At 47.8% G+C, this 65,626-nt stretch overlaps 2 protein-coding genes across 10 annotated transcripts; both read left to right on the top strand.

The window, feature by feature from the left end:
- The first annotated feature begins 2,453 nt into the window (after positions 1 to 2,453).
- Positions 2,454 to 26,785, top strand: ZNF75A (zinc finger protein 75A). Of its 9 annotated transcripts, none has more exons than XM_062180472.1 (7): positions 2,454 to 2,473; positions 6,041 to 6,565; positions 8,360 to 8,555; positions 9,228 to 9,319; positions 10,120 to 10,246; positions 13,925 to 14,056; positions 14,213 to 26,785. In XM_062180472.1, the coding sequence occupies exons 2-7, from the start codon at positions 6,155 to 6,157 to the stop codon at positions 14,923 to 14,925; spliced, it is 1,671 nt and encodes a 556-aa protein (XP_062036456.1). In that variant the 5' UTR covers positions 2,454 to 2,473; positions 6,041 to 6,154; the 3' UTR covers positions 14,926 to 26,785. The 9 variants fall into 9 exon arrangements, with proteins under 9 accessions (XP_062036456.1, XP_062036454.1, XP_062036461.1 ...); XM_062180470.1 differs by lacking the exon at positions 2,454 to 2,473 and adding an exon at positions 2,913 to 3,000; XM_062180469.1 differs by lacking the exon at positions 2,454 to 2,473 and adding an exon at positions 2,959 to 3,053.
- Positions 26,786 to 56,258: 29,473 nt separating this feature from the next.
- LOC133750424 (olfactory receptor 2C1) lies at positions 56,259 to 57,197 on the top strand. Its single transcript, XM_062180031.1, has one exon. It carries the CDS (start codon positions 56,259 to 56,261, stop codon positions 57,195 to 57,197), a length of 939 nt encoding a protein of 312 aa, XP_062036015.1.
- Positions 57,198 to 65,626: the final 8,429 nt, after the last annotated feature.

Below are 65,626 nucleotides of genomic sequence, written 5' to 3' on the forward strand. Positions count from 1 at the left end.
AATTGGAGGAATCCTTAATATTATGAGGCCTTGATTTCAAAAAGCTACCAATTCTACAATAGATTCTACTCTGGAACTATTTTTTAGCAGAGATGCAGTGTTGCTTCTCCCCTTCCAAACTGACCCAATTTTACCTCACTGCTAAAAAAGAAAATGTGGTGCTCATATTGTTCTGTATGACGTGATCACTGGGCAGTAGTTATACACATAAAGACTCCAAGGTCCAAGGACCTAGACATCAGAATATCTGGAGAGCTAGAATTCGGGAACAGTTGTATAGAATCTTGATATGTGTTGCACATATGAATAAAATCTGATGTTTATTGCATTCACAATAGCATTCTCAAAGACTGAGTTTTAATTTGAGGATCTTATGTTTGCCAAGATGATCTATAAGCATGTAAATTATTTTTTAGTGGCACTTTTCCACTCTCAGATCATCTTCCTTGGTATATCTCATGTATTCCCAAGTATTATTTTTCATTGACATTGTTACATAATTATTATCAAGTTCCACAATCATGGCAGTTCTTAGAAATAGGCCCCAAAATTTTATAGATATTTTACCATAGTTAAAGCATTAACAAGGGGGCTGGTGCTGTGGCGCAGTGGGTTAATACCCTGGCCTGAAGCTCTGGCATCCCATATGGGCACTGGTTCAAGACCTGGCTGCTCCACTTCCTGTCCAGCTCTCTGCTATGGCCTGGGAAAGCAGTAGGAGATGGCCCAAGTACTTGGGCCCCTACACCCATGTGGGATACCAGGAAGAAGCTCCTGGCTTTAGATTGGCACAGCTCCGGCTGTTGCGGCCATCTAGGGAGTGAACCAGCAGATGGAAGACATCTCTCTCTCTCTCTCTTTCTCTTTGCCCCTCTCTCTGTGTAATCCTGACTTTCAAATAAATAAATAAATCTTAAAAAATTAACAAGATCCACCTTTTCACCAGTTTTCCTGCATTCATATGAGGGTGTAAGCTAACAATATTTTGATTTTCTTCAATGTGGATTTAATTTGAACAAAGACAACTTTTCCACTGCCTGAAGAGATACAAATGGTTTTTCTCCAATGTTGCTGTGGATTTGTTCTAAGAGGAGGAGCGTGGTGGGGGCAAGAGGATAGTTTTCTGCCCTCAGTGCTGCCCAAAGCCATTTCAGGTCCTTAGAAATGTCTTGCTGATTCCAAATGCACAATTTAAGAGGAAGAAACAAAACTGCACATTTACCAACCCTGGTGCTATGAAGAAAGAAAAGTCGAAGTGAGGAAAATGGAAGCTTAAGTTATTCTTCTCCTTTAGGCCAGAGCCTCATTAATTTCCCAGCAGTAAAGAATCCTCTCAAGTGACTCATTAAGAACCCATACGACTCAGAATGTTTGTTTTCCTGTAATATTTGTTGTAAGAAATGCCAGCTTTGGGTTATGGAGTTCTAAGGGTCTCATAAAAAATTATGATGGTAATTAGGACATGAAGTCAGGAAAGGCTAAGATCAAGCAACTCTGTAGAGGGTTGGCAGTATAGCATAGTGGGTAAAGCCGCTGCCTGTGACGCCAGCATCCCTTATGGGCATTGGTTTGAGACGTGGCTGCTCCGCTTCCAATCCAGCTCTCTGCTAATGGTCTGGGGAAAGCAGCAGAAGATGGCTCAAGTGCTTAAGTCCCAACAGGGCCAGGGGAGTCTCAGAAGCTCCAGGCTCCTGGCTTTGGCCTGGACCAGCCCCAGCCGCTGGAGCCATCTGGGGAGTGAACCAGCAGAAGATTTAAGATTTTATTTAATTGAGAGGTAGACTTACAGACAGAGGGAGAGACAGAGAGAATGGTCTTCCATTGGTTTATTCCCCAAATGACCACAATAGCTGGAGGCCGTGCCAATCCAAAGCCAGGAGCCAGGTGCTTCTTCCGGGTCTCATGCAGTTGCAAGGGCCCAAGCACTTGATAGGCCATAACAGCTGGATTGGAAGTGGAGCAGCCAAGACTAGAACCGGCGCCCATATGGGATGCTGGTGCCGCAGGCAAAGGATTAACCTATTGTGCCACAGCACCGGCCCCTAAATAAATCTTTATATATATATTACAAATGAGCAAAGGGAAGGAAAAAGTATTTGTTAGCTAATGGCTACACGATTAATTCCAGCAGTCACCCAGCGAAAACATTCAGCCCACTATGGTGACTGTGGCTACTTCAGAATGAATTCAGTGTATTTGCTGTCACTTCCTGGCTACACATGCATCATTTCTAACAGTGCCCAAGCAGGGAGAGGCGAAATGAAATGAAAGATTCTGGGAACTTCGGTGGTTCTAACCAGATGATAAGCAGCTTGCATCAAACCTCACACAATGACAACCATCATAGCCTCTGTTTTACTTAACAAGAACACTGGCTACACCCAGTCGACTTAATAACCCCTTGATTGCCGGAAGGGGGAGAACCTGGAGATCGCCGCCAGCCCCAACCACTCGGATCCCTAAAACAGCCTCAGTGAGTACTGGGGGAATGCCCGTGCTGCCAGCGGGAGGGCAGGAGAGCCGGGCCGGCTCCCCGCGGAGCGAGCACCCGGCGCGGGAACGCGCGGGAACGCGGTTCCTCTGAGGAGAAACAAACCTGCTCCACAGGGTAAAGCCCAGCCCACAGAAAAACAAGAACGAAACACAGTGGTGGTGAGAGAAGCACCACGCGGCCCACAAAGCGGTACCGAGCCCTCAGGGCCCGTGGCGCCCGGACCAAACGGCTGACGGGCCCCGCCGCGGGGCTCCCGGGCCGCCCGCCGGCGACACCGTCCTCACTCGCTGGCAGCAGCCCTGGCGCCCAGGCCCGAGTCGGGGCCGCGTCCCGCGGGCGTCCCCTCGCGCGGCCGAGTTAGCCCTCAGGGGCCCGGCCGGCGCCGCCCGCGGAGCCACGCCACTTCCGCTTCCGGCCGCGAGCGCGCGGGGCCCGGACGCCGGCGGGGAGCTGCGCTCCTCAGAGCGGCGGGGCGGCCCGGGAGAGCAGGGAGCTGCCTCCGTGAGGTAACCGAGAAACTGCTTCCTCTGATGGGTTACTTCATTTGAAGAGCAGAGAGGTAGAGCGTGTGTGCGTGGAGCCTACATGGCCGCGATGGCCGGGGCTGGGTCGCCTAAACCAGGAGCCAGGAGCTTCTTCCGGGTCCCCCACGCGGGCGCAGGGGCCCAAGCACTTGGGCCATCCTCCACTGCTTTCCCGGGCCACATTAGGGAGCTGGATGCATTTGGACTCCAGCTGGATCCGTGTATCAGGTGCAGGCCTGACCCAATGGGTTGTCCTTGGCAGGTAGCTGAGGGGTTTCTGGGACTGGACGGAGCCTGTGACGGGACCCAGGGGACCGGCAGGAGCCAGGCCGCAGGCAGGCGCTGGAAAGATTTTCTCATTCCGTGGGCGGGCACACCCAGGGCTGCTGCCTTGCGCTGTGCCATACGCGCACCTGTCACAATGAACCCGAGTGGGGATGGACAGCAACGGCCAGGGGCTGCCCCGGGAGAGACGTTTCCCGTTGTCATTTTTGTGGCTGGCAGATGTGACCGTGGGAGAGCCAAGAAACAGCGTCTTCTAATGCAAAAACATAGAAAGTGCGCATGCACCCGATCGGGGTGAACAGCGAGGAGCCTGTGGCTTCTTTTGAGTACCCATGGCTTCCTGGGCAGGGTTTCCCTGCTGTTTCTGCTAGCTCACAGCGAGAAGGTAGGCTCACGATGCTCTCTCAACCTCACTTAAAGGTCTAAATGACCCTTGAAGAAATACAAAGTCAGCAGAAGAGCCATTGTAATCACCACCCCTTCTATTTTCTCCTTTTTTATTATCGATACTTTGTAAACAAAAGGCAACTACAATTTTTCCCGTCACATAAAGTGAAATTTTTTTTTAAGATTTATTTTATTTATTTGAAAGATGGATTTACAGAGAGAGATAGAGCCAGAAAGACAGGTCTTCCACCCGCTGATTCACTCCCTAATTGGCCACAACGGCTGCAGTTGCGCCAATATGAAGCCAGGGGTTTCTTCCCGGTCTCCCACACGGGTACAGGGGCCCAAGGACTTGGGCCATCTTCCACTGCTTTCCCAGGCCATAGCAGAGAGCTGGATCAGAAGTGGAGCAGCCCAGGCTCGAACCGGCGCCCATGTGGGATGCTGGTACTGCAGGTGGCAGTTTACCCGCTACACCACAGTGCCGGCCCTCTGCTCCACTTCTGATCTATCTCCCTGGCACTGTGCCTGGGAGAGCAGCAGAGGATAGCCCAAGTTCTTGGGACCCTGCACTCACATGGGAGACCTGAAAAAAGCTCCTGCCTCCTGGCCTTGGCCAGGCCCAGTCCCAGCTGTTGCAACCATTTGGGGATTGAACCAGTGGATGGAAGACCTCTCACTCTGTCTCTCTGTAACTCTGCCTTTCAAATAAATAAAATAAAAAACTGATATACATTATTTGCATAGTATTCTTTATATGTCTTGCAAAGAAAAATGATGAGCATCTGAATGCGTAGTTGGAAGATGCTTTCAGAGAAGAATAAGGCTACTTTCCCTTTAGTTAATTTCCTTTTACTTTCTACCAGTATTCGTATAGTAGAAAAGAGAATATCAATGTTCCATGAAGTGGAATTTCCATCTTCACATGAGGATAAAGGGTCGTGGAAGTTGTGCCCCCTTAAGCTAAAAATGTTGACTTGAGTGATCTGTTAAAATTTAAGAGAAACTCAAAATGTTTTCTTACTCTTTTCCTCTTAGATTTGCTTATGGGGGAGAGGAGATAGCAAGCACATCAGTTATGTCTTTGGATAATCCTAAAATTCCTTACAGCCAATGGGTGCCAATTTTCTCACCTGTGCACCTTTTGTAAAAATTTTTTAAAGATGTATTTATTTTTATTTGAAAGGCTGAGTTAGAGAGAGAGCGTGCACTTCCATCCACTGGTTCACTCCCCAAATGATTGCAATGGCCGGGACTGGGCCAGGCCAAAGCCAGGAGCCTTGGAACTCTATCAGGGTCTCCTGTGTATGTGGCAGGGCCCAAGGACTTGGGCCATCTTCCACTGCTTTCTGAGGCCCACTAGCAGGGAGCTGCATCAGAAGTGGAGCAGCCGGGACACGAAGCGGTGTCCATATGGGATGCCGGCACTGCAGATGCTGCTTACCCTGCTGCCGCACAATGCTAGCCCTCGATGGTTTTTTGAAGATAAGCTCATTGATTGGCATTGCCTTCTCTGAACTATGCTCTATTTAAACTGAATAATGGAAAAGAGAGACAAAGTGTCTGGCAGTTGATTTTTTTAAAATTTCTTTTTATTTTCATTGTATTTGAAAGGCAGAGTGAGAGATCATCTATCTGCTGCTTCAAACCCTTAACTCCCATGCCTGTAACAATGGGGGGCTGAGCCAGGGTAAAGCCAAAAGCCAGAAACTCTGCCTGCATCTCCCACGTGGGTGGCAGAGACTCAGCTGCTTGAGCCGTCATCTTTAGTTTCCCAGGGTGGACATTAGCAGGAAGCTAAAACTGAGAGCTGAGCTGGGACTGAAACCTTGGGACTCCATATGGAATGTAGGCATCCCAAATGGTAACACATTCCCAAATGGTGACAAACCACTGTGACAAATGCCCACCCCATTAATTGATTTAAAAATAAAAAAGGACATTGCTATATTTGAAAGGCACAGTGACGTAGAAAGATCTTGGATCTGTTGGTTTACTCCCCAGATGGCTACAACAGCCGGGTCTCGGCTAGGCTGAAGTTAGAAACAGTCTTTTGAGTTTCCCACGTGGATGACAGGTACTCAAGTGCTTAAGCCACTGTCCTTTGCTTTCTGGGTACATTAGCAGGGACCTAGATTGTAAGCAGAGTAGCTGGGTCTCGGACTGGCTCTTGGATAAAGGACGTGGGTGTCACGAGTGACGGCTTATCCCTCTGGGCCACAGCACCGGCTGCAGGCAGCTGATTAAAGAGAAGGCACGAAGGCCTGTTCTGTTCGTTTTTCTCTCACAGTTGCTATGAGGTAAAGGAGCTCGTGACTGTTATTGACATGAACTTTTTTTCTGCCCTCAGTGCTCTTGGGAAGAAGATCCTTTCGTTGATTTTGTTGTACAAGAGCAGACGGGCTTCCGTTGTCCGAGGTGGCTTCAGTGTGTGTTGGACACAAGAGCACGTTGTTAGAGCAGAATGATGACGATAGAACTGAAGGTGGCTGAGCATCTGGATCCTCAAATCAGGGCTCTGTGGGAGACCAAGGGGCCTGTGACAGAGCACTCCGGCCAGAGTGAAAACTCTGCTCCACAAGTGGACTGTCGCAGTGCTGAGAACTCTTGCTGGCACTTCCGGAACTTCCACTACCATGAAGCAACTGGACCCCGGGAGGCAGTCACCCAGCTTCAGGAATTATGCCGTCTGTGGCTGAGGCCAGAGATCCACTCTAAAGAACAGATCTTGGAGCTACTGGTGTTGGAGCAGTTCCTGACCATCCTACCTGTGGAGATGCAGAGCGAGCTGCAGCAGCACCGTCCACAGAACATTGAGGAGGCTGTGGCGCTGTTAGAGCACCTGCAGAGAGAATCTGGTCCAGCGAGGAGTGGGGTGAGGAGACTCGGGACGTGTGATGTGCAATGATGTGGCGTGAAGGTGGATGTGAGTGAGGAGACTCGGGATGTGTGACGTGCAGTGAGGTGGCGTGAGGGTGACGTGTGACGTGCCGTGAGATGGCTTGAAGGATGTGACTAAGGAGACTCGTGATGTGTGACGTGCTGTGAGATGGCGTGAAGGTGACGTGTGACGTGCTGTGAGATGGCGTGAAGGATGTGAGGAGACACGTGACGTGTGACGTGCAGTGAGATGGCATGAAGGTGACGTGTGACATGCAGTGAGATGGCGTGAAGGATGTGAGTGAGGAGACTCAGGACGTGTGATGTGCCGTGAGATGGCGTGAAGGTGGATGTGATGCGGTGGGGGGAGTTACCTGAGGATTGAGATGGATTGCATCACTGTTCTCTGGTCCTGTAGGACAGGTAAGGTGGGACTTGAAACCATAGGCCCACAACAAAAGTCATGCCACATCTGGAGATCATGGTAGAGACTTGCTTTAGAGAAAGAGAAATTTTTTTGTTTTTGTTTGTTTATTTAACCTTTTTTGGACCCAGAGTGAATGAGGTGATGAGCCTAGTTCTGCCTTGTTCTATTCTTAGAACAGAAATAAAGGCAGTAAAGAATTGGCGGTAGGAGCAGTTCCAAGAAAGGGAGGCTACTTAGAGACCACAGTAGAGTAAGAACAGTAAAGAGAAGGAAAAGTCAAACAATTAGGCAAGACTGCAGAGAGAAAAAGTAGAAGAATGGGGGCCGGCGCCGTGGCTTAACAGGCTAATCCTCCACCTTGCGGCGCCGGCACACTGGGTTCTAGTCCCGGTTGGGGTGCCGGATTCTATCCCGGTTGCCCCTCTTCCAGGCCAGCTCTCTGCTATGGCCCGGGAAGCCAGTGGAGGATGGCCCAAGTCCTTGGGCCCTGCACCCGCATTGGAGACGAGGGGAAGCACCTGGCTCTTGGCTTCGGATCAGCAAGATGTGCCGTCCACAGCGGCCATTGGAGGGTGAACCAACAGCAAAAAGGAAGACCTTTCTCTCTGTCTCTCTCTCTCACTGTCCACTCTGCCTGTCAAAAAAAAAAAAAAGTAGAAGAATGGGAAACAGAGCATTGGAAAGAAGAAAACTCCCAGCAGAGCAGTTATCGGAAGGAAGGCCCTGAGGGAGAGTGTCCTCCCTACGCAGACAAGAGCCTCACTTGCCCTGCTTGGTGATTTGTGCTTGGCTTTGCTGACAGGTTGGGAACCAGGGAGTGCACGAGGATAGGTGGCAACACACTGCTGGCTTTGGGCCTCCTGTGAAGAGTACAGAGCAAGACATACATGTATTCATCATGTATTCATTAAAATCATTCGGAGGTAGCTTGGAGCCACTTTTCCTCTTCCTTTTTTTTTTCCTGCTCTGTCCCCATTCTCTGTGAAAACCTTCCTTGACCATAGGAACATGTGATGGAGAAATGTTTTTATTCAGTGCCTTGATTTTTAGGGAGAAATAGCAAAAAAACAAAACAAAAAACCACTAAGGCAGAGATTTAAGTGAAACCCAAGTCTGACTCGGCAGTGTGAGAATCGGTGGCCTGCCCGGGCCCTCTGGTGTCCGGAGCTGGACTGTGTGCAGAGAGGTGGGGGCTGCTGTGTTGGAGGGCTTTTTCATTTCTCCAGGTTTGTGGAGAGTTCTTTGTGGAACCTTAGGGGCGCAGTCTCTTAATTCTTGTGTCGTTCCTTGTAGTGTCTCACACTTTCTAAGTCCAGGCTGTATACTTGTTGCTGTGGTAATGAGGATGGGAATTATCTCTAGGTTGCAGTCCCTGAGCTGGGGAAGGAGGCAGTGCCTTTGGAAGAAGCTGTGGAAGTCTCAGGCTTGAAGCTGAAGGCAGCAGAGACCCAACCAGGAGGCAAGTCCCTGCGTGAAGACGTTTGGAATTCATGCCAGCGTCTACAGCGACAACCGGACAGGATCACTGAGAAAGGAACTGGACCTGTTTCTGAGAGGGGTAGGAGCTTTATGATGATTTCCTTCTGGGATCTGCCATAATAGTTTGTTCAGCCAAGATGTCATAGGCATTCTCTGGGAGCTGCAACAGCAGCCATGACAGCAAGTAAGACGTCCCACCAGGCACTGGTAGAATGCAGCAGCTATGGGTGCAGGTCGGGGGTTGCCTGCAGTACAAACAGAAACAGCCAAACCACAGGACCCTGGTATTATTCCTTGGAAAACTGGAGAGGAAGGAAAGAAAACAGGAAGGCTTGGAGCCATCTTGTCCTTAAAAATGCAGAAGAAATTGGGATCAAGCTGGCGCCCCTACGGGACGCTGGTGTTACATGCAGAGGCTTAACCTGCTGTGCCAAAAGTCCATCTCCTCCTGAGTATTTTTAAATACTTTCACTTTCTACCTAACTCAGAGCTGTTTATGTCATGAGAAGAGAATGAAAGGATTTTTTTTTTTCTCAACAAATAGGGAACAGTCAACTGTGGCAACAGGGAAATGGTTCTGGGGCTGATAGATAACTTGGTTCTTATTTATGGAGAGGCCACGTCTGGTACCACATAGAAGGCTTATAAAGGTGTGGCGTCTCTACTGGAAGAGTCGGGATCTTCTAGGTTAGAGATGAGCTCAGGTGTTCACAAGAAGAAGAAATTTCCTCTGGCCCTTTTCCACCCACAGCTCTGCCTGCTCAACAGACCCTAGCCTTTCCTGAGCAGACACACACCAGAGACTGGACAGTGGCGCCTGAGCTTGTCTTGCCGGAGTCCCAGGTGAGCTGTCCTTGCAGCCAGGCAGGGCTGCCTGCGCCTCACCTCGTCTGCCCCTCCCTGCTGCGCGAGCTTCATTCTGCCCAGGAGGGGCTCGGAGGCTTGTTAGCCCCAGATCTTCCCTGGGAACTGGGTACCTCCCAAGATGATTGCTAATCCATTGGTTCCTGTATGCTTTCTCATTTTTAAAAATACATTCATGTGTGGCGGTGGAGATGTAGTCTGAGAAATGTGTCATTAAGTGACTTTTCATTGTGCAAATATCGTAGAGTGGACTTAATCAAACTTAGTTGATATAGGTCATGTCCAAAACCTGATGGGGCCTCTTGACAACCTGAAGAAACAAGGTAACCTCAGGATACATGAGGCTGCTGCTGAGTAGCATGGCATTCTGTCTTGGAGTACATTTTTCTTATAAGCAGAAATAATACACTCTAACAAAATATTTTTCTTTAAAAAATCTCTAAAAAAGATAAGTGTTACAGTAAATAACATACACCGGTAAATAACATAGTTGCTGTTGCTATCAAGTGTTCTGTACTGTTTGTAATGATATACATCTGGCAGTGTAGCGCCACCACAGACATGGAACGCATTGTACTGTGACCTCACTAGGCAATAGGAGCTTTTCACCTCCTTGTCATCTTTTGGGAGCAGTTTTATGTGTGGTGTGTTGCTGACTGCAGCATCGTCACACAGCACGCGGGTGTAATCCTGTAGTGTTGATTCTTCCGTTGATCGCCAGGTGGTCAGGCTGCTTCTGTAGTGGTGAGTACTGAGCCCGAGTCCGTTCTCTTCTCTAGAGCTTGTTGACTTTTGAAGAAGTGGCCGTGTATTTTTCCCAGGAAGAATGGGAGTTACTGGAGCCCACTCAGAAGGCCCTTTACGATGATGTAATGCAGGAAAACTATGAGGCTGTCATCTCTCTAGGTAAAGCTTCTCCCTTCCCTCTGCGTAGGAGTTGAGTAAACCGTCCTGTTCTCCCCTTAAGAGTCCCGCTCTCTGTCAGCTGATTCACTCTGGAAGGGGTGAAGGAGGGGAAAGGCTGTATACATATGGCACCCAGGAGCTTCTGCCCAATGCACCTGCTCATTTCTTGTCCTGAACTTCTTTGTCCCTTCCTCCCCCTCCTTTAAATGTGCTCTTCTCATGTCTTTCCCATGTTGGTAAAAGGCAGCACCATTTACCCATACTTCAGGCTGGACAACGTGGGGGTGAGGCTTTGCTCTGCTATTTCATCATCCCTACAGCCAGTTCGTCACTAGTCCTCTTAACTGTCAGTTGGGTGCAGCCGTGTCTCGGCCTCCTACACTGTTAACATCCTGGTCTCAGCCTGTTAGACCTGGTCCTGCTCCCGCCATAGCAGTCTGTTTTCCACACAGCAGCCAGAGTGATCTTTTAAAATCTTGATCATGTCATGACATTTCTCTGTTTGAAAACACTGCAGTGACGTCTTTTGTTCAGGGCCCAGAACCCTTCACAAAGCGGTTTGTACTCATCTCTCTGCCCTCATCTCCTGCTGCTTTAAGCCTTTGCTCGTCGTCTTTAGAAACACTGATCTTATGTTTGAATTTGCCAAATGCATTTCTGTTCCTTTTATTTGGCACACTGAAGTCCTCGATTACTTCATTTTCAGTCATCTTTAAGTTTTGTCCAACTCAAACAATTTATGTCACACGAGGGAAGGAAGAGCAGGGCTTTTTATTAACTGCACTTATGAACACCAAGGATCATCGCCTGAGGAACCAGTTCCCGGGGGCTGATAGATTCTTCGTTCTAATCCAGAAGCCTCTATCTCTATCATGTAGACACCTGTGAAGGTGTGAAGGTGTCCCATTTCTACTGAAAGAATTGGGGTCTTCTGTGTTTTAGAAATGACCTCAGGGTATTCATAGTCAGAAATGAGAGACATTTCCCTGGCTTTTCCCACCCACGGCGCTGCCTGCTCAACATTCTAACCTCTCCTGAGCAGACACACACTGAAGACTGGACAGTGGCAGCTGAGCTCCTCTTGCCGGAGTCCCAGGTGAGCTGTACTTTCAGCTGCTTGGAACTGCCCCGGCTTCACCTCATCTTCCTCTCCCTGCTGTCCGGATTGCCCAGCAGGTGTCGGGAGGCATGTCATGCAGGTGTTCTGGACAAGTAGGCTTAGCTGGGGGGAACTGGACGTCTCCCACACCGTTTGTTGAGCCCTCAGCTCCTCCCTTTCTACCTTCATATGTATATTTATATATGAAATCATGTACGGTTAATATAGTGCAGTTGATCGCCAGGTGGTCAGGCTGCTTCTGTAGTGGTGAGGACGGAACCCCAGTCCATTCACTTCTCTAGAGCTTGTTGACTTTTCGAGAAGTGGCCGTGTGTTTTCCCAGGAAGAATGGGAGTTACTGGAGCCCACTCAGAAGGCCCTTTACGATGATGTAATGTAGGAAAACTATGAGGCTGTCATCTCTCTAGGTAAAGCTTCCTTCCCTTTGCGTAGGAGTTGAGTAAACCGTCCTGTTCTCCCTTACTGAGAATAAACTCAGAAGAGAGAGTCCCACTCTTCTGTTAGCTGATTGGTTCTTGACTGGAACGTGTGAGGAGGGGAAGATGTATCCAGGTAACCTGTTGAGCTTTTTCTCAATGTACAAACTCACTTCTCATCCTATGTAAAATTGTTGATTCCTCCTCTTTGTTGTCTCCCAAACCTGCTTTTCAGTTGCTTTCCAATCTTATTAATGAGCACCACTGTTAGCCAATTGCTTGGGTAATTGTCAACCTTTACCCTGAGCTTGCTGCCATACTCCACTACTTCTCTAGTTCTTAGCTCCATTTTCACTTTATATCCTGAGTCCAGCCGTGTCTCAGTGCTTGCTCATTGAGCATCCTAGTCTAAGCAAGTGTCATCCTGGACCACATCTACTTCTAAAGCTTCCTTGCATGCTTTTTTTTTTTTTAAAGAATTATTTTATGTGAAAGGCAGAGTTAACACAGAGAGGGGGAGAGACAGAAAGGGAGAGAGAGAGAGAGAGGCCATCTATGGGCTAACTTCCCAAATGACTGCAACAGCCAGGGCTGGGTCAGGTTGGAGCCAAGAGCCAGGAATTCCATCCTGGTGTCCCATGTGGGTGGCAGGCTCCCAAGCACATGGGCCAGTTGTGCTGCTTTTTCAGGTGCATTAACTGGAAGTTGGACTGGAAATAGAGTAGGCGGGACGCAGTTGACATTCTGGTAATGGGATGACAGCATTACAACCTGATGGGCCATAATACCAGCTCCTCCTCTTTTTTTTCTGTTGAGATTTATTATTTATTTGAAAGGCAGAGAGAGAAGATCTTTCATCCTCTGGTTTCACTCCCCAAATGACACAATGGCCAGAGTGGGCTAGGCTGAAGCCAGGGCCCAGTGCTCCATCCAAGTCTCCTATGTGGGTACCGGGGGCCCAAGTACTTGGGTCATCTTCTGCGGCTTTCCCAGGCATATTAGGGAGCTGGCTTGGAAATGGAATACCAGGACTTGAACCAGACATTGCAGTATGGGATGCAGGCATGCCAGGCAGCAGCTAATCCACTGCACCACAGTGCTCTCCCCTGGAGCATAATCCTATTAGATTGTAAGCTTCAGGGCCGGTGCTGTGGTGTAGTGGGTAAAGCTGCCGCCTGCAGTGCTGGCATCCCATATGGGTGCCAGTTTGAGTCCTGGTTGCTCCACTTCTGATCCAGCTCTCTGCTATGGCCTGGGAAAGCAGTGGAAGATGGCCCAAGATCTTGGACCCCTGTACCCACGTGGGAGACCCAGAAGAAGTTCCTGGCTCCTGGCTTCAAATCAGCTCAGCTCCGTCTGTTGCTGCCATCTGGGGAATGAACCAGTGGATGGAAGACCTCTCGCTTTCTCTGCCTCTGCCTCTCTGTAGTTCTGCCTTTCAAATAAATAGATAAATCATATATATATATATATATATATATATATATATATATATATATATATGCTTCATTAAATCAGGGAATTTTGTCTTCACCACTATATTCCCACCTGATATGGCACACTGTAGTCACTCAATAAGTATTTATTCAACAAATGAGCCATAAATACCTTCTGTACCTGGCAATCTCTGTTTAGAAAAAATAGACCAAGTGATTTTTATCTGGGTGTATAACTCTCTCCCGTTCCAAGGACTGGTGGTAAATGAAAAGGTTCTATGTTAGCAGTGAATTGGATGTGTGATTTATGATACATGACTCACTTTGTCCTTTCCCCTGGCTCTTGTAAACCCGGTCTTGTCCATCATGGGTCCTATTTAAGGGTTGTTGGGACCAGCCTAGGGGTCCCTGCAACCTCTAGAACTTAGTTCCCCTTGGTCAAACGTGAAATATTCTTAAAGGCAGAAGAGAAGCAGTGTGCACTGTGTTCCCATTCCCTAGCTCCTTTGTATTAAATACCTTAGGTTGATTTCTTGGTCTCTGCTTTTTCCCATCTCCCCGTAAATGCCAGATAATATGAACATGATACTGGACTTGGGTAACATACTACACAGCTGCTCTTGCTCCTCCTGAAATAGTCTGGAATGAAGGAGCCCGTTCACTGTCACGCTGTCAGTCTGACTCCTTCCTTTTCTCCATTTCACAGCATTATTTGTGCTTCCCAAACCGAAAGTGATCTCCTGTTTAGAGCAAGGGGAAGAACCGTGGGTTCCAGGAGCCCTGGAGATCCAGCATGGTCTTGGGGAGTCTCCTACAGGTACATCCGTCACGAGAGGAGGTATTTGTGTCTTCATACAAACCTTTGTGTGGGCTTAACGTTTTAATTCTGCTCATGGTTGTGTGTGTGTGTTTTAATCATTACTGAATTTTTCTTTCTATTCCTATGGTTTTCTTGTTCTGGGATATAGATAGCTGATTCTTATGTTTATTCCAGCAGGAGTAAAGCTCAAAAATGACACTGAGAATCATCAGCCTCTATGTCTTTCTGACTTAGAAATACAATCTCCAGGAAACATAGTTTCAAAGAAAGTCAAAGTGAAAGTTGCCCAGAAAACAGCAGGCAAAGAAAATCCTGGTGATCCTCACAGAGTGGGGAGATGGAACGGAGAGTTTCCAGTGAGGAAAAGAAAGAAGCTCTCACCCTGGAAACAAGAGCTGCTGAGACTTATGGATCTTCACAAGAAAGACCGTGCAGGAGAGAAGCCTTTTAAATGTCAGGAATGTGGGAAAAGCTTCAAAGTTAGCTCTGACCTCATTAAGCACCAAAGAATCCACACTGAGGAAAAACCTTATAAATGTCAGCAGTGTGATAAGAGGTTTAGATGGAGTTCAGATCTTAATAAGCACTTAACAACACACCAAGGAATAAAACCATATACATGCTCATGGTGCGGGAAAAGCTTCAGTCAAAATACAAATCTACACACACACCAAAGAACTCACACAGGAGAGAAGCCCTTTACCTGTCATGAATGTGGAAAAAAATTCAGTCAGAACTCCCACCTCATTAAACACCGGAGAACCCACACAGGTGAGCAGCCGTACGCCTGTAGCACTTGCAAGAGAAACTTCAGCAGGCGCTCAAGCCTTCTGAGACACCAGAAGCTTCACCGGCAAAGGGAAACTTGTTCAGTGTCCTCGTGCTGAAGAGATTCACCAAATGGAGACCCTGTCGTGTGTGTGTGTGTCTGTGTACATGTATGTGTGTATGTAGACGTACACAAACACCCACAGAATCATGAAGCATGAATAATTTTTCATCGTTCAGAAATTTGGTGGTGTAGATGTAGAAAAGAATCCAGGTGGGCTGTGCGGGGAATAAGTTGTACTGCTTGCTGTGTTTTACTCTCAGGAATTCCTTATCCAGAGGGGTGTTCTAAGAGCATTCTGAATAAGGGAAAAGGCTGCTTGAGGATTTTACTTAAGGAAAAACAGCAAATTCAGCTTAAAAAAAGCAGATGCGGCCAGCCAGTATCTTCTGTAGTCATCTAAACATATATGGTAGAAACATCTGTAGCTGGCCTTCTGGGACAGAAAGCACTAACATGTGTGTTTCTGTGCATACTCTTGTCTTCAGGCTAGCATGCTTAACAGTTCCAGTAGTTTCATGAGGCAGAAATGAATTGTACTGCAAAGTGTCCCAAGGACAAAATCGGATTTTTCTTCCTTTCTTTTGTCAGGGACACTGTTCACAAAAGAACATCACTTCAGTTCCTTGTATTGTTTAGCACCTTTAGCTCTTGAATTCTCTTAGCACAGTTTTACTGTGGTGAAATTGTATTTGCTTCAGCATTAGGGAATCTACTAGATAAACTAAAAATGCACTATTTTATATTTCTTATTGGTGGTTGGCAATTGGAAAACATTTCTAATGAAGTCATATGGAAATGAGTTAGAATTTGTAGCCATGAGATGTATGTTAGAGGTGAAGAATTTTCTACAGTAAAAGAAATTAGACTGATTACTTACCTCACAATATCAATAGGATGAAGTAGCCATACAAATCAGCACTTCCCTGAGACATGAAAAAATGGTTCAATATCAGCATCTCAGGTTTTTATTTACATTTTAATTTGTGTTTTGTTTGTTGATAAGAACAAGAGTTATTTTGTTTATGAGAACTGTAGTATGTATATCCTGCAGGCAGCATTCTTTGGCTTCTTGCTGTGGAGACCTGGGCATCCAGGGAGCAGGAGACCAGGTTCCCAAAAGGAAAGGTTTGTTGGACAAGGAAAGACAAATCCACATCCATGATGTTGGGTTTTATGGTGCCAGCTGTCAAAGGGGTAGGGTCTGCCTATCGCTCCAGCACAGCATTTAACAAAAGGCTAAGTCATAGCTTCTGTGGGCTGCTGAAAGTCCACAGCCTGTGGGTTTTCTTATAACATCTGTTTAGCTACAACAGTAACCCAGTATGTTCCTGTTAGAGGTTTTAGGTATATCAGGAAAAAGGTTAAAGAAATTATCTCTTCCAATCTCTCATTTTTAAGAAGTACAGACTTGTTCAAGACTCCCTCTCTAGAAAGTCTGTGGGCTGCCACATAGCCTCATCAGCCAGGTGTGAAGGCAGATTTAGTGGACAGACAGGTTATCCTTACACAGCTAGCCTGAGTGACGTCGTAGTATATGTAGTTTAGAAAACATTCCTGTTTGCTGATTGGTTACTGAAGCACTTTGACATCTCCATTTTCTCGGTAAATAAGGAATACTACTCAGGGTTGTTCTGGGGGATTAGATGAGTTGGTGAATGTAAAATACCCAAAACAGAGCCTGGCCCACAGTAGGAACATGATTAGTGCATGTTTCTCTCTTTCCCCTGCCCCCAGTGATAAGTTGGGCTAATTGATGACATTAAAGACGCAGATGCATTTGTGGCTTTGACAGCTCCATTTAGATGCTGAGCACTTGTGGTAGTGTTCTGCCAAGTTGATTTCCTCCTTGGCGTCATCACTGTATAATACATGGCACAAGAGCCACCTGAGCTTTTGGCCTTGTGTTCTTAGCGATTTTTATTCTGAGATTAATTATATGAAGTATTATTTGTTTGAAAACACTTGTATTTATTTGAAAGTCAGACATAGAAATCCTCCATTCATTGGTTCATTTTCCAGATGCGTGCAACATGAGATAGGACCAGGCCAAGGTCAGGAGTTCAGAATGTAACGCAGGTCTCCCACACTGGTGGCAGAGACTTAAGTGCCTGGGCTATCACCTGCTTCTCAAGATGTGCACTAGCAGAAAGCTGGAGTCGGAAACAGAGCTGGGAAACAGGCACTCCGACAAGAGGTATGGGCATCCCAAGCAGCATCTTAACCACTAGGCCAGACACCCCACAAGTGCAATACAGGCAGCGCTGCATAATTCTTACACCTCACCCTTAGGCTCCTGGACTCTTCCTCTTCCAGGACATGTGTGGGTGTCTTTCTGGCTTTGCATTTGTTCAGTTTAATGAGGGTCTTCCATACGCTAGGCACTGTCTGGGCTCTGAAAGCATAGCAATGGGTAAGAGACAATAATGCATCCCCTGGTGGAACCTGTATTTTAATAAGCAGCAAAAAGGAGAATAAATAGTATTTACTTTCCGCAGTAAGGGTTATGAAATAGTTTTGGCCAGTGGGTTGTGAGCAAAAGCCTCATTTCTAGGCTGAAGCATTTATTTGCTGTTTCAAAATTCCAGTGCTCTCCTTTCCTGCTTGGACGGCACGTGGGAGGAACCAGGAAATGTGATCCAGCGTCCCTGGGTCTGCAGTGGGTTTTGCACTCAGTGAACCACTGAGAGATCAGTGCTGTGTGTTTGGGCAGCGTTCTCTGGTCTGTCTTAGTAGAGCTTGGGCTGTGGCACTTGCGGGAGGTGGCTGTTTAATGAAGCCCAGGGACATTCCCTTTTTTGTTCCTCCTGGCCTTTGGCCCTCGAAGGGATCTAGTTTTTAGGTGCGTAGCTGAGCTTATGAAACTGATGGGAACACGTAGGAGCCCACAATAGTCCCCCCCCCCCAAAGATTTATCCATTTACTTGAAAGAGTGAGGGAGAGACACAGAGAGGTCTTCCATCTGGGGTTTCACTCCCCAGATGACCACAATAGCTAGGGCTAAGCCAGACCAAAGCCAGGAGCCTGGAGCTTCACCTGGGCCTCCTTTATGGGTGGCAGGGGCCATCCTCCACTGCTTCCCCAGGTGCATTAGCAAGGAGGTAAGTTCACAGTAGAGCAGCTAGGTCTTGAATCAGCACCCATATGGATGCCAGTGCAGCAGATGGTGGCTTAACCCACTGAGCTACAACACCGGCCCCCTACAATGATAGAGAAGACATTGCTTTCTGGGACAAATCAAGTGGACAAGGCAACCGTCCTGCCCTTCCATCTCTGATCTGTTCCACTTCCCTTACTCCTGGCTTCCCTTCGCTCCACTGCCTCATGTGCTTCAGGTGGGTGGGTGGATGGACAGGGAGAGCTCCTGGCTCCTGGCTTTGGATTACCACAGCTCCAGCTGTTTCGGCCATCTGGGGACTGAACCAGCAGATGGAAGACTTTTTTTCTCTCTGCCTCTGCCTCCCTGTAACTCTTGTCTTTCAAATAAACAAATATTTTTTAAAAAATGGAAATGCCTAAGATTTCTATCAGTTCTGAGACAATTGAGTGTTGAATTGCTGTGCAGAGTTTAACAGGAAGAATGCTGAGCAGCTACTGCCAAGTAGACAGTCATGATAGCAAAAGATTGAACTCCGTAAAGGTTTTTCCAAACATTTGACAAGTGTTCGTGAGGAGCTTCTGCCTTTCTGGTCAGTTGTCACTTGTGTAATGGATCAAGTACTCCCATTAATGTTACTCCTCTCCAGGGGGTCTTTGGAGTGCAGAGTGAAGTACTTGCTGGAGCTCTCCCCCCATTCTTACCATGGTCTGGCTTCTTCCCTGGGTGGACTCTGAAGTGCCCTCAATGGAAAGTGTTTCCTCAAGGAAAACACTGAAGCTTTACCCAAACTCTGTTTCTGTGTTCTTCCCAGTAGGAATCCACCCAAACTAGTATGAAAGCCTGTTTTTGTTGCTGAGTCTTTCTGCACTTGTTCTTTGTGTATCTTCCTTGTGCCATGGCAGGCACTGGCGCATCTACCAAACCTGCTTTCTTGCGTAGGTTTCCATTGTGGATGAATCCTCCACGGGGAATGATGTGGGGTCTACACTGATGTGCTATCTGTAATCAACCACATATAAAGTTTTCGCCTGTATGTGACTGTGTGTACGTTACCTGTCTACTTCCTGTGAAAGGAATTAAGCAAGGTAGCTCTTACACTGCATTTCAGATCTAGGAAAATTGTCAGAATCTCTTCTCATTTCTTCCACAGGATGGTGACTCTTGAGTTGCACCAGCCTTGGCACTAACAAAAAGTTCAATTGCATAGTGTTTGTGTACATCTTCAAGGAAAAACTAAGAAAATGTGTGTTTAAAACCAAAAGATGTAATATTTCTAACATAATTTTTGCACCAAACCTTTGTCCATGACTTGTACCAACATCTGAATGGTTTTAAAGGGTTTGAAACAATGCCAAGCAGAAGGATATTTAGTATTCATGAGTACAATTAAGTATTGCATAAGACAGTTTCTCTCAGAGTGTTGGGAACACCTTTGTTGCACAGTGACGATGCCATTCTGGCTGCCTGCCTCTCATGTTGGAGCGCCTGGGTTTCTGTTCTGACCCTACTTCCAGTTTTAGCCTCCTGCTGCCGTGCAACCTGGGAGGCAGGGGTGATGGCTCTGTTACTTGGGTCCCTGCCCCCACACGGGAGACTCAGATTGAATTCAGGTCGCTGGCTCTGGCATAGCCCAGTCCTGGCTGTTGTGGGTATCTGGGGAGTAAGCCAGCAGATGGAAGATCTCTCCGAGTTGGTCTTGGTCTCTGTCTCTGCATGTGAATTTCTTTTTTAAAGTTTAGCATTAAGAATGCTTTTTTTTTTCTTTTTAAAGTTTTTTTTTTTTTTTTTTGAAAGGTGGAGTGGCAGAGACAGAGAGAGAGAGGTCTTCCATCTCCTGGATCACTCCCCAAAAGGCCACAATAGCCAGAGCTGCGCCAATCCAAAGCCAGGAGCTTGGAGCTTCTTTCAGGTCTCGCATGTGGAGGCAGGGGCTCAAGGAGTTGGGCCATCTGCTGCTGCTTTCCCAGGCCATAGCAGAGAGCTGGATTGGATGTAGAGCAGCCAGGACCCAAATGGCGTCCATACAGGATGCCAGCGCTGCAGGTGGCTGCTTTACCCCCTATGTCACAGCACCAGCCCCTAGAAACAGACTTCTTTAAAGATTAGTAAAAAGGTTTTTGTTGTTTTTAAATGTTCCTTCCCTTCATCCTTTACATACAGCAAGTAGGCATTCTGCAGCTTCAAAGCTGCTTATTTTCTTTATTTTAAAATGTTTATTTACTTATTTATTAGACAGAGTTACAGAGAGAGGGAAAAGAGAATTCTTCCAATCACTGGTTCACTCCCCAAGTGGACACAATGGCTGAAGCTGGGCTGGTCCAAAGCCAGGAGCCAGGAGCAGCTTCTGGGTCTCCCATGCGGGTGCAGAGGTCCAAGCACTTAGGCCATCCTGTGCTGCTTTCCCAGGCCACAGCAGAGAGCTGGATGGGAAGTGGAGCAGCCAGGACATGAACTGCAAGTGGAGGCTTAACTTACTATGCACCAGCCCCTGTTTATTCTACTTAGAGGAGAAAATAATATTTCTTATTTATTTTTTAGTTAAGAAACACTTCTGCAATCTTTTATTCTTGTGTCTCTTCCAACATCCCACATTTTAAAATGTAAAGTTTCCCAAAGCACAGTCTTAATCCACTGGTTTCCTCTTCCCTTACCCTGCCCTCCTAAGGCCATCATGTCTCTGGCCATTCCCTTAGTGGCCCACATCAACAGCTGAGAGTCATGTGATGTGTTTGCTTGTCTTCCTTCATTAGTGTTTGCAACAGGAGGCTGGGGCTTCGTCTCATGCAGTCTTGTGTCTTCATGGCACCGACAGGATTGAAAATATCAAACAAGGAAAACTGCCATGGCCAACTGATCTCTGGCTTTGATTACCCAGGACACCCTGCTTTCTCCAGGTATCAGGTGCTCAGTGGACGTGTAGTGGCCACCCTTCCTGGTCTTGTTCTTCCCCAGGACTGGAAGAACAGGCAGGTCCTCTGGAGAGCTCACAGAGAGTTCACCTATTGGGGATAAGAATTTCTAAGTGATTTCATATGAACTTTCAATCCCAGAATTCAGGGCAGTCATGAGATGGGAAGACTAGATTTTGTTGTGTCTGGAGAAAGGCAGCTCTGCCCAGGTTGCTGAGTGCCTTGGAAGCGCCTGCTGCCTCTGCTCTCTGGAGCTGCAACACTGAGGCGAGTACAAGGATCCGGAAGAAGCCTCAGGATCTGACTCTGTCAGTGAGTTCCAAACACATATGTGGAGGACACAGACATGCCAAGAAAAGCTGTTCTGCACCCAGGTAAAGTTGGGACAATGGCTTGCATAAGGAGAGAGTTTTGTTAGAAGAGGACTTCGAGCATTTGTGTTTGCAATGTGAAGCTGGGTGGGTGGGGGCAGTTGAAGGAGAGGAGCGTAAGTGTGGAGGCCCTGGTGTGGTGTTTGTGTGACACCTGACTTCTCACAGCAGCGCCCTGTGAAATCCCACTCGGGACAGTGCTGGCCTGGTTAGCTCCATGACCATGACAGGAGCTAGAGAAGACAGCAGTCTTAGTAGAACAAAACCAGGTCCCAGTCGCCTGTCAGTGAAATGCCACTTCCACACCACACGGCTTCCTGGCTGGTGGCACAGTGCTGCTGTCAGAAGGAGACAGTCGAAGCTGAGATCTCCTGGCTAGACGTGGCTGCTGGGACAGAGTGAGAAGCCCTGCTTCCTCTTTTCGATGCTGACGTGGAAACATCTCTCTCACGGGCTCAGCCGTAAGGAATCACTTCTCCAAGGTCAGCTCAGCATCTTCTGTACTAGTGGAAGATAAAGTGTTCCAGCAAGAATGCGCTCATTAGCTTCCAACAGCTGCCCCAGCCGTGAGTGGTTTGGAAGCAGGGGTTGCAAGGTGGCACTTTTACAAAGCTGCAGACTCCAGTATACTATCTTTGAAATTCAAGCTCATTGTTCAGGAGCTTATCTATCCTGGCATTGTGCCAATTTGAAGAAAAAAAAAAAAAGCAGTTATATAGGCCAAAATGGAGGAAGTGATCGCCTTACAATGTGTCAGACAAGACACAGAAAGACTGAGGTTTCCTGATTCACGGATAAGAGGTCCACGAGAATTAGAGGAAGAAACCAATTCCTGCCATCTGGTAGAGGAACAGACATGTAGAGCTGGCTTCATAATACCCCTTCTTCCCCTTCTGCCCTCTGAGGCAGCCTCCCAAGCTCCATCCCACAAACACCCTGGCCGCTTAGGTAAGCCCTCATGATCGCAGAAGGAAGACAGTAAAGACCAGGGCACTGGCATCTCAGGCAGTGCCGTCACTCAACTGGATCCTGTCTGCGTGACTTGCCAGGGGCCGGGAATCCTTTTTTGGGGATGATCTCTGCTCTCAGAAAGAGCTCCGTTCTTTCTCTAATTATCTCCTTAGAATTAGCCAGGACGCTATTCCCTCCCAGTCACCTCGTGTGTTTGTTCTGGAAACAATCCCTCCTCTAACCATTCTCAGGCTCAAGGGGTCTGGAGACACCAGGCACAAAGCAGTGTCTTCCTGGAGGCAGAATCCTTAAAACCCCCGTCTCTCCTCCCTGTGCTGTAGCCTCACTCCTTTTCCTCAACCACCACAGTGCCCACACGTTCACAGTGAGTGTGCACACTCATGCGTGCGTAAAGCTGCGGGAGCTCCTGCTTCCCACGTGCTGAACTCCTGGTTTGGTTAAAGGCCTTTTATCCTCTGACAAGCCTCCTCTTCTCCTCTCTCCAAGTTCACTCACCCTCCAGGCAGTGCCAGGAGGCCTTTTTATTTTTCAAATAGGATTTATTTTTTAGAGCAATTTTAAATGTATAGTGAAACTGAGCAGATGGTAGAGGTCCCGTATGCTGCCCTCCCCACCCCCACACTCAGACTCCCCTTCTGTAGGCATCCCCAACCAAAGGGGTATAGAATCAATGCACCTGTGCTGACCCATTGTCACTCAAGGCCCATAGTTTACGTTAGAATTCACAGTTGGTGTTGTATCTTCTGTGGGTTTTGACCAATGTACAATGAAATGCATGTCTATAGGATCATAAAGAATAATTTGATTGCCTAAAAATTCTCATTCATCCCTCTCTCCCTATGGACTCCCAGCGACCACTGTTCTCTTTTCTAGTCTCATCTAGTTGGATCATACAGCATGCAGCCTGCTCAGATGGCTTCTTCCACTTAGTAATATGTATTTAAGATTCCCCCATGTCTTCATGCCTGGTTGTTTTCAGTGCTGAGTAATATTTCATCACTGATATTTATAGTTTATTTATCCATTCACCTAATGGAGGACATTTCGGTTGCTTCTAAATTTTGGCAGTTGTGAATAAACTTGCAGCAAACATCCATCTGCAGATTATTAAATAGACTTCAGTTTTCATTTCATTTTCAATACAAAGAAGCCCAATTTCTGAGTTATATGGTTATATACTTTAATTTGTATGACCCCAGCCAACTGTTTTCTAGAGGTTGTACCATTTTGCATTCCCACCAGGAAAGAATTAATTCCTGTTACTTCACATCCTTGCCAAATTTGTTGTTGTCAGTTTTTTGAAAAAGTTTTGCCCTTCTAATATCTTCCTATTATTTTAATGTATAATTCCCTAATGACATAATATGTTGAGCATCTTTCCATATTCATTTTTTTAAAAAAAGATTTATTTATTTATTGGAAAGGTGCAGCTACAGAGGCAGAGACAGAGAGAGAGGTCTTCCATCTGCTAGTACACTCCTCAGATGGCCACAATGGCCAGAGCTGCGCTGATCTGAAGCCAGAAGCCTGGAGCTTCTTCTGGGTCTCCCACACGGTCTAGGGGCCCAAGGACTTGGACCATCTACTGATTTCCCATGCCACAGAACAGAGCTGGATCAGAAGTGGAGCAGCCGGTCTCGAACTGGCACCCATACGGGATGCTATTACTGCAGACGGTGGCTTTACCCACTATACCACAGTGCGGGCCCCGCATATTCACTCGCTCTCTCTCTCTCTTTTTTTTTTTTTTATTTACTTACTTGAGAGGTAGAATTAGAAAGGGAGGGAGATACAGAGAGAAAGGTCTTCCATCTACTGGTTCACTTTCCAAATGGCCGCAATGGCCAGAGCTGGGCTAGTCCAAAGCCAGGAGCCAGGAGCTTCTTTCATGCGAGTACAGGGGTCCAGGCACTTGGGCCATCTTCCACAGCTTTCCCAGACCATAGCAGAGATCTGGATTGGAAGATGAGCAACCGGGATAAGAACAGGCTCCCATATGGGATGCCAGCACCCCCAGGCAGAGGCTTAGCTCACTAGGCCACAGTGCCAGCCCCCTCCATATTCTTATTTGTCTTCTATATGAATATGTTTTCTTTGGCAAGGTGTTTCTTTAGACGTTATTCCCATTTTACAATTTTTAATTTAACATTGTGAGAGGTAGATCTTCTGCTGGTTCACTCACCAAATGTCTACGACAATCAGGTTTGAGCCAATCTGAAGTCAAGAGCCTCTAACTCAATCCAGCCTTCCCGAGGGGAGCAGGGACCCAAGCACTTGAACCATTACCAGTGCATGGCAGGATGCACGTTAGCAGGGAGCTCTATTGGAAGTGGAGCCAGAACTCAAACAGGGACTTGGATATGATATACAACCATCCCAAGTGTCATCTTAACTCTGAGCCAAATGCACACCCCTCCTATGCCCATTTAAAGTCAGGTGGTTTCCTTATTGTTGAGTTTTAAAGTTCTTTGTGTATGTTGGATAGCAGCCTTTTATCAGATCTGTCTCTTGCAAATATTTTCACCCAATCTGTAGCCTGTCTGCATACGTTTGACCATGTGTTTCTCAGAGTTTTCAATTTTAATGTTGTCTAGTTTATCAATCCTTTCTTTCATAAATAAGCCTTTAGTTTTTTTAATTTAAACAGTCATCACCGCAGCCACATAAATTTTTTCCGATGTTATCATCTAGGAGTCGTCATTTTGCAATTTTTATTTAGGTTTGTGATTGATTTGGGGTTAATTGTGAAGAGTGTAAAGTCTGTGTCTGGTGGTGATGGTGATGGTGATGGTGATGGTGATGGAGATGGTGATTTGCATGTGGATGCCCCATTGTCCCAGTAGCCTTCGTTGAGGAAACTGTCTTTTTTCTATTGTATTGCCTTTGCACCTTTGTCAAAGACTAGTTGGCTATATTTGTGTGGGTCTTTTTCTGGGCTCTCGCTTCTGTTCCATGCAGCCATTTTTCCGTTTCTTCACCAGCACCACACCACCTTGATTGGGGAAACTTTATGTTAAGCCTTGACGTAAGGTGGTGCCCGCCTCCCAGCTTTGTTCTCTTTCTTTCCTGTGTTGGCCATGCTGAGTCTTTTGCCTTTCTACCCTTCAAAATTAATTTATTGATATCCACAAAATGACTTGCTAGGATTTTGATTGTGGGTTTGCATGGAATCTACAGATGAGGTTGGGAAGAACTGACATCTTGACAGTAGTTGAGTGTTGATTTCCAGGAACAGGGAGAATCTCTCCATTCAGTTCTTTGATTTCTTTCATCCGTGTTCTTCAGTTTTCCTCATAATCATGTACATATTTTGTTATATTTGTACCTATGTATTTTATTTTGGGGGTGCTAACTTAAATGATACTTTCAGATACTTTCAGATTCCAATAGTTCATTGAAGATAAATAGGAAGGGAATTGGTTTTTACATATTTGTATCCTGCAACCTTGCTAATAATTGCGTATTAGCTTAAGGGTTTTTGGGTTGACTCCTGGGAATTCCCTACCTAGATTATCATGTCTTCTGTGAACATAGTTTCCTTTCTTCCTGCTCAGTCTGTATGGCTTTTAGTTACTTGTCTGATTGCCCTTTCTCAGGCTCCTAGTGGAAGTTGAATGGAAGCAGAGAGAGGGAAAAGCCTTGCCTTGTCCCTGATCTTAGCAGAAAAGCTTCTAGTGTCTCACCAGAAAGTGCAATATTGTTTGTAGTTTTTGTATGTTTTTAAACAAATTGAGGAAGTTCCCTTCTAGTCCTGCTTTGCTGTGTTTTTCTCATACATGCCTGTTGGGTTGTGTCAAATACAAAGCATGTGTCTATCAAAATGATTTTTCTTCTTTAGCCTATTCTGTAATGAATCACATAAAATTATTTTCAAACCTTGAACCAGCCTTGTGTGCCTGGAGTAAATCCCTTTTGTATTTTCCTCTGATCTGGTCTGGAGAGTACCTATCAACTCGTGCCCTATCAACTATGGCCCTATCAATTCAACTCTAGCCCTGTCAACTATGGCCTTATCAGCCCGAGCCCTGTCAATCAACTCTGGCCCTGTCAGCCCGAGCCCTGTCAATCAACTCTGGCCCTGTCAGCTCGAGCCCTGTCAATCAACTCCAGCCCTCACTCACACACAGGACTGCAGGGAAGGCGCTTGTGGATGTTTACAGTGTGCCTTTCACGGATTTTTTTTTTTTTTTACAGTTTTTAGCATTTATTCAGTGAAAGAAATACACAGGAAAGTAAGGGCTTTGTTTAGGGGAGAAAGAAGTCTAGAAACTAAGTTGGGTCCATACCAGGCAGAGAGCAGGCCAGGAACCACATGGAGCAAAGCTTGCGGGCAGGAAAGCAGAGGCGGAGCATCAGCCAAAAGGCCGAGTGCCCGAAGGTGCAAGACAGCAGGGCAGGCGCCCACCATGCTCAGGCCTTTTATTCACTCCCAAAGGGGAGTGGTTACGTAGCCTGATTGGCAGCTGAGTGTATAGAAGAGGTCAGGTAGGGGCATGAGATCACACGGAGGGCGTGGTCTTCCAGCTCTTGAGTCTAATTGATTTAATACAGGATTTTTTTTTATTAAAGATTTATTTATTTATTTGAAAGGCAGAGGGGAGAGAGAGAAAGAGTGAGAGAGTGAAAGTCTTCCACCTGCTAGTTCACTCCCCAGATGGCCACAATAGCCAGAACTACACTGACCCAAAGCCAGGAGCTTCTGGGTCTCCCACATGGATGCAGGGGCCCAAGGACTTGGGCCATCTTCCTCTGCTTTCCCAGGCCATAGCAGAGAGCTGGATCCAAAGTGGAGCAGCTGGAACTTGAAGCGTTGCCCATATGGGATGCTGGTACTGCAGGTGGTGGCCTCACCCACCACGCCTCAGTGCCGGCCCCCAGGATGGTTTTTTATCCCGGTGCATGGGCTAATGCCTGAGTATTCAGCCTGTGACCTGGTGTCTCTCACAGGAAACTCTTAGCTGACTTGTGCCCACTTATTCTTTCCAACACAGCCACCCTCTAGAAGAGCCCTGAAAGAGGCCGGGTCTGCGTGTGTCAGGTGAGATGCAGAAGAGATAGCACGAAGTAACAGAAACAACTGTGGGCCTCTCAGATCCCGGAGGGAAGAGGGCAGCGCATCTGGCAGGACCAGTGGGAGACGGGCAGTGGCCGTGCATGTTCACCAGCAGGCAGGTAGGTAGAGAGGGAAGGAGGGCCGAGACAGAATGAATGAGAATGAAGGACTCAGGGGCGCAGGCCCAGGACTTTGGATCCAGGGCATTACCTTGGTGGGTCACTCACGGGAGTTCTGAGTGTATGGAATGGCGCCGTGGATAGGAACTGGTCTCCGTGGCGTTCCTGCACAGTCCACGTGGGTTGTAGGCGTAAATGGCTGCGAATCAAGCAGATTGTGTCCAGTGTCCAGAGGGAGGCAATTATAAGAAGGCAGTTTTATTAGGGCAATAACTGGGTAGAGCACACAGAGGAACTAGGAGCAGGTGGAGAACTAGAAGCTGTGTCAAGGGTGACCACACCCTGCTTTGGGGAGGAGAAGTTAAACTTACGTTCACACTGGATGTGGAGGCATCATAAACATAGGAGAATCCACTACAGTCCTCCTGCGGTGGTGCACATTTGAACCCTGCACTGTTGGATTTGGTTCGCTGACATCTTGTTGGTGATTCCTGCATCTGTGTTTGCAGACACATTGGCTGTAGTCTTCAGTCGCGTAATGTCGTGTCAGGTGTGGTTAATGCTGATGGAACAGAATGAGTTAGGGCGTGTTTGCTCTGCGTCTGTCTCCTGGAAGAGATCGTTGAGAATCGGTATAGTTTCTTCCCTACATGCTTGTTAGAATTCATCAGTGAGCCCATCTGTGCCTGGGCTGTTTTGGAAGATTATTAATAATTTGTTCAAGATAAAAGAAGAGAAAAAACCAAGCAAACAAAAAATAATTATAAAACAAAAAAACACCAAAAAAACACAAAAAATTAACTGGGTCAATCTCTTTACTAGATATAGGTCTGGTCATAGCACCCCACAGGCTTCTGAGGCCCTCGTAATGACGGACCGCTCTGCACCTAACGATGTTCCCTCTGCACCTGACGACGTTCCCTCTGTTGCCCAAGTCACTTCCTTTACATTCAGGAAGCCGCTGGAGCTTCATTTCCCTTGTCCTAGGTTGTATTATAAGAATGTATTGATTTATGGCTTTGAGGCACCTTCGGTAGATTCATTTGAAAGCTTTTGTCAGGCATTGTGAGTTAAAAGTGTTCCCTAAAACATGGGGTATTCAGGAAAGAAAGACCATGGCAGAGCTAACGAATAGTGGCTATGAGTGGAGAAAAGTACATTATGTTGCGTTGCCCATGTTGCAAGGCCATATCAAAGTACGCACTGTCCTGAACGGAACAAGGGATCATGATAAAAATACTTAAACTGCACAGTGCTGTGATGGATCTCTCTCTGTGTATGTTATCTACATATATCAATGTAGATATATAGTGAATATATATGATAAACACCCATACACACACATGTGCACACATGTGTACTATATGGATATGTACATTTCATACAGATAGATACCTGAAGAGTTTATTTATTTATTTATTTTTATTTGACAGGCAGAGTTAGACAGTGAGAGAGAGAGAGAGACAGAGAGAAAGGTCTTCCTTCCGTTGGTTCACCCCCCCACATGGCCACTACGGCCAGTGTACTGTGCCGATCTGAAGCCAGGAGCCAGGTGCTTCCTCCTGGTCTCCCATGCGGGTGCAGGGCCCAAGGACCTGGGCCATCTCCACTGCACTCCTGGGCCACGGCAGAGAGCTAGACTGGAAGAGGAGCAACCAGGACTAGAACGTGGTGCTCTTATGGGATGCCTGTACCGCAGGCAGAGGATTATCTGAGTGAGCCACGGCACCGGCCCCAGTATATTTATTTTTAAAGTGCTATTTATTTCTTCCATTTTATTTGAAACAAAGATAGACAGAAATCTTCCATGTGATAGTTCTCATTCTCCAAGCCAGACACCTGGGACTCATCTGGGTCTTGCACCTGAGCAGCAGGTACCCAAGTGCCTGAGTCATCACCTGCCTCCCAGCGTGCACGTTCGTAGGAATCTGGAATTGGAGCACAGCTGAGACTCAAACCCGGGAACTCCAGTGCTGACACGTGCATCTCAAGAGGAGGCTGAACCCTTCCTCTCTCTCCCTGCACCGCCGCCCACCCCATCTCTGTCACTCTGCTTTTCAAGTATATGAAAATAAATAAGTAAGCAGTAAAAAATATCCCTGGGGTAAGTACCCGTGCTGAGCCATACAGGTTCCTGATAGGGGTGAGTGATAGAGACTGCTTTCAAGGCAGAGAGGCATTGTACTGCGGGAGTATCAACATTGCATGGTGATGGTCATGTCCTTGGACAGCCAAAACAACCCAGCACTCGCCCTATACCAGGCAAGATGAAGGCTCTCCCCCAGAGAGACAAACTCTTTAGTTAATAAAGCACATTGTAGGCTCTCACCTCGATTCCCAATCACACCAGACACCCCCATCCCATCATTCCACCTCTGAAGACCATCCAGGTCCCTGCTCTCTGACCCCATCTCTACACTGTGTTGCAGTTCTAGAAGATGTAGTTCAATGCCCCAGTTTTATTCTATGGGGAGCTTTTATGGGGAGTGTAGCAAACATTTGTTGACTGCTTTCTGGCATCCATTTCCCCTTTCCTTCACAAAAACCCTGGTTCCATTTGAAAATCTGACTTTTGATTCCAGGAGTCAAGAATAAGACCCATATTAGGCTAATGAGCGGAGTCTACCTCCTGGTTAGATGCTTAGGCTATGACCTGTGTGGATCCCATCAGGCCGTTTGTGGAAATGCCAGTACAAATGCAGCTCTTGCTGGATGATAAATGGAACCTAGCAGCTGCCGACGGTCTTCTAGAAACTAGGGTGAAATCAGCATCAAAGAAGTCTGAGCAGGCCGGCGCCGCGGCTCACTAGGCTAATCCTCCGCCTTGCGGCGCCGGCACACCGGGTTCTAGTCCCGGTCGGGGCACCGATCCTGTCCCAGTTGCCCCTCTTCCAGGCCAGCTCTCTGCTGTGGCCAGGGAGTGCAGTGGAGGATGGCCCAAGTGCTTGGGCCCTGCACCCCATGGGAGACCAGGAGAAGCACCTGGCTCCTGGCTTCAGATCAGCGCGGTGCGCCGGCCGCAGCGCGCCTACCGCGGCGGCCATTGGAGGGTGAACCAACGGCAAAGGAAGACCTTTCTCTCTCTCTCTCTCTCTCACTGTCCACTCTGCCTGTCAAAAAGTAAAAAAAAAAAAAAAAAAAAAAAAAAGAAGTCTGAGCAGAACTGGCCACTCAGCCCTGAGCCATGTCATCGAGCTTCGGGATCAAGCAGCCCTGGTTCCGAGAGCAGCCCTGGACTTTGCAGCTCCGTGAATCTACGCTTCCCCTGTTTTCTAAGCTAGTGTAGATGGGGGTTTCTGTTAACTGTAACTGAAAGAAACCTAATAAGTAGGGTGATAACTGATTTAGCTTAATATACACAGGAGATGAATAATCCCTTTATGTGTCCATATTTAAATGCTTTTCTTAGGGAACTCATCAAACCTAGGTAAAAGGAGCACAGTGTAAGGAAGTCCGTAAGCTTCACACAGTCACATTTGCCAATCTCATTTCATTCATTCCTTCTGGTTCTTTTTTTTTTTTTTTTTTTTTTTTTTTTTGACAGGCAGACTGGTTCTTACGTTGTTTTCAAAATGTTTCCTCTGAAGTGTTTTGAAGCAGACCCCAGACTTTATAACATTTCACCCACCTATAAGTAGTTTGGGAGAGACAAAGGGTTCCTGACACTCTGACTCAAACCATCTTTGACAAAGTTCCCTTTCAGCGGAGCCCTCCTTTCCCACAGGAGCAAGGTTAATTGAGAATGGGGGAGCTGCCTTCCCCTCCCCCAGAGGGCGCCACAACTTGCCCAACAACTTCAATAAGAGGACCCGCTTGGCCTGCCCCCTGGAGGGTTCCTTTAGGCGCACACCTGTCATCCCCATGGCCTCATAATAGGGGGCCCAGAAGGGGTGCTCTCTGTCTGTAATGATCCCCAGAACAGCTTCTTAATAACTGAAAACTGTGTGATGGACTGCTGCACTTTTAACAAGCCCCAGGGCGATCCATTCGTTAAGAGTTTGGTGGCATCAGTTAATTGTTGGTTTCCTGGAAGCCTAACGAACAAAATAATCATAACAATTACCCACCAATTTGTATAGGGCGTTTTCCCAGGAGTTCAGAGTGCTCTCAGAGTAATTGCTCACTTACTTACTTTCTTGTCTTTGTTTTTCTTGAAATAATGTATAAGTGAATACTCAGAACATTCGCATTCCATTCTGTTCCACCTCACTGTTAGCGTTCTCGCTTGGACATGTTTCTGTGTAGTTGGTGTTTGGCCCGGGTACGTGGGTAACTGCTGAGAAGAAGAATGGCGTGGAGATTCCCTATCCCTGTTTTGCCTCTGTCCTCCTTTGTTACCACACTTTCTCTCTCCTTTGCCGTGATTGTATCCACTCCTTCCCTTGATCCTCTCCCTGGAGTTACACTAAAGCAGTTGACTGTGTACTTCAACACCCCAGTCATCAACAAGCGTGGGACAAACTGCTTTGAAAGATCCGCTGTGGACCATGAACACTCGCTGCATGGATCGTTTATAAGATGACTTAGCCAACCAGGAGTCCTGTGCAGCCAGAATTGCCAGTGCCGTAACTGACGGTTGAGCACCTTTGGCACCTGCCCAGGTGGCTGCTGCCGTGACACTTGGAGCCAGTCCCCATCTGTTAGCCTGCTAGCAAAAACTGGTTCCCTCCTTATCTCTGCCTAAGGCTGGCTGCTCCCTAAAACGTTTGGAAAGACACGTGTTCTGTGTGCTCACCTGCTCCTTCAGCACTGGGCAGAGGCTTGCTCACCTCTTTGTCTGTGCCAGGCGTTGTGTTAGGTGTGTGGATAGTGCGTTCAGAAACACTCAGCTTGTGGTTTTTTTTATAAAGAAGACTGGATTTTAGAAACAGGACATTTTCTAGGGTTTGTTATGTTGTTTAAATAAATAATCTGTATCATTTCCATTTGGTCAGCTGATTGGCTTCCATGGTCTGCCTTCGCTGTGCCGAAATAGAATTGGAAAAGCATACCTTCCTTTACGACATACCTTTACATTATTTTTTAAGTATATACAACTGAATTGACTTAAGCTCTCTACTTTTTTGAGTGGACTTGAAGCATTGTTTGGGAGCGTGGTCCCACGGAGGCCACGGTGCTCCTGTGGTGTGCCTTGGGCTGGGGCCCTTACTTTGAGGTTTCCTTCGCCCCTGCATCTTTTGCCATCCAAACTTCCTTTAGATTCAGCAAATAACATACGTGCTTCCAAAGGTGTTTCCTTCCTGCTTAGGTCAGCAAAGCCAGTTTCTCTTAATTGTGTCAGAGAACTCGGACTGGCTTATCAGCTGTGCACTCCAATGCCTGCATGCATTTGCTCGTGAATTCTCTGCCTAGCAACCTCAGAGTCAAATTCTTCTTTGCGGCCGGTGCCGCGGCTCACTAAGCTAATCCTCTGCCTTGCGGCGCTGGCACACTGGGTTCTAGTCCTGGTAGGGGTGCCAGATTCTGTCCCGGTTGCCCCTCTTCCAGGCCAGCTCTCTGCTGTGGCCAGGGAGTGCAGTGGAGGATGGCCCAAGTGCTTGGGCCCTGCACCCCATGGGAGACCAGGAGAAGCACCTGGCTCCTGCCATCGGATCAGCGCGGTGTACCGGCCACGGCGGCCATTGGAGGGTGAACCAACGGCAAAGGAAGACCTTTCTCTCTCTCTCTCTCTCTCTCTCTGTCCACTCTGCTTGTCAAAAATAAAAAAATAAAAAATAAATTCTTCTTTGTGCCTCCCCAATTGTAAAGTGGAACTCAACCCAAAATACTCTTTTACTTATAGCTATCAGAAAAGAATTAGGTTGTCATAAGCAAACATGTATGGGAATGATGAGCTTCTCTCTCCACCTTTTCTGCTCAGTGAAATTTTATTTTGCAAACTAAACCATTTTCAGAAAGCGAGTAAGATGTCATCTCCTCCAAGAACATATTCATTTTTTATTTTATTATTTTTTGACAGTGTTAGACATTGAGAGAGAAAGGTCTTCCTTCCATTGGTTCACCCCCTAAATGGCTGCCACCGCCGGTGCACTGCGCTGATCTGAAGCCAGGAGCCAGGTGCTTCCTCCTGGTCTCCCATGCTGGTGTAGGGCCCAAGCACTTGGGCCATCCTCCACTGCACTCCTGGGCCACAGCAGAGAGCTGGACTGGAAGAGGGGCAACTGGGACAGAACTGGCGCCCCAACCAGGGCAAGAACCCGGGGTGCTGGTGCCGCAGGTGGAGGATTAGCCTAGTGAGCTGCGGCGCCGGCCCTCCAAGAGCATATTCAGAGGTAGAAGTCATGGCTGCCATTGCTGACTGTCGCCGTTGGCTGTGGCGTGTTGAGTGGATGCTTGCCCAGCACCCGTTCTCTTCCCGTCCTCCATCTCAACAGAACCCTGATTTCTCAGGGGCTCCCCAGTCTCTCAACTCCAGGATAGGCTTCATTGTATGACCCCATCCTTTTTGTGATTCTTCATTCGGGAATCAATGTGTAAGCCACGTTGGCCCAGCATCTTCTGAGGCAAAGTGTGCAAGGACTTCTGGGACAGTTTTCTCTCCTAAAAAAGCCACAGGAAGATGTCCTGGTTCCTTCTTCCTTCCAAGGTGGCTGTGCAGCTGTGTGAGGCCTGGCGCTGCTGCAGCCCTGGTGCTCTCGCTGCCCAAAGATGCAACGGAGCCGCCCAGGAGGAAGGCAGAGGCAGGAAGCTGCAGCAAACCAGAGCCGGGACTGACTCAGCCCTGCAGGCCCATCCACAGGCTTCCCCTGTGTGAGTCAGGGTGTCTCATGGTGTAAGCCAGTCTGAACTGCAGTTTCTTTTACTTGCAGCTGAAATACTGCAATGGATGTGTATGCCAAGCCCTTTACGACAACCCTAAGTTCATGGATGAGCTGACTTCCAGGGGTTGAGTAACTGGCCATAGCTCACTAAGCTGGGGAGAGGGGGCAGGTCTGCTGAGGTACAACAGTCATACATTTAACCATCACTCTCCACTTCATCCTCTTTCCTTCCCAACAGGAACGCTGTCAAATAGGACTACATGTGTCTTTAGGTGTTTCCATAGCATTGAATATCACTTGCAATAATGATATCATGCATCATGTATTTGTCTCTAAATCAGATTGTGAACTTCTTGAGAGTTAGTATTGAAAAAAAATAGATCTTTCTAACACAGATCCTTGTTAGGCATGGTGCTTGGCATATGCTAGGCATTCAGCAAATATTTCTCTAATAAACAAAAAATGAAGAAAACAAAATGACACATTGGTGCATGACAAAGATAAACCTGGAAAACACACTCAGGGAAAGGAGCTAGACGCATTTATAGGAAACTCCTCATGTAGAGGAAAACTCCTGGGGAGACAGAATATGCTGGGTGTTTATGAGTGAGTTGAGAATAGGATTGGGTGGCACATGGCTGTCCAGAGTAGACGAGATCCAGGGGCCGGCGCTGTGGTGCAGCAGGTTAAAGCCCCAGTCTGAAGCACTGGCATCCTGTATGGGCACTGGTTCAAGTCCCGGCTGCTCCACTTTTGATCCAGCTCTCTGCCATGGCCTGGGAAAGCAGTGGAAGATGGCCCAAGTTCTTGGGCCCCTGCACCTGCGTGGGAGACCCGGAGGAAGCCCCTGGCTCCTGGCTTCGAATCAGCTCAGTTCTGGCCATTGCGGTCATTTGGGGAGTGAACCAGCAAATGGAAGACCTCTCTCTCTTGCTCTGCCTCTCTCTGTAACTTTCAAATAAATAAGGTAAATCTTTAAAAAGAAAAAGAAAAGAGAGATCCATTCCCTATGAAAAGGACATAGGTCGCAGTAGTGCATAGTGGTAATCTTTCTCTCTTTAACCATTTATTACCCATGTCTTGCTTGCCTGCCCAAACTGTGAAGTAGGAAAACCAATCAAACAACAAACCCAGCACCCGCCTACAGGGAGGGTAAGATAGGCTTGGCTGAGCACGTTTGGAGCCAGAATGGGGTAGAGAGCAGACAACAATGGGTGCAGGAAGACGGGATGCCCTGTGGGGCTCTCATCCCAGCCCCCAGTCTTCACATCCCATCAACTCCCTAGGATGGAACATACCGAAATGTGAGACGTAGCTTAATTGAAGGGCAGAGCCCCTGGTGGTGTGGTGACAGGGACATCAAATGGGAAGTGTTCAAGCCCAGAGAGTATTACCAGAGGTTCTCTTCCGAGGACACTGCCCACTCCCTCCCTAAATTTACCTGTATCGCACAGCTGGGGTCTGATCGTTACGCTTTCCCTCACTGACTTTATCAGCAGAGATAACTGAGATGCTAAGGGCACGCTAAGCACAATACAGGAAGTGAAGGGCTGAAGAGCTGGGCTGAAGGAGACAGTATTGTGTCACCGTGGATTAAGCCACTGCTTACAACACTGGCATCCCCTACCAGAGCACTGGTTTGAGTCCTGACTGCTCTGCTTCCAGTCCAACTTCCTGCTGATCTGCCTGGAAAGGCAGTGGAAGATGGCCCATGTAGGAGACCAGGGTGGAGTTCCTGGCTCCCAATTAGGGAGTGAACTGGTAGATGAAAGATATTTTCCTCTCTCCCTTTCTCCTCTTCCCTCTCCCCCTCTCTCCCTCTCCTCCTCTCTCCCTCTCCTCCTCTCTCCCTCTCTCTCCTTCTCCATATCTCTCCCTCTCTGAAGAGACAGCAATAACAGATATAAGAAAGCTTAAGGGTGGAGGCTGTTCTGCCTCTCGGTTAAGACAGCTCTCGGGATGCCTGCATCCGTGTCAGAGGGCCTGGGTCTGCGTTCCAGCTGCACTCCTGATTGTGCCTCCTGGGAGGCAAGACGAGGCTCAAGACCCTGGGTCCCTGCCCCCATGTGGGAGATTTGCATTGAGTTTCTGGCTCCCAGCTTCACCCTGGCACAGGCCCAGGCATTGTGAGCATTTGGGGAATGAACTAGCAGACGTGAAAGTGCTCTCGGTGACTCTTTCATGTATATCTCAAAGGGCATTGAGTTCTTTATTTGAAGAGAACTTACATACGGATTAAGAAGCAGAAATGTAAATATTAGTATTAGAAGTGTCAAAATAGAATAAAACAGAAAATAAAGGAGAAAATATCTGAAGAAAAATGACCAAAAGTGTCCCAAGATTAAAGAGAGACACAGGTGAAAGGATTCATGGGAGAGAAAGTATAAAGACTAGATAAAGGGAGAAACCTGCTTACTGAGACACATTATAGGAAAAATTAACATCAAAGGGTATGGATAGGATATGGAGCAGTTAGGACTCAAATCAGCACCCATATGGGATGCTGGAGTTGCAGGTGGCAGCTTTACCCACTATGCCACAGCGCCAGCCCCTCCTTCTTACTCTTGGTACAACTTCTAGTATGATACTATATATCAAGGGTGAAAGTTGGCAGCCTAGTTTTGTTCCTCAATTTAGTCAGGAAACTTTTAGGTTTCAAACCAGACGTTTAAATTGAAAGTTCTCACAACTCCCTGCTTCTGTTCAAACATTTGCTAGAATGGCTTTCTAAACCCTAGGAAATGCTACCTTATTTTAGCCAGTTTTTTATAAAGGATATTACAAGCAGTACTGATGAACAGTCTGATGCAGAATTGCTTAGGGTGAGCTCCTGTGGAGTTAGGGTGAACCGTTCTCTTATCTCAGACATGGGTTTGCATTATTACGGAGGCTTCCTCACTTAGGTGCCATCAATTATTAACTCAGTCTTCAGCTCCTGTCCCCTCTCCAGAGGTTGGAGGTGGGCTGAAGCCTCCAAGCTCCTAATCATGGCTCGGTGTTTCTCACCATGCAGTTGTATTCTTGGGCATTTATCCCACAGAAGTAAAAAATTATAGTCACACAGAAACCCATATAGAAATGTTCATAACAGCCATATTCATAGTAACCAATAAGTGAAAACATCACAGATGTCCTTCAGTGAGCAACTGTTTTAACTGGTACATTCACACCATAGTGTAGCACTCAGGAATACACAGGAATGAAGTGTTGATACATGCGTGTTGTATGGATGTTCGGTGATGGATGGATCTTCAGTGAATTATGCTGAGTAGTAAAAGCCAACCCAAAAAAGATTATATACCGCATTACTACATTTATATTAATTTTTAAAATAAAAATTTATAAATAGCTAATAAGCAATAAGGAGGGGCAGGAGGTTGGTGGGGATGGTCATAATCGGGGTAACCTGAAGGATCCTGTGTTGGTAGATTTATTTTTCTTCAATATTTTATTTTGTTTATCTGAAAGGCCAAGTGACTCCTCCAGCCTTGCTTTGGAGATACTACATTAGGGACAGGATGAAGCAAGGATCCAGGAATTCCATCTGTGTTTCCCACATGTGAGTAGCAGGGGCATACTTGGGCTATCTTCTGCTGCCTTCCCAGGCCTTTTAGAAGGGGGCTGGATCCAAAGAGGAACAGCCAGGATATGAACTGGTATTTGATGTGGGATGCCGGCATCACAAGCAGTGGGTTAATCTATGGTGCCACAATGCCAACCCTGATGGATTTATTCTTTATCTTGTGACTATACATGTATGCATGTAATAAAACCGTGGAGACTAAAAATTGTGTGTATGTGCACACAAATGAGTCCAAGTAAAACTAGGGAAATCTGAATACAGCTGATAGGTTGTATTCTAGGTTCCTGGCTATGAGAGTGTACTGTAGTCCTTCAGATATTACCATTGATGGATAATGGCTAAAGGATACACGGGGTCTCTCTGTATTATTTCTTGTAACTTCATGTGAGTATACAATTTCTGCAGTACATTTTTAAATTTAAAGTGGGCAAAATTAATAAAAACTTTGTCATACATGATATAAGATATAAAGTAGGGGTTGATACAGGTTAAGCCAGCATCCCATATGAGCACCAGTTTGAGTCCTGGCTGCTCAGCTTACAATCTAGCTACCTGCTAATGCTCCTGGGAAAGCATTGGAAGATGGCCCAAGTGCTTGGACCTCTGCCACCCACATGGGAGATCCAGATGGAGTTCCAGGCTTCTGGCTTCAGCCTGGCTCAGCCATGGCCATGGCCATTGTGGCCACAGGGGAGTGAACCAACGGATGGAAAATCAATCTCTTTCTCTCCTCCTTTTACTCCTTTCCTCCCTCTCTCTCTATAACTTTGCCTTTCAAACAAATCAATCTAAATCTAATAGGATATTAAATAATCTCATGAGAAATCATCCAATATCATCATCTATTAGCATAAAATTAAAATAAAAATGATATATCTGTCATATGGCTAAAATTAAAGCACAATACCATGTGGTAGCAAGAATTCAGAGCAACTGGGACTGTCAAACATTGCTGCAGGAATGTTGCAAGTTCCCTATTATGTTAAAAAAAAACATTTACAGGAATCATTAGCATCACTCTTCATCATTAACAACTAGGAAATACAAGAACATAAGATACCACTCACAATAGTAAACAAGCAAATCACAAGGATTACAGTATTTCAGAATTAACTAAACAAAGAAGACTCGGACATCTAAAGGGAACATTTTCATCCTGAAGGTCCCAACAAAGATGGTGATAGCATGTCCTTGGATAGCATGATTTCACATGTAAAAGCCATCCTTTCCCACCACCACCAAATTAACCTGTAAATTCAATAAATTCTAATAAAATATAGGCAGTTATTTCCAAAAAACTCTACAAACGTTCTAAAAAATTTTACCAATAAATACAAATCTATAAATATCCATGTCAATTCTGGAAAAGAGGAATGAAGTATAGGGGTTTGCCCCACAGATTTTAAGACACACTCCAAGTCTTAGTCACAAAAAGTATATAATGCATGTGTATGACAAGAGACGAGCAAACCAGTGGTGAAGAATTGAGTTCAGTTCCGTCTGAGACATGTTACAGTCATGTCGTCAACAGCCAAAAGAGCGAATCACAAAGCACAAGAAGGGACTGAATCACATGTATGAGCAGGTCTCAATAAGATTAACAGCTGAGGCCAGCGCCGTGGCTTAACAGGCTAATCCTCCGCCTTGCGGCGCCGGCACACCGGGTTCTAGTCCCGGTTGGGGTGCCGGATTCTATCCCGGTTGCCCCTCTTCCAGGCCAGCTCTCTGCTATGGCCCTGGAAGGCAGTGGAGGATGGGCCAGGTGCTTGGGCCCTGCACCCGCATGGGAGACCAGGAGAAGCCCCTGGCTCCTGGCTTCAGATCAGCGAGATGCGCCGGCCTCAGTGGCCATTGGAAGGTGAACCAACGGCAAAAAGGAAGACCTTTCTCTCTGTGTCTCTCTCTCTCACTATCCACTCTGCCTGTCAAAAAAAAAAAAAAAAAAAAAAAGATTAACAGCTGATTTGGTATCACAAACTATGGAGGTAAAAAGGCAATAGAACGACATTTCACTACTGATGAAAAAACCACTGTCAGCTAGGAATCTGAATCTAGCAAAACTATTCTTGTATAATGAAGGAGAAATTAAGGCATTCACAGATAAACAAAATCTGAGTCTGTTGTTACTAGACCTGCCCTACAAGAAATACTGGCGGGAACCCTCAAGGCTGGAAGGAAGAATGCCAGACAGTAACTCAAAGCCGTGTGAAAAAATATAGAGTACCAGTAAGGGCAATGATGTAGGTAAATACAAGCATCAGTATTCTCGACTTTGCAGTGAGTTACTCCTCTCATTTATTTGATTTAAAAGACAAATGTATAGAGGCTAGCATTCTGGCGTAGCAATAAAGCTGCCACCCATGACACTGGCATCCCATACAGGAACCAGTTCACGTCCCAGCTGCTTCTGATCCAGCCTCCTGCTAATGGCCTAGGAAAAGCAGTGGAAGATGGCCTAAGTACTTGGGTCCATGCCACCCACGTGGGAGACCTGGATAAAGCTCCTGGCTCCTGCCTGTGACTGGCTCAGGCTAGCTGTTGTGGCCATCTGGGGAGTGAACCCATGAGTGGAAGATTTTCTCTCTCCCTATCCTTCTCTCTCCTTTTCTCTCCTCTCCCTCTCTCCCCTCCACCTTCTCTCCTCCCTCCCTCTCTCTCTCTGTAGCTCTGACTTTCAAGTAAATAAATCCTAAAAAAGATTAACATGTAAAGTAATAATTGCAAATATAAGTTGAAGTATAGAAATGCTATTGGCCCGCGCCACGGCTCACTAGGTTAATCCTCCGCCTTGCGGCGCCGGCACACCGGGTTCTTGTCCCGGTTGGGGCACCGATCCTGTCCCGGTTGCCCCTCTTCCAGGCCAGCTCTCTGCTGTGGCCAGGGAGTGCAGTGGAGGATGGCCCAAGTCCTTGGGCCCTGCACCCCATGGGAGACGAGGATAAGCACCTGGCTCCTGCCATCGGATCAGCGCGGTGCGCCGGCCACAGCATGCTACCGCGGCGGCCATTGGAGGGTGAAACAACGGCAAAAAGGAAGACCTTTCTCTCTGTCTCTCTCTCACTGTCCACTCTGCCTGTCAAAAAATTAAAAAAAAAAAAAGATGCTATCTATTGACAGTAACCTAAAGGGAGGAAAAAAACTACACAGGATCAAAGGAATGTACAGTAACTATAATGTACTGAGAGGTTTTGTCCCCATAAAATTTATTTGTTGAAATCTAATCCCCAATGTGATGATATTTGAAGGTGGGAGGATGTTGCAGTTGATTTCTTCTGAGAGGATTTGTTCTAAGAGGAGCGTGGTAGGGAAAAGAGGTGCGGAGTCACCACACAGACCCCGGGAGTCGGGTGAAAGCAGGCCTGAGGCAAGCAGCCTGCAGACTCATTTATTTCAGTTGCTACAGCTGCTTATATAGCCAAGGCAGCCAATCCAATCAAGGGGCAGTCTATGCCCTAACCAATCACAGCCTGTTGCCAGTCAGGCTCTGTTGCCAGGCAGTTTCTGAAACCATCCAATCACAGCCTGTTGTCAGGCTCTGTTGTCATGTGGTTTCTGAAGCCATCCAATCACAGCCTGTTGCCAGGCAGTTTCTGTTGTCAGTGGCCATTTTGGCATGACCTTCTCACCTCAGCAGCCATCTTGGCAAGACCTTCTCACCTCAGTGGCCATCTTGGCATGACCTTTTCACCTTCTCATTCTACCATAGGAGCTGTAGGAGAAAATTAGGTCATAAGGTGGAACTCTCACACACTGTAAGTAGAGGCCAGAAGGGCCAGTGCCATGGCTCACTTGCGGCGCCAGCATCCCATATGGGCACCGGGTTCTAGTCCTAGCTGCTCCTCTTCCAGTTCAGCTTCTCTGCTGTGGCCCAGGAGGGCAGTGGAGGATGATCCAAGTGCTTGGGCACCTGGCTCCTGACTTTGGATTGGTGCAGCACCGGCCATAGTGGCCATTTGGGGAGTGAACCAACAGAAAGAAGACCTTTCTCTTTGTCTCTCTCTGTCTCTCTCTCTCACTGTCTAACTCTGCCTGTAAAAAAAATTAAAAAAAAAAAGTCCAGAAAGCTAGTTTGCTCTCTCTCGCTCTCTCTCAACATTGAAGGACCCATTTTACTCAAGTGATAATCATATCAGCTAAAAAAAAAAAATCAGAATTTTCAGTTTTACCTTAACAAATATTCAGTGTGACAGGTTTTGACTGACCAAAGTGATCATTTGTTAAAGACCCAGTCCCAGGTTAAACACACATATAACATATAGACAAGATCTTCAAAAAGTTCATGGAAAATGCATATTATGAGAAAACTGTAGATTTCAAAATTGTTTGCAGCAATATAAACTTATATTTTAATTCCATTTTCCATAAGCTGCTTGATGCCCTTTGTAACAGAGACTTGATTCAGGAAAGAGCTGTTATTCATGAGTTACTGAACTGCTGCTGGTGAATCACCTGCCCTGCTCTCCCACTTTTCCTTGGGTGTAAGTGTAGACTTTAGTAAAATAGGTTGTGTTGCCATACCTGCTCTCTACTTGCCAGTTCAAAGCTTTCTATTTAATTTTTGATTGGTAGCAATTTGGAATCAATCTCTTTAAGCCTCAATTTCTGCATTTGTAGAGTGAGTAAAACACCTCTAACATAATGCAAGGTAGCTGCAATGAATAGTGGAATGTTGAAAAATGCTTCACACAGTGCCTGGCATATAGTGCATGTTGGTAAATCTTTTCCTTTTATTGTTAAAAATATGAATTTGGGAGTCATGGAATCTTTTGTAGCTTAGTTTTGTTCTGCTATGAACGAAAACGTTCTTGATATTTCTGAAAGTGCCCTGGGCTGTTCCTTGAGCTGCCAGACACATTTGAACGTAGCAGAATGTGTTTTCCCTGATAGCTGCCTCTCACATGCCATCTTGTCTTAGGGTAACACCCACTTCCTGTCACCCTCCATCCCTGTCCCCGTTTATCTCCTTGCACTTGCCATCACCTGATACATACCTTGCTTTTTTTTTTTCTTTAAGTGCTGACCTTTCTAATCAATCTAGAAAGTCCCTGAGGGCAGGAGCTACATCTCAAATGCCTATGGTGGTGCCTGGAACATGGTGGGTGCCAGCCAATGCTTACTTAATGAGTAACCGAGGAGGAGAAGGCGATCAGCCATGCAATGCAACACGGGAGAAGCAGGAAGGCCCAGGAGCTCGGAGGAGAGCCCCAGCATGTCCAGCTGCGCTCTGAGGTCTGTCTGAGGCTGCAGACTGCCCTTCCCCGCCCACAGTCACAGGCCTGGCCCCCCAGGGTCCCAGCAAAAGCAACAGGGACCTCAAACATCTCCCCCTGGCCCCCGACTCAGAATTTTTTTAAATGTCTAACTTAAAATTTTTATGATTTAAAATATTTTAATGAGAATTTTCTTTCCCCTTTACATGTTATTTACTCACTTATTTATTTGAAATTCAGAGATGAGACTGGCGCTGTGGTGTAGTAGGCTAAGCCTCCGTCTGTGTTACTGGCATCCCATATGGGCAGTGGTTCAAGTCCTGGCTGCCCTACTTCTGATCCAGCTCTCTGTTTATGGCCTGGGAAATCAGCAGAAGATGACCTAAGTGCTTGGGCCCCTGCGCCCATGTTGGAGACCGGGAAGAAGCTCTTGGTTCCTGGCTTTCAATTGGCCCAGCTCTGGCCGTTGAGGACATTTGGGTAGTGAGCCACAGATGGAAGACCTTTCTGTCCATCTCACCCTCTCTCTGTCTGTAACTCTACCTCTCAAATAAATAAATAAATAAAATCTTTAAAAAAAAAGTCAGACATAGAGAGATCCTCCATCTGCTGGTTCACTCCCCAGATGGCCACAATGCCCAGGGCTGGGCCAGGCAGAAGCCAGGAGCCTGGAACTCCATCGGGGTCTCCCACACGAGTGCCAGGGGCCCAAGCAACCGGGCCTCATCTGCTGCCTTTTCAGGAGCACTAGCAGGGATCTGGGTCAGAAAAGGAGCAGCTGGGACGCCACTCGGCTCTCCTACGTGGGATTCCAGCACTGCGAGCCGTGGATGAACCCATGTGCCACCACACCAGCCGCAATTTTCGTTTTAAAAATTGTAAAGATGGGGTCGGCGCTGTGGCGTAGCGGGTAAAGCCGCCACCTGCAGTGCTGGCATCCTATATGCATGCTGGTTCAAGTCTCAGATGCTCCTCTTCCAGTGCAGCTCTCTTCTGTGGCCTGGAAAGCAGTGGAAGATGGCCCGACCTTGGGCCCCTGCACCCACGTGGGAGACCCGGAAGAAGCTCCTGGCTTCGGATCGGCTCAGCTCCGGCTGTTGCGGCCAGTTGGGGAGTGAACCAGTGGAAGAAGACCTCTCTCTCTGCCTCTCCTCTCTCTGTGTAACTCTGACTTTCTTTTCTTTTTTTTTTTTTTTTCTCTTTTTTTTTCAACAGGCAGAGTTAGACAAGAAAGAGAGAGAGAGACAGAGAGAAAGGTCTTCCTTTACCATTGGTTCACCCCCCAAGTAGCTGCTACGGCCGGTGTGTTATGGCCGGCACATTGTGCCGATCTGAAGCCAGGAGCCAGGTGCTTCCTCCTGGTCTCCCATGCAGGTGCAGGGCCCAAGGACCTGGGCCATCCTCCACTGCACTCCTGGGCCACGGCAGAGAGCTGGACTGGAAGAGGAGCAACCAGGACAGAATCCGGCGCCCCAACAGGGACTAGAACCTGGGGTGCTGGTGCTGCAGGTGGAAGATTAGCCTAGTGAGCCACGGTGCTGGCCTCTTTTTTTTTTTTTAAAGATTTATTTTATTTATTTGAAATAGCTACAAAGAGAGGTAGAGACAGAGAGAGAGGTCTTCCACCCACTGGTTTACTCTCCAGATGGCCACAGCGGCCAGAGCTGCCCATGGGGCAGTGAGCCCCGCTGGGCAGGGCTGGGCCCGTCTTGTTCCCCTGGACTTGCCAGCGCTCTGCCCGCTTAGTGACCATTTCTTGATGGACTTGTTTCTTCGGTCGGTGTTGGGGGTAATTCTCCCTCTAAGGACATCTAATGCCCTACCCAGGTTGCAGTCGTTATGTTATTTAGTAGTAGCTGTAAATTATTGCTGCACACGCAGCATGCCCGAGTGTCTAAGGCTCGCGAGCCTGGTTTAGGACCCTGTTCTCTTCCTCACCTACAAGAACAAGAGCTCCAGAGATGGCATCTTACAAATGTTGAGTCAAAAATTGTCACTTTCTCCAAATAGGAAGTGGAGAGATCCCTGGGGTCACCCTGCTTACCCCAGAGCAAGTCACGTGATCGCTGTGCACGGGCTTTACCCCTCTGCCAAGCTGGGGGAGAAGACCACCCGACCCATGAGCCCTGTGAAATGGCTCAGTGAAGTTAGGTAACATGTCAGGATCCCGGACAGAACGCAGCTATTCAGCTGGTAATTATTTAAGGAATATGCTTATGCTCATTAACAGTTCAGTTAGTAATCTGTGTTTGGAGAGAGTTCAAGTGTAAGACCAGGTGGTTTCATAAGGGACAACTTCTTCCCTGTGTTCTGGTTGCAGTGGAGCTTGGTACTAATTGCTAGAGTTGGGGAGGGGGCAGGCAAAAATTCCCCCGCCCCCTTGGGTTCAGCAGAATCAACGAGAGAGAGAGAGAGAGAGAGAGAGACAGGCCTCCCAGGCCCAGCAGAGGGCCAGGACCAGTCCCACTATAAAAGCTCACAGCTCCAGCCCCTGGGCAGCAGTTATGCCTGCTCCCTGCCCTTGACCCACCAAGCACCAGGGACAGTGGCGCAGATGCAAGGGGGAATCTGAGGTCAAAGGTGCAGTTCTAGAAGCAACCTTGACTTGCATTATGGGAGAACCCAGAGTAAAGGTGAGGAGGCAAAGAGGGAAAAAGATGGGAAACAAAGAGCAGATGGTGGAGAGGAGCGGGAAGGGAGGGGTCAAATGGCTTCCTCCAGGCTTTGGATCCTTGCTTTAGGAAGGGGCTGCACTGACGAGTGTTAGAGCCGCAAGCCCATGGGTGTGGTTTCATGACCTTCTCCAACAATACGAGACAGGAAGGAAAACGTTTGAAGTGCAAAGCAAGTTTCAAAACAACAGCGTTAAAATAATCCAAACAAGCGCACAGCCCAGCTCCTGTTTGGACACAGCACCCTGCCAGGGAACAGCGGCCCTGAGCAGAAGGGGTGCTCAGGGCAGGAGGCCATGGCAAAGTAATCTAAGTACATGTTCACTTTGGGGCGAGAGAATTTAAAATCCATGCATGTGTGGGGTCTTTAAAAACCTCATGGAAATTGCATATTATAAAATTCATGCATGCATTTCAAAAAATTTTGTGCCCAAATAAGCTTATCTTTTATTTCTTTTTTTCTGCAAATATTTTAAGTCAACTTGAGTTGGCTGGTGTCCGTGGACTGGCCAGTCTCTAAGTCCACCTTTTTTCTCTCTTAGCAAAGAATTTACCAACATTTTATTGCACTGGTATCTTTTTTTTTTTTTTTGACAGGCAGAGTTAGTGCGAGAGACAGAGAGATTGCGCTGGTATCTTTTAATATGCAATCGCAGCTTCTTCTGCTTGTAATTCTGTTTTGTTTTTTTTTTTTTTCCCCACAAGGCCGGCGCCTGCTCAGTGAGCGCAGGTCTGTAAAATCCCATCCCAGCAGTGAAGACATCACTTTGAACACTTGTCTTCACACAAGTCTGACTTCTTGGCCATTCTGCGTAGAACCTATTCCTCTCAAAATCTAAATTCTCCATCTACTTTTTAAAAAGATTTATTTATTTATTTATTTATTTGATTGATAGATAGAGCCACAGATAGTGAGAAGAAGAGACAGAGAAAGGTCTTCCGTCTGCTGGTTCACTCCCCAAATGGCCACAACGGCCCGCGCTGCAATGATCCGAAGCCAGGAGCCAGGAGCCTCCTCTGGTCTCCCACACGGGTGCAGGGGCCCAAGGACTTGAACCATCCTCCACTGCTATCCCAGGCCACAGCAGAGAGCTGGATTGGAGGAAGGGCAGCCGGGACTAGAACCGGCGCCCATATGGGATGCTGGCACTGCAGGCGGAGGATTAACCTACTGCAACATAGCCCCTCTCCATCTACCTTTGTAAATGTCAGGCAGGTCAGGTAAGAATCCCTGATAGGGCATTGCTAAAACAGCACACAGCAGAAACCTTACTCCCTGGTTCTTTCCAGAACATTCATTACTGGTTTTGTTTTGTTTTCTCTGTAGATAACTGCAAGGTGGTAGAATGTGGGGAGGGTGCAGCCTTGCGAGCCCTTGGATGCCATCTGTGCTTGTCACTCTGAGTGTGGGTGTGGGATTTCTGACTTACTTGATGCATTACCGTGCAGCTAGCCTTGTTTTTTGTCTATGTTATAGGAGCCTGTGCTTGTTAGATCTGCCACCTGGGCCCGTGGTCCCTTCAGCCAGGGTTCTTTCTCCGACTATAGAATCAGAAAAATGCATGGAAGGGAGCTTGTTGTCTTCCGTTGAACCGTTAAAGTCCCCTGTAAACAGCGTAGCATCACTTACTACCGCATTGCACCTGCTCCTCACACTACGTCTCAGAGCAATGGTGAAGCTTGGGAATGCTTTACAAAGATTTATTATTCATTTTGAAGTTTTTATTGATCATATATCAATCTCTTGGGGCCAGCACTGTGTTGTAGCGGATGAAGCTGCCGCCTGCAGTGCCGGCATCCCATATGGGCGCCAGTTCAAATCCCGGCTGCTCCTCTTCCAATCCAGCTCTCTGCTCATGCACCTGTGAAAGAAGTGGAAGATGGCCCAAGTCCTTGGGCCCCTGCACCCACGTGGGAGACCTGGAGGAAGCTCCTGGCTCCTGGCTTCAGATCAGCCTGGCTTCAGCCATTACGTCCATTTGGGGAGTGAATTCAGCAGATGGAAGACCTCTCTCTTTCTCTCTCTCTCTCTGTAACTCTGCCTCTCCTCTGTATCTCTGCCTTTCAAATAAATAAATAAATAAATAAATCTTTTAAAAAGAGAGAGAAAAAGAAACTCATACAGCATCCTTTAAAAAAATCAACCTCTTTTTCTTTGCTAATTATATACTGAAGTGATCTTCTGTATATAAAGAGAATTGGAAATGAAAAAAAAAACCAACCTGGTGTTAAAATGGAAATGGCATAGAAAATTAATTATTTTGAAAAAAAAATTATGTAGGATCTCTGTCTTTAATGTGCTGTACATTGCTATTTTATGCTATAATTAATAATCCAATGGTAGTTTTTTCACTTGATGTTGCTATATGGGCAAAATGTTGAAATCTTTACCTAATATATACTAAACTGATCTTCTGTATACAAAAAGAATTGAAAATGAATCTTTACAGGAATGGAAGGGGAAAGGGAGCGGGAGGGGGGAGGGTTGCGGGCGGGAGGGAAGTTATGGGAGGGGGGAAGCCATTGTAACCCATAAGCTATACTTTGGAAATTTATATTCATTAAATAAAAGTTTAATAAAAAAAAAATCAAAAAAAAAATCAACCTCTTTTGAGATTCCAACTCTCTCATCTCTAATTCTTTTTTTTTTTAAAGATCTACAGCTTCTGCTTGTGTCACTCTTTTTTTTTTTTTTGTAAGATTTATTTATTTACTTGAAAGAGCTACAGAGAGGCAGATACAGAGAGAGAGAGGTCTTTCATCTGCTGGTTCACTCCCCAGATGGCTGCAACGGTCAGAGCTGAGCCGATCTGAAGCCAGGAGCCAGAAGCTTCTTCCGGGTCTCTCGCGTGGGTGCAGGGGCCCAAGGACTTGGGCCATCTTCTATTGCTTTTACAGGCCATAGCAGAGAGCTGGATCAGAAGTGGAACAGCTGGGACTCGAACCGGTTCCCATGTGGGATGCTGGCACTGCAGGCAGCAGATTTACCCACTAAGCCACATTGCTGGCCCCTCACCTCTAATTCTTAAATTCTAAGATTAGTGGAAAATTCCTATTCACTTTTCAAAACACCTTAAATCTTTCTGACTGGAAAGATTTTGATTGTATTCTTTTATTTCAAATATTTATTTTTATTTATTTGAAAAGGGGGGTTAGAGAGAAGGAGAGATGGAGTGAGAGAGATTGAGAGAGATCTTCCATCCAGTGGTTTCCTCTCCAAATGGCTGCAATGTCCAGCACTGTGCCAGTTTAAAGCCAGGAGCCTGGAGCTTCTTCTGGGTCTCCCATGTGGGTGGCAGGGGCCTAAGCACTTGGACTGTCTTCCACTACTTTCCTAGGTGATTATCAGAGAGCTGGCTTGGAAGTGGAGCTGCTGGGTTTTGAACCAGCACCCATATGGGATTCCAATGTCACAGGTGGTGGCTTTACCTGCTCTGTGACAACACCTACCCCTTGATTGTATTGTAACTCAAATTTCATTATTTTATTTTAATTTCCATTGTAATAATATATATTTTTTAAAGTGTAGCTCACTTTTTAAAATTTTATTTATTTATTTATTTTTATTTTTGACAGGCAGAGTGGATAGTGAGAGAGACAGAGAGAAAGGTCTCCCTTTTTGCCGTTGGTTCACCCTCCAGTGGCCGCTGTGGCCGGCGCATCTCACTGATCTGAAGCCAGGAGCCAGGGGCTTCTCCTGGTCTCCCATGCGGGTGCAGGGCCCAAGCACTTGGGCCATCCTCCACTGCCTTCCCGGGCCATAGCAGAGAGCTGGCCTGGAAGAGGAGCAACCTGGATAGAATCCGGCGCCCCGACCGGGACTAGAACCCGGTGTGCTGGCGCCGCAAGGTGGAGGATTAGCCTGTTAAGCCACGGCGCCAGCCTGTAATAATATATTTTTAATACACTGCTTACAATTCTTTTTTGGATTTATATTCCATTGCAGTATAAAGGGAAGCCAACACACTCTTCTGAAATCCTGTGATTACTTATACTTAATGTTGGCTGGGTTTTTCCTCCTGTTGTTTGCCTCTATTGAATCTGCAGGTTTACGTTCTAGTGTGCGTACTGCTCGAGTTATGAAGCAGCCAGGGAGACTTGTTAACTGCATCTGGAGTGTCTAATCAGACACAACGGACATGTGTCACTCTAGGCTTGCACAGTCAACACACATTTAGCCTCGGTATAATCAGACGTCTGAGAAAAGGGACGGAGGCTGAAGTAGTCAGTGAATGTTTGTAATAAAAGTGACTTGAGAAATTCCGTGATTTTGCTCCCTTGCTTTGAAGGGATCGGTGTGCCATGCAGCTTGCTGAGCCCAGGGTCTCCTTGTTGGTATCCTGTAATCGCCCCCTTTTCACTGTGCCTCAGATTCTGTGTTAAAATCCTCGGAGTTCTTTTTCACATGAGCTAAGGTGCAGGTTATCTCCTAATAGGAGCCCCATTTGGGGTCAGTTTTAGAGCATACTTTGACTCCTTGCCTACCTGGGTGGCTGGAGTTCGTTGTAACAGAGGACCTGGTGGCATTGTGGCTCCCTGCTCTCAGATGGTCATGGCATCGCTGAGTGTGGGCCAACAGCACACGGGTCTCCCCACGCGCTCCCTTGTGTCTGTGTGCTGTCAGGGTGCCAAGTTTTGTGATCTCATCACTTTTTTTTCCACTCTGGCAAGCTTTTGTTGTTGATTCTAACTTTTGCTTAGGTCTTCCTGGGTCTTATCAAAAAACTCATCCTTTTTTAAAAAAAGATTATTTTATTATTTATTTGAAAGAGTTATACACAGAGAGAAGGAGAGGCTGAAAGAGAGAGATTCAAAGAGAGAGAGAGAGAGAGAGAGAGGTCTTCCATCCGCTGGTTCACTCCCCAATTGGCTGCAATGGCTGGAGCTGTGCCAACCCGAAGCCAGGAGCCAGGAGCTTCTTCCAGGTCTCCCACATGGGTACAGGGACCGAAGGACCTGGGCCATCTTCTACTGCTCTCCCAGGCCATAGCGGGGAGCTGGATCAGAAGTGGAGCAGCCGGGACACGAACTGGTGCCCATATGGGATGCCGGCACTGCAGGCGGCGGCTTTACCCACTATGCCACAGCGCCTGCCCCTATCAAAAAACTCATCTTAAAACCTGTGGTCCTTCAGGGGCCTCTCTTGCTAACATTTTCAGGGGTTTAATTAGCTGAGACACAGAAACCATTCGTCACTTCCGTTCCCAGGCAGTGGCTTGGAAGAGGAGAGCTCTTGTTTTTCAGACCATTTGGCAGCTGAAAGAAGCTGCTGGTCACAGAATGCAGGTCCAATTAACTGATCCTGTTGGCAGCCCTTGGCGTGAGGCCACAGGGATGGTCACTGCCGCAGTCCTCCATGTTTACAGCCTGGGTAAAAATATCATCTGGAGCACCTCGTGTTCTGTTGTCTTCTTTGATGAACTCCAAATATGGCACTGCCTCTTTGGGGGCGGGGGGAGTTAACAAGACATCCACTCCCAAGTTAAAAGCATTCACAAGACCATAGGCAATGAGTCGTCTCACTTTCTGTGCTTCGATGAAATAATCCCTGTTTTTTGTTTTAAAAGATGGATTTATTTGTTTGAAAGGCAGAGTCACAGAGAGGCAGAGAGAGAGAAACAGGTCTTCCCTCCGCTGGTTCACTCCCCAGATGGCCACAATGGCTGGAGCTGCGCCGATCTGAAGCCAGGAGCCAGGAGCTTCTTTAGGATTTGCCACATGGGAGCAGGAGCCGAAGCACTTGGGCCATCTTCCACTGCCTTCCCAGGCCACAGCAGAGAGCCAGATGGGAAGTGGAGCAGCCAGGACTCGACCCGGCCCCATATGGGATGCAGGCACTGCAGGTGGCAGCTTTTACCTGCTTTGCTACAGCGCCGGCTCCTGGTCTTCTTTGTAAGAGACATTTCTGACAGCTCTGTGGGTGTAATCTGGCCTTGTTTCAGTGCTGCAGAAACTTCTCCGTGGTCTGGCCCAGCGTGTCCTCGTGTTCAGCTTAGCACCCCGGGGCTAGGTGACAAGGAGGAAAATCCGAGGTCAGCGGCCACTGCTGGGATTGCTTGGCTGCAGCCATCTCGGCTCATCCCAAATTTCATTATGTTAGACAAAATTTATTTTTTATGATTTTGTCTGCCTTAATGCTACAATATTATTATATTCTGATCAAATCATCAAGAAAATATTAATTTATACTTTATATTCAAGACAGATAGAAATTAAGATATTGGGAATATCACTATCAGCATTTCTCAAATGAATATTTTAAATTAAAACACACTTTTTTTTTTAGAGAATATAAAAGTTTAATTCAGAATAAAGGAAAAACAAATTGGTGATAAATGCATTAAAAATGTTCAACCTATAAGTCATACTTCTAACAAAATAGAGGTGACATTTCTAACTATCAAATTAACTTGCTTTGAAAAGATAGTACAAAGAGACAAATAATCTCGAGGAAAGTATAAATTGGTATAAAATTTTTGGAAGGCATTTTGGCAGTATGTATCAAGAGCCTGAAATGTTTTATACTCTTAGACACAGCGGTCTCGCCTCCAGGAACCTATTCTAAGAATATCTTGCATGGTATTTTCCATACAAAGTTGTTTTCCAGTCACTGAGCTTCATTTGTTCATTCAACAAACGTTATTGATGGCTTATTGGCCAACAATAAGACCTGTTTACATTGATCAAATACCAAAATGGACCAGCTATGAAAACATAACACCGGTTATGGGAACATCTGACTTGGACAAGACACAGTTTCCCCTAGGGCTGTATGGTCATACTGGCTTGCTCTTAACAATCATAATGATTAGTTTTAAATATGTGAATGAAAGATAATAAGATTATTATTTCATTTATTGAAAGTCCTATTACTGAAAGATAAGGAGTTTGGCATGTGTTTCTAATTCCAAAATTAAAACACACTTAAATAATTTTCTACTAGAACCATGAATGCAGGATTAGTTTTGATTATTTAAAGATTTATTTGAAAGAGTAAAGAGAGATAGGGTAAGACAGAGAGATCTTCCATCTGCTGGTTCATTCCCCAAATCTGCAACAGCCAGGACTGGGCCACGTGGAAGACAGAATCCCAAACTCAGCCCAGATCTCCCAGGTGGGTGGAGGGACCCAAGAGCTTGAGCCATCACCTGCTACCTTCCAGGATGTGCATTGGCAGGAAGTTGGATCAGAGGTAGAGGCGGGGCTTGACCCTGGCTGCCCTGACAAGTGACACAGGTGTCCCAAAGGCAGCTTAACCCACTGTGCTACAGCGCTCACCCGTTTTGTCTTTTTATGATTCCTCTTCTATTCATGACCAGGCTAACAGTACAGCAAGGCTGGAATCCTCACACAACTGGAGCTTTCATTTTTCACTGGATTCTTACAGAACACACACCCGTGTCCGGGGGGTGCCCACAGCTGAGTAACAATTTCCAGGACAGAAGAAAGCCAGTCCAAAATGACAGATTTGTGGTGGCGAATGCACGCGTGGCCAGTGGAGGCTTGTGAAGTGTAGGGGAGAAACCGGTGGGAAGCTGGGGAAGGTGGACAATTGCGACATCCGGGTCCCAGTCTTGCCCACGGTGGGAACCGTCTGTGCACCATGTGTGCGATTCCCAAACATGCAGTCCTCCACTGTGTGCTCCCACCTCTCAGCCGCGCTGTAAGTGGCACATCCCTTCTGGGCCTGAGAGTCCAGCGTTGCCCTCTCGAGACCCTTCTTGAGATGCAAGCGTGTCTGGGTGAACGTCACCCCCTCAGATCGCGAGAGACCCAGGGACCAGAGGGAGAGACCCTTCGAGGGAGAACCGGCCCGGCGGAGCAGCTGAGCTGCAAATGCTGAGCTGGGAAGCTGCAGCCGTGCTGACCTGAGTGTGCCGAGCTCAGGCCAGGAGGCTTGCTGGCCTGCCCGCTACTCCCAACCTTCTGAGCAACTGGCCTCAACAGCCTTGCTCTTACTCCATGAATTTTGACTTTGTCCGTGACGACTGGTTTATTCTTGGGCTCAAAACTGCTCAGTGGGCGCAGAGCAGGGCCAGAAAGGAGCTCCGTTGCCACTGAGCAGCCACTAAGCTTCAGCCACCCCCACACCGAACAATTCAGTGTCTGTCTGCTTCTCTCCCCTAAAGGGACACAAGGGGACAAGGGTTCCAATTTGCAGGCGATAGTGAGCGAAGTGTCAGGAAGAACTCTGAACGGAGAGGCAAGCTGATACCCAGGCTGGTAACAGCTCTTCAGCTGCCTTATTCCTCAATGAAAAGAATAAACGACCACCTCTTCTTAACGTACTAGATAGGGGTAAGGGCTGGCGCTGTGGCACTGCAGGTAAAGCCACCGCCTGCACTGCCAGCATCCCATTTGGGTGCTGGTTCGTGTTCCAGGTGCTCCACTTCCCATCCAGCTCCCTGCTAACGTGCCTGGAAAAGCACTGGAAGATGGCCCAAGTCCTTGGGCCCCTCCACACACGTGGGAGACCTCGAAGAAGCTCCTGCTCCTGGCTTTGGACTGGCCTACCCTGACCACTGTGGCCATTTGGGGAATGAACCAGCAGATGGAAGATATCTCTCTCTCTTCTCTCTCTCTCTCTCTCTCTCTCTCTCTCTCTCTCTCTCTGTATGTGTGTGTGTTTCTCTCCCTCTCTCTGTAACTTTGTCTTTCAAATGAACAAAATTAATGTTAAAAAAAAAAAAAAAAAAACGGCCAGCGCCGTAGCTCAACAGGCTAATTCTTCCGCCTAGCGGCGCCTGCACACCAGGTTCTAGTCCCGGTCAGGGCGCCAGATTCTGTCCCGGTTGCTCCTCTTCCAGGCCAGCTCTCAGCTATGGCCTGGGAAGGCAGTGGAGGATGGCCCAAGTGCTTGGGCCCTGCACCCGCATGGGAGACCAGGAGAAGCACCTGGCTCCTGCTTTCGGATCAGCTGTAGTGCGCTGGCCGCGGCAGCCATTGGAGGGTGAACCAACGGCAAAGGAAGACCTTTCTCTCTGTCTCTCTCTCTCACTGTCTACTCTGCCTGTCAAAAAAAAAAATAAAAATAAAAATTAAAAAAATTTAAAAAAAACAAAAGATGGGGTAAGAAGGAGGATTGAAATGTCCTCCAAATTCTTATCAGTCTTAACTCATTGAAGGACTCCACTGCTGACTTAAAGAAACAGAAAAAGTTTCCCCCCTTGACTCCTGGGTGGTACTAGCACCAGGATCTCAAATACCTTCGCTATATATTGATGAAAGAACACTTCCTGGGTTCCTTAGCCACGAGAGGTGGACAAGTAGTCCCTGCCTGGTGTGCCAGGACCAGCTGTGCACACCCGCACACCTCCCTTGGGTAGCATCCCCCAGGGGCCTGGATTCCTGTAGGGCATGCCACGGTCAGGAGAAGGAGGGGACTTCCCTGCCAATCTTCAGCATCCAGATCAGGACGAGTGACCCAAGGACCATTTCTGTTTTCTTCTCAGGCACATGAATGTATTCAAGAGGAGGAGGATGGCCTCAGTTTACGATCTTTAGAAAAATCTAGGTGTTGGCTAAGGAAAGAAGATGGTAAAATTGACCCTGCGTTAGCAAGAGCTAGTTTTTTATTTGTGAGAAGTTAAGAACGGTTCTGTTGTGCAGAGCTGAGTGCAGTAGTCACTGCCCCCCCCCCCCAAGATCTGGGATCTCCACCGAAACACTCTGGCTTCCCTTCCTGGCTGTGGATACCCATTCGTTGGCTTACCCCCTTTGTGGGTAACCCCCGCTTTCATCTATACTAATTAGGGTTCATATGAAGTTTTGTTTGTCTTCCATTTATCTCCTCCTCACTCCCATGCTCACAGCTTCTGTATTTGGTGACTACCTCTGTGTTCACTCGTTCCGGTCTTTCCACACTTTTACAGGCTCATTGTGTCTTTCTTCACACTTCTTCCTAGTAAGAAGTTTTCATTTGAGAGGGGAGAGATGTGAAAGGCTGGGAAGGAAATTTGTCAGAAACTTCTGGGGAGCTTTTTAAAAATACAATATGTCTGCTCCTGTCTTCTCTGAGTTTGTCCAAATGTTGATAAACTGGGGAAATTTATTTTGAGTATTTCTTTTTTTAAAAAAAGATTTACTTGTTTATTTGAATGGGAGAGAGAGAGAGAGAGAGAGAGAGAGAGAGAGAGAGAATCTTCGATACATTGGTTCACTGGCCGGAGGTGGGTCAATGTGAAGCTAGGAGCTTTTTCCAGATCTCCCATGTAGGTGCAGGGGCCAAAGCACTTGGGCCATCTTCCACTGCTTACCCAGGCACATTGGCAGGAAGCTGGGTTGGAAGTAGAGCAGCTGGGACTTGAACTGGTACCTATATGGGATGCGAGCCCTGCAGGCAGAGGCTTAACCTGCGCCACATGTGATTCCGCTCCCTCTGTCCTGTCTTCACAAAGCCCATCCTTCACTTCTCTGTTAGCTCAGGTTGCCAGTTCCGATGGAATGGAGTCCCCTTCCTTGGGTAAGTGGCAGCAGTTGGGATTACAGTGAATGTCTATGATCACCAACATTAATGTGGCACTTCCCTGATAACTACTGCACCTTTCCTGAGTCAAAGCCACCTTACCCAATAGCCTCTTCCCTTGTCTTTCTCCCAGCAACTGTCTCTGAACAGATTCTGCTAATTGAAGCCAACCCGTAATGGAAGGGGCCAGCAACAAATCTCTGGGGGGCTTCATCCTGCTGGGCATCTCTGGCCATCCCCGGCTGGAGATGCTCTTTTTCGTGGTCATCCTCTTCTCTTACGTGCTGACCCTGCGTGGGAACTCGGCCATCATCCTGCTTTCCCGCCTGGATGCCCGGCTCCACACACCCATGTACTTCTTCCTCAGCAACCTCTCTTCCCTGGACCTTGCCTTTACTACTAGCTCAGTCCCCCAAATGCTGATGAACTTCTGGGGACCAGACAAGACCATCAGCTATGGCGGCTGTGTGACACAGCTCTATGTTTTCCTTTGGCTAGGGGCTACTGAGTGCATCCTGCTTGTGGTGATGGCTTTTGACCGCTATGTGGCTGTCTGTCGGCCCCTGCACTACACCACCATCATGAATCCTCGGCGCTGCTGGCTGCTGGCTGCTGTGTCCTGGTTGGGTGGCTTGGGCAACTCTGTGATCCAGTCAACATTCACTCTTCAGCTTCCATTTTGCGGGCACCGGAGCGTGGACGGCTTCCTGTGTGAGGTGCCTGCCATGATCAAACTGGCCTGTGGAGACACACATCTCAACGAGGCCGTGCTCAATGGTGTCTGCACCTTCTTCACTGCCATCCCACTGAGCATCATTGTGATCTCCTACTGCTACATCGCGCAGGCCGTGCTGCACATCCGCTCGGCAGAGGGGCGGCGGAAGGCCTTCAACACATGCCTCTCCCATCTGGTGGTGGTGTTTCTCTTCTACGGCTCGGCCATCTATGGGTATCTGCTTCCAGCTAAGAGCAGCAACCAGGACCAGGGCAAGTTCATTTCCCTCTTCTACTCCGTGGTCACACCCATGGTGAACCCTCTCATCTACACGCTAAGGAACAAGGAAGTGAAGGGGGCTCTGAGAAGGCTCCTGAGGGTAGGAAGTGAAGCCAGCTGAGAGAAGAATCTTCCATTGTTCATTGCATCTTCGTCTCTATGGTTTTTTCCTCATTATTAATTTCGCTAGCCAGGTGAGCCTGAGGAGGACTAACTCTGCTGAAACCAAGACTTGTTCTTGACAACCCTAAGCTGGTGGGGTATGGTGAGTGTTATTTCTAACATTCTACTCTCATTTACCAAAAATTCTGTGGCCTAGCCAGTAGGACAGACGTGTGTGTTGTCAAAGCCTCAGTGGTGACTGACCTAGCAGCCCCTCTGGGAGCGGCCCAGAAATTGAGCGCTTCCTCTGAGATGCCCTCCACCGAGCTGACCTGTGGAGACACGTGCTTCCCAGAGAACCGGCCCCCTGGGACCACATTCACTTTCCTACTGGTCTCCATGGGCTTAGTTCTTGTCACCTATGGCTCCACTGCCAGAGCCGGCTGAGTATGTGCTTGGTCAAGGAATGAAAAAGGGCCGATGCTTTGGCACCTGCAGGTCCCACATTGTGACAGTGATCTTTTCCTTGGAACAGTAGCCTGTGACTAAATATAGCCTAAGAACAGCTACTTTCTTGATCAGACCAAACTCCTTATCCTGTCATTATCACAGTTACACCCCTGCTTTATCCTCTCATCTGTAATCTGAGGAACCAGGTCCATAAGGTTGCCTGTAGAAGCTTCCAGAGGCTTAGGAGACACAGACTCCTTAGAAGCACTGCTGGCAATGCCCATTGGAACACCAACTGGAATCCCAGCTGTTCTGCTTCCAACCCAGCTCCCTATTAATGCATCTGGGAAGGCAGTGGATGATGGCCCAGGAACATGGGCCCCTACCACCGATGTGAAAGACCTAGATGGAATTCTTAGCTCCTGACTTCAGCCTGGCCCAGCCCCAGCCATCGCACCATTTGGGAATGAAGCAGCGATTGGCAGATCCCTTTCTGTCTGTCTCTCCCCTCTCCCCACTCTATGTTACTCTGCTTTTCAAATAAATAAAATATTTTCTTTGTAAAAAAGTAGCACTGTTCTACTCCCCTTTCCATCGATGTAGTCCCTGCCGCTCTGACTGGGAAGGCAGCCAGATCCCTCAGAAAGCTCAGCAGACGGAGCATGGCGTGTCCTGTGCCGCGGATCAGCGATGGCTGTCAGCAGCTCCAGCATCCCACTCATCAGTTGTACATAACACAGTTTTGGTCAGTTTTTCTTTACTGCAGCTAGAACACCTGAGAACAGCTACTTCTGGAGGAGAAGGCTCACTGTAGCGCGCAGCTCCGGGGGTTCAGTCTGGGATCAGGCAGCCCCGTTTGTCAGACGAGGGCGTAGGCTGCCAGCGGTGGTGTGTGTGGAGCCGCAGTCACATGGTGAGCCAGCAAACACAGACAGACAGGGAGCAAGCTCTTTCTCCATGTCCATGTGTCTCTCCTTATAAAGCTACCATGATTTGATCATAGGATTCTGCCCTAGCAATCGAATCCCAAGGCCTCAACTTTAGATGCTATAATTGGAACGGTTTCCTCATGAATCCATTAGCAAAAGACCAGGAATTAAGCCATCAATACCCAAAATATTATTCGAACCATAACCGTAGTGCATGTGAGAAATGCTTTGAAAATGACTGAAGTAGGGTTATCAGTTTATTTGACATCCCACCTGCCCCTGTTTATATTCTGATGGGATACCACTCCTTCTTCGTGTTACAAGAACCTTCATAAATGGCAGGAATGAGGGTTGGGGGCAGACTGAAGGCAAAAGGACCACATAGAAGCCTTAGTGTTACCCTTCACTCTTCTTTGTTTCACAACACATACCAATCTAGAAGCTCTCCAAAATATATTCAGTATATCCCAAGCCAGAACACAAACAAATGTAAATATTTAAAAAATATTTCAATGTCCATCAAAAGAGAAGTTGAATATTAAGCACATGCCTAAAATCAACAGCTTTTTAAAAAGATTTATTTATTTGAAAGGCTGAGTTACAGAGAGGCAGAGAGAGAGAGAGAGAGAGAGAGAGAGAGAGAGAGAGATGTCCCATCCGCTGGTTCACTCCCCAAATGACTGCAATGGCCAGAGTTGTGCCGATTCGCAGCCAGGAGCCAGGAGCCTCTTCCAGGTCTCCCACACAGGTGCAGGGGCCCAAGGACGTGGGCCATCTTCCACTGCTTTCCCAGGTCGTAGCAGAAAGCTGGATCGGAAACGGAGCAGCCAGGACTTGAACCAATGTCCATGTGGGATGCCAGCACTGCAGATAGAGGTTTTACCCACTACACCACAGCACTGGCCTCCAAATCAACAGTTTTAAACATTCTGAAACAAAAAATCTTGAAGATATAGTAAATGGCAGAACTGTAAAGTTCAGAAATATATACATATTAAGAACAGTTATTTTCTCTAAAGGAAGTGTAGTTTAGGATAAGGTATAGAGATAAGACTTTTTTTTTTGGACAGGCAGATTTAAACAGAGAGAGAGAAAAGTCTTCCTTTTTCCGTTGGTTCACCCCCCAAAATGGCCGCTATGGCCGGTGCGCTGTGCCAATCCGAAGCCAGGAGCCAGGTGCTTCATCCTGGTCTCCCATGAGGGTGTAGGGCCCAAGGACTTGGGCCATCCTCCACTGCCTTCCCAGGCCACAGCAGAGAGCTGGGCTGGAAGAGGAACAACCGGGACAGAATCTGGTGCCCCAACCAGGACTAGAGCCTGGGGTGCCGGCACCGCAGGCGGAGGATTAGCCTAGTGAGCCATGGCACCAGCCAAGATAAGTCATTTTTTAAAAAGATGTATTTATTTGAAAGCGTTAGAGAGAGAATATCTTCCACTCACCAGTTCACTCCTCACATGGCTGCAACAAGCCAGGAGCCTGGAACTCCATCCTGGGCTTCCCATGTGGATGCCTGGGGTTCAGGAATTGGGCCATCTCCCACTGCTTTCCCAGGCACACTGTCAGGGTTCTGGAAGTGGAGCAGCTGGGACTCGCAGCCGCTCATGTGGGATACCGACCAGGCAGCAGCTAACCCGCTGGGCCACAATGCAGGCTCAGACAGAATTCATTTTTTTTTAACTTTTATTTAAAATATAAATTTTGAAAGTACAACTTTTGGATTGTAACAGTTTTTCCCCCCATAACCACCCTCCCACCTGCAAACCATCCCATCTCCTACTCCCTCTCCCATCCCATTCTTCATTAAGATTCATTTTCAATTATCTTTATATACAGAAGATCAACTTAGTATACACTAAGTAAAGATTTTAACAGACTGCACCCACACAGATACACAAAGTACTGTTTGAGTACTAGTTTTATTGTTAATTCGCATAGTATAACACATTAAGGACAGAGGGTACATGGGGAGTAAGTGCACAGTGACTCCTGTTGTTGATTTAACAATGGACACTCTTATTTATGAGGTCAGTAATCACCCGAGGCTCTTGTCATGAGCTGCCAAGGCTATGGAAGCCTCTTGAGTTCACAAACTCCAACCTTATTTAGACAAGGCCATAATCAAAGTGGAAGTTCTCTCCTCCCTTCAGAGAAAGGTACCTCCTTCTTTGATGGCCCGAGACAGAATTCATTTTCAGGTGAGACTGTTGTGAGATCTTTCGGTAATATCTGAAAATAAAACAACTTAGAAGGGGAAGACGTGGGCTAGAGACACGTGCCAGACCTCGGCCATTAGGAGGTCAAACTCCGGTTTCCTCGTCTGGAAGATGAAAATAGTAACAGTGTTGATCTCACAGGATTATTGTGAGGGTGACTTGCTATGTAAAGGGCCTTGAAATATACGTCACACAAACGCTAAGTTTCCTATTATGATGTCATCATTTCATCTGTAAAACATAAGCCACAGCCGAAGCCACTGGAGAACTCAGCCATCCCAGCCCAGGGACTAACAAAGGCCTATCCCCGCCCCCGCTTCTCAGACATTGTGATTGGTCCCGTCGTATGACTCAAGAATGACTCTGTCTTCTCATTGGCGGAGAGTTGCTGCCTATTAGTAGCGGGCCCGTCTTTGGATTCTGCGCTTGCGTGAGCCTCGCCCCGCTTTTCGTGCTTAGGCTGTGCGCATGCGTCTGGTCCCCGACATCCCAGCACGCCCCGCGGTGGCTTCCGGTGTCGTGAAACCACGAGTTGGCGGGTCACGGCTGAGGGCGAAGCGAGGCGGGTCTGAGGGCTGCTGCTGCGCCCCCTGCCCTGCGAATCTCGGCTCCGGGCCTGGGTCCCGGGACGGGGCTGGGCCCTCCGTGCGGGGAGGCCCGGCGTGCGGCCCTGGCCCCGCCGGAGCCCCTCTCTCCGGGTTTGCCGCGAAGCCTCCGTTGGCAGGTCCGGGCCTCGTCCTCTGCGGTCGGCGGGAATAAAACACTCGGCCCCTGACGGCCTGGTGCGTCCGCGCGCGGGGCAGTGAGCGCGAGGAGGCGACACCGACGCTGCCTGCGCTCAGCCCCCGCCGGAAACAGGCCTGGTGTCAGGTGGAGGGGGAGAGCGCGCCTTGGGAGCCAGAGGCCCCGCAGCGGCGGGGCCTCACCCCGGGAGTTTCTCGGGGTCGTTGAAGCCTGTGTTCCTTATCTCCACATTGCCAGTGCCCCGGCCCAGCTTGGCAGGGATGCTGTCTGCTGATCGCTGTGCGTGGAGGGAGGCGAGCCAGGGCCAGGGCGCGAATACACGACGCCAGGGTGTTTGGCGAGGTCTGGACAGCGTTGGCTTCACCCTGGCGGGTGCTACTGACACCCAGTGGATGGATGCAGGTTTGCAGCTGCACTTCCTACGCAGAGGGTGCACGCCCACCATGCTGGAAACCCGGCCTGAGAGTGGCAGTCGTGGACGTGGAGGGAGGACAGGTGTCCCAGACAGCTCGGCCAAGTGGTGCCTCCTTTTGTGTTCTTTACGATGGAGGTTAAGTGTTTGCCACCCAGTTGATTCTGAAATCTGCTCGCCCCGTCTTTGTCTTATTTTTTTCACTCATTCATCCGCTAACTAATTATTTAGCCACAGATACTCTTCAGGTTGCTAAGGTTCAGCAGTGCGTGAGACAAAGTCCCTGCTCTCAAGAATCTTGCATTCCTGCAAGCAGTTAACAGCTACTAAACTATACACCTGTGTCAAGCTGCGACGTGTGCCGTGAAGTTCCTGTAGGTTGGCATTTCATTCCCACCGTGTACCATTTACTCAGCGCCTTCCAAGTGCCGGGCACTAGCCGAGATGTTTCACGAATACCATTTCTGTACTTCCCTGTCTTGCAAGGTAGGTCTTGTATCCCCAGATGACTAAAAGAGGCTCAGGGAATTGAATAATTTCCCCCAAATCAGTTTGGAGCTGAGCTGGGACTTGGATCGACCTAGTGGTCCGTTGGCGGTTTCCACTAGAGCACTGTGACCCATACGCCAGGAGGAGGAATCCGTCCTCCGAGTCAGAAAAGCGAGGTAGAAGTGAACGTTCAGGTTTCGCCTCCTTCTGTCAGGGTGAAGTTTCTGCCAGGGAGGCCCAGTTGGAGGAGGCTCTTCAGAGTTGTGGGACCTGAATTTGGGGCCAGAGATCAGCCTCAGTTGGGGTTGGGATCCTCCCACTCTTGACGTTCTCCCAGATGGTTGATGGATGAAAGCCGACTCCTTAGAGGGGTCGGCAGCTTCGCACTCTTGCAGTCGCCCTTCAGACTCGTGTGTTTACCAGCAAGGGTCTTGGAGCTCAGCCACTGATGGCTGCAGCCAGAGCTGTGCGCAGGAAGCTCGTGGCGCTGAAGCAGTTCCTGACTGTTGTGCACAGAGAGCTCAGACCTGGCTGAGAGAGTGTCCTCCAGAAAGCGGTGAGCTTGGTGCGAGTGGAGGACCTGGGAGGCCAGCGCAGTGGGTGAGAAGGGGTCGAGTTGTAGGGGCTCTAGTGTGGGGAGACAGGCTGCTGGAACAAGGTGGAGCTGCTGCTTCGGCGCTTTCCTGACTGATGTCCATGCCAGCGGGCATGAGGGAGGATGGGAAGGGAGCAAAGTGAGATGCGCTCGCCAGTCAGCACGCATCCAGGGAGTCTCTGTTTCCCAGGAATGAGGGCGGGAGGACACTTATCCTAGGGCAGCTCAGCCGGTCTCCCCTGCAGGTTCTGCTCACCTGAGCCACCCTGAGAATGAGAATCTTCTGGTTCTGGGAGTGCCTGCTCTGCCATGGAGGAATCACAGTGCCCAGGAAGGTAGGACTTTTTTAAAAGATTTATTTTATTTATTTGCAAAAGTTAGAGAGGTACAGACAGACAGAGAGTTCTTCCATCCACTGGTTCATTCCCAAGATGACCGCAATGGCCAGAGCTGCACCAAACCGAAGCCAGGAGCTTCTTCTGGGTCTCCCATGAGGGTGCAGGGGCCCAAGGACTTGGGCCATCCTCCACTGCTTTCCCAGGCCATAGCAGAGGGCTGGATCAGAAGAGGAGCAGCCAGGACTAGAACCGGTGCCCATATGGGATGCCAGCGCTTCAGACCAGCACTTTAACCTTCTGCGCCATGGCGCCAGCCCCAAGGTAGAGTTTTAGTTAAGTCCCCAGTGTCCAAGTGGCACCTCTCCTCGAGACAGACTAATACAAGTGGATAGCTCGTCAAGAAGGAGCTAGGGTGGGATCAGCTGGGGCTGGGAACTGCGCCGTAAGGTGTGTCAGGGCCTGGGTGGGGCTGCTGTAGACCTGAGCAGACAGGACTCTGCCATGCTGTGCCTCCGGCAGGTGTGCTACTGAGGTCCTGACTGCTCCTCTGCTCCTGTTCTCCCTGGCCGCACATCCTGCAGTCTTCTTCAAGGTTTCCGGCTCTGGCTCTCCAGGAGTCTCTGTGCTCCTGCCCCTCCCTTCTGTACCTGTACAGTGACGTGCAGCAGTGAGGCAGGGAGTCAGAGGTAGGATTTTGTAGCGTGTGCTCCAAGAGGCGCAACCATGGGGCCACGGGAAGGGCTGCCAAGTTCCTGTTGGAGCCAGGTAAGACCAGTTCTCAGAGAGCTTCCCAAGAGAAGAGCCAGAACTCGTACTCAGTACAGCTCAGCCCATAGGGGTCACTGAGGAACTCAGTACCTTAAGAAGTGGCAAGACAGCAAATTTCAGGCTGGAAGGGTGAGACTGGAGGGCTGAGGGAAGGAAGGAAAGAATGAAGGAGGAAGGCACAAAGTGAAATGAGAAGACAGTAATAACCACCCCAGACAGACAGTAGGACCCAGGACTCCTCGTTACAAAATGAAGAAAAATCAGGGGAGGTCACTGTGGCGCAGTGTAAGCTCTGCCAGGGAGGCTCACATCCCACACCAGGGTCCCCAGGCATGAGTACTGGCTCCAGCCGCTTACCCGGCTTCCTGCTAGTGCTCACCCAGGGAGGCAGCAAGTGGTGGCCCAGGTACTGGAGTCTTTGCCACCAGTGCGAGAGAGACCTAGATTGAGTTCTGGGCCCTGGTTAAGCCTGGCCCACCTCTGGCTATTAACAGACATTTAGGTAGTAAACCACTGGATGAGAGATGCTTGTCTTTTTCTGTCTGTCCCTGTTGCTCTTTCAGATAAATAAAAATAGATAAAACCTAAAAAAAAAAAAAAAAGAAAGAAAGAAAGAAAGAAAAAAATAACATGGGAAAAAAATGCAGCTCTTTTCACTTTGTCATTTAACCTGGGATAGTAGGGGCTACCAGGAAACCAGGATATACTTGGAAATCTCTGTACATCCCAAATTTATGAAAAACATCAGACGTGACCCTGGAGTGGCCAAGCAGGGCAGGAGCACAGCTTCCTGCAGACACCAGCCAGCCTGGGAGGCGCCCAGTTTGTCAGCTGTCAGGCTGATGGCTGCAGGGAGTGCGGAGGCCACTTGCTGGAGTCCCGTGTTCTCTGTGTGTGAACAGCGCTGTGTCCTTTTTGTCTCTACCCAGAAACCAAGTGTGGGTTGAGCTGGACAGCGAGGAACTCAAGATTCCATCCAAGATGAAGTGAGGGGTAGAAGGATGCCAGGCCCCTGGGGTGTTCCCAGACTGAACGAGTGAGGAGGGCCCCTCAGCAGAGGCACAGCAGAGGCACCCAGAGGAAGAGAAGTCTGGAGAGGAGCTCAAGGGGCCCGGCTGTTGTTTAGGCCGTGACCATCTGCCGGCCACCTCCAGCTGAGGAAGAGCAGTATGTGTGTGGCAAGGGTGGCTTCTGTGGGCTCTGCTCTGCTCCTTGGGGTGTAGTGAGACTGTGTGATCTGGTCCTCAGGAAGTGGTTAAGAATCCTTTAAAAAAAGGGATAATGTCAGTTGGAAATGAGATCAATTCGTTCCAACTGTTTTTTTCCAGTGAGATTAGGAGGCACAGAAACTTTATGGAGAACCCCAGTATTCAACTTAAAGGACATCAGAAGGGAGGATAAATTAGAACTGTAGACGTAGAGGTGTTGCCTGTTACATAACCTACTTCAGATTCATGTCCAGTGTCTGGTACAGCATCAGGCCCTTGGGCAATGGAAGGTAGAACGGTG

Source organism: Lepus europaeus, chromosome 21 (genome assembly GCF_033115175.1).
Source record: "Lepus europaeus isolate LE1 chromosome 21, mLepTim1.pri, whole genome shotgun sequence".
Lineage (NCBI taxonomy): Eukaryota > Metazoa > Chordata > Mammalia > Lagomorpha > Leporidae > Lepus > Lepus europaeus.

Coding starts and splice junctions, on each gene's coding strand:
- ZNF75A (XM_062180472.1), top strand. CDS start 6,155: ATGATGACGATAGAACTGAAGGTGGCTGAGCATCTGGATCCTCAAATC. Junction 6,566..8,359: donor CTGGTCCAGCGAGGAGTGGG/GTGAGGAGACTC, acceptor AATTATCTCTAG/GTTGCAGTCCCTGAGCTGGG. Junction 14,057..14,212: donor TACATCCGTCACGAGAGGAG/GTATTTGTGTCT, acceptor TGTTTATTCCAG/CAGGAGTAAAGCTCAAAAAT.
- LOC133750424 (XM_062180031.1), top strand. CDS start 56,259: ATGGAAGGGGCCAGCAACAAATCTCTGGGGGGCTTCATCCTGCTGGGC.